The sequence below is a fragment of the Calypte anna genome, chromosome 4B (assembly GCF_003957555.1).
Source record: "Calypte anna isolate BGI_N300 chromosome 4B, bCalAnn1_v1.p, whole genome shotgun sequence".
NCBI classification, from domain to species: Eukaryota; Metazoa; Chordata; class Aves; order Apodiformes; family Trochilidae; genus Calypte; species Calypte anna.
The window spans coordinates 17,304,180-17,376,268 of NC_044249.1; the positions used below are offsets into that span (position 1 = coordinate 17,304,180).

Here is a 72,089-nt window from a genome sequence, read left to right on the forward strand (position 1 = left end):
GTGGCCTTCTAGGAAGTGGCAAAAAAAATGTTAACAGGAATATGCATTAGAGTCTTCTTTCAAATATGAAAAGTTCAAACCAATGCTCTGAAAAACATTTATGGTTATAGGTTGTAGCTTCTTGTTTTTAAATCATGCAGAGCACAGGAAGCACACTTAGAAGCTGTATTAGTTTTGAGAGCCCCTTATGAAAGAAGTAGGGTTTTTTTACATTTAAACACAAAGCAGCTTTCTACTTTTATATAATCAAGAAATGGAAAACAATTTTTATTAACATGTTTTACATTTACAATCTTTTATTAGCTAATCAACATCAACATGCAAAAATAAGCGCTAAATACAAACCTCTACAATATGGTTTTGTTTAAACTACAATGGTTTCAGGTTTTTTTTTTTGAAAAGTCATAAGGATGTGTTCTGTAGTTGTTAAAATTGAACTATTAGTCTCAGTAATGAATACTATTTAGTCCCTAGAATTATGTAATCATCCTGCAAGGCATCTTCAGAAACTTCGCCCAACACTTAAGAATACCAGCTCGTTTTCATGTGAGTACATTCTCAAAGCAAGAAATAAGGCAGTAGCACTAACGATTTCATATTGAACCCTATGCACATAACTAATAACTTTAGAAGGACTTTAACACTATGGTAGACTGGAAAAAGAACATTTAAACAAGCATTAGTTTGCCTGAAATGTTCTCGGTTCCTCTTGATACTTAGTAACCTCCTTAAAATATTTGGGTTTGGAAAAGACTTCATACTCCTTCAAACCAGTCCCTAGTTGATCCTCCAGAGAAGCCAGGCTTGTGTCAAAGACACCAGCATCTTCCCATGGAAATAAGTTACATCATTCATGTCCAGGTTTGCTTCACGAGAGGATCATGAAGAAGGCAAAGAGGAGCTTAAAGGAGAACATATTGGTATTTGATAACAAAAGGGTCTTGGACAATTGTGAAAAAGAGGGAAGAAAAATGGATTTAATTTCAAATCTGTTGTAACTTTTCCCCCAGTGCAAGTGTCCATCTTTAAAGAAAGTCATACTTTAGAAGATGAAAGTACTTTTGAGAAGAGTCCAATTTTGACCTTATGGTACAAAACCTTAACAATCAAAATTTGTTTGTTATTCAAGTACAAACTTAAGTCATAATTCCTCTTTTTTCCTTTTTTTTTTTTTCCCTTTTCCTTTTTTTTTTTTTTTTATTTTTTTTTTTAAGGGTTTTTTTTTTTGCTCATTGATCTTTGGTCGCAAGAAACAATAATGCCACCCACAGGTCTGATCCCCAAGGTGGCAGCTTTTGCTTCTTTGCCACACATTAAGGCCCCCCCTTTACAGGGTATGCCAAGATACACTGTGTCAAAATTCCAGCGGCACTTCATCCCAGGTTTTATGGACCTACATGATGTAGACTTTCTCAGCTTGTGAGAAGTTGAAGACTTCTTTGGTTCTTGGGCAAATTACTTTGTCATCTTGACGAATAGAAAGCAGAGACTGGAAAAAGAGTTAAATCAAAAAGTAAGATTCACAACAGCATCTCATAGAATCATAGAATCATAGAACTGGCTGGGTTGGAAGGGACCTCAGATCTCAAAGCATTATTTAACTGTTCAGTAAATAAACTTTATTTATTAAAAACAATGTTATAGTCTAAGGTCAAAGTACCTTTGCCCACCAAAATTATCACTCTCCAGAGGGAACATTTTCCAATGCTATTTAATTTCATGTTATAAATTCATGTATTCAGATATTGCCTTCTTTGAAGACCAATTCAATCATATACAGTCCTTTAAAAACTACCTCAAGGAGTTACTTTTCTTCCATTAATATAGAAGATATACTAGACTTCTTTGCTTTTATTTTGATAAAGGAAGTTATAACTAAGTTGTTGACTTCAACACTTACATTGTATCCATAGACGTATCCATTTGGTAACATCATAGGAGGATTATTTTCGTTCATTACATCCCCTGAAATCTTGCAGACTAGTCGGGAGTTGGCACAATGTGCCATAGGCAGAGGCTGAGCCAGCTTGTTCAGGGATTTGCTACACACAGGGCAGTCTGGGTTTTTTGAGCTCCCATCCTCTTTATAACACTGTCTGTTTAAGGGCAAGTTAAGGAACAACCACCACAGAATGTAACAACAGTTATTTAATGATCAACATTAGGAAAAAAAGATAGTAAGCTGTGCAAATATCACCTGTGTTAGAGACTGTAGAGAGCCATTTAATTCAAGTTTAACCTGTATGTATGAGAATCAAGTGCTTGTTTTGTTTCAAGGAACAAGAGTGAGCAACAAGTGTGTGAAAGCCTCTACAGCTAGCTCCTGATGTAGAACACCTCAGTAGCACCAGTCTCCCCCCAATGCACCATAAGCAGCAAACCCAACCAAGTTTCAAAAGACACAGAATATATTTGAATATTCACATAAAAACAGAGAGAGTAACTTGAAATGGAAAGATAGCCCAGGATGCAAGGACAACAGATTTCAAAGGTATCCAACAGCAAGGTTTTCCCTTTGAGCTCTCCAAAAAGCATCCATAAAACAAAAAACTCCACCCTGCTTTTTTGCACTCCAGAGTAGTATCTGCATTAAAGGATACGGTGTTTTTATAGCTGAAAGGCCTGCCTGGAGTGTTATAGTAAAAACAGAATTGTTTCCCAGCTGATGTAGTCTGTAGTTATCATATCTAAACTGTTGGATCAGCATTCTCCATCGAGCAGGGTCCAAAAGATCCTGTTAAAAACCAACACAGTTCTAAAGTCATTTTCAATCTAATTGTCCTGGGGGTCAAAAGACAGAGTGGTAAATTGTGGAAAAGTCACAATCCATCACAAAACAAAAGTTTACATGCTGATGCATTGTATGAGTGTACTTGTTTAGAAAGTACCCTTTAACACCACATTTTTATAAATACAATTTAAATTATTACTTAAATTACTTAAAATAGTTGGCATAACAATATTCAATCTCCCTCCATCATCTACCAAGTGCTCTATCCAAGGTATGCAAATCCTGGTAAGGCTGTTTTTCTTTCATTTAGTTTTCTAGAATTCTGGCCTGCTTATGAAGCAACATTATTATTGTGAAATGTTTGTTCTGTAGCCCCTGAACCATTAACATTGAAAAATCAGAAGTGTTTTTCTCAGTCAAGCTAATTCTGCTGATATACCTGTAATATACAATGTTTACTGAATTTTGTAGAAAGGTTTTCATTTGAAGAGCTGGCACAACCCCAGGTGAGAGAAAGCTAAGTTAAGCTGTGCATTTAAGGACAAAATTCTTTAATATATATTGTAATGCTGTGGGTTGTCTAAAAAAGCCAACATAACAAAATAGATAAAAGTAGGAATGTTTTTTCATGGAAGCACAAACTAAACCCACAGGTCAAGGATATACTGAATTCTAAAAGTAATGCTGTGAAAGAGTCATGTAAGAAGAAGACACTATAAAAAATACACTTATTATGTTGTATGCACAACAAAGATCTGATCCTTTCTTCTGCTAGCACCCTTCCTCCTTTGTATCCATAACCTGCATTCCAGGTGATGACACAAAAATAGTGGCTTACTAAATGTCCAGTTGGAATAACTGCAGCCAAAGCTACACAAGCTTGCTCAAAGGAAATGAAAAGGCAATAGTTTGTTTTGCCACAGCACTAAATGCCTTTCTAAAAGATAGAATAAACTGAAGAAAGTTGGATTTACTCATTACAGAAATGCTTCTTCTGGATTAAAAAAAATATATTAGAGGTATTATGAACTTTCTCACAGTTTTAAAAGTATCATAGAATCATAGAATTAGCCGGGTTGGAAGGGACCTCAGAGATCATCTAGTCCAACCCTTGACCCACCGGAGCAGTTGCTAGACCATGGCACTGAGTGCCACATCCAGTCTTTTTTTAAATGTCTCCAGGGACGGAGAATCCACCACCTCACCGGGCAGTCCATTCCATAGCCTGATCACCCGCTCCGTGAAGAAATTCTTTCTAATATCTAACCTAAACCTCCCCTGGCACAACTTAAGACAACTTAAGTAATTTTACTTAACCCATTTTAAGAAGCCATTTGTGCACAGAACTCTCAGTGAACGTTATAAACTTCAGACAGTTGTGCACTCTATGATTCTGTTTATCTCAGTAATTGAGTGAATTCAAAATGTAACTTCCATAATCTACACTATTTTAAGTCAGATTCATAAAAAAGCAGGACAGGATCTGTTCCAATTGTATGGTTATACATCAGACAGTAGCAAGTTTCCTCCTTATTCTCTTTCACTGAAGCATTCTGTCCAAACTAGCCCTTAAAACAGAACACAGGATTTTTATTTCCTACCTATTTCTTTCTAAATATTAAAACAATGATAAGTGCTGTCACATACCCAGTCTACTAACACTGATCATTTATGTTCCTAATTCATATCAAAAGTAGAATCCAGAATACCAGGATCCTTCAAGGACTCCAGGATTAGCAAAGAAATTCACATTATTTCTGTGGGTTGTGGGTTGGTTTGGGGGTTTTTTTTGGTTGTTTTGTGTATTTGTTTTGTTAAACCACTGACTTCATCATCAGTTATTTGAAAAACATGTTTGGACTGGCACTGCCACATTTGGTTTGGCATTTCACAGGATTGTCTTGCTTTGCCAGCTCAACTCTTGTCTACCTTCTGCCTCCAGTGCCAAGTTTTTTAAAAAAATTAATTAGCACATGAAAACAGAACAAATGCAAAATCTGTAGAAAAAGCAACTACCTATGAGTTTTGCTTGATTCAAATTTAAATGTAGATATTACCACTAATATCTACATTAGTGAATGACAAATAAATGAACACTTACTTTTAAGCATCAAAAATACTACTTTAAGATCATTCAAATCACCTTTCCTTTCTTCATCCCAGCCACCCCAAGAACAATCAGTTTGAGAAACAGAATTAAGAACAGTTGTTAGTGTATTAAGACCACAGACTAATAAGAAAAAAAAACCCAAACCCAAAATCTTATCTTGTTTTTCCTTTGTACTTTCCCATCTTCTGTCTCTTGCTTTATATTTGCACATCAAGCTCCCAGTCCCACAGAGCTTTAGTGCTGGGTTTGTGGTTAAGCCTGGCTCAGTGGGAATCTGTCTTACTATTAAGATAATATTAAGTAATATAAATACTACCTGGATTCATCTACAGGCAAGGTCTGTTTATTAAAATTAGGGACTACTATAAAAGTGTGTTTTAGAAAACAATATTAAAACAACATTTGATCTTCAAATTATTGTTGCTTCTACCTGGAAGAAAAAAAAAGAACTGCAGCATATTTATTATTCTGCTGTGCCACTGAATTATAAAGATAATATTACCTTATAGGGGGAGATGTGAGTGTCTGAAGGAAAGGCCAACATTCCCATCACTTGTCGAACCTCATCCAGCTGGCTGCCTTCAGCCTGACTGAAATGCTTTCTTGCATGTCTGAAATACAGAATTGATACCTTTATTTTACAGTCTTGGTTCTGAATCAAGTATCTAGAAAAGGCATTGGAGAAAAACCTCCAGATTCTGCTTTGCATACATGAAACCCCAAAGTTGATACGCTTAAAGGGCTTGAAAATCCTGCAAATGTGAATGCAAGGATGACTTTTAAGAATGAGAAATTTCACTTTGTAATTTCTTAGAAACCAGAACTTCTACTGCAGCATGAAATCTTGCCTCATCTACATCTAGAATGACAGATCCATGATTATGGCAAGAAATGTCTGGGCTTATGCAAACTTAATACATAACACCTACTCCTTTGGCAAATAGAATCATAGAATCATAGAATTAGCCGGGTTGGAAGGGACCTCAGAGATCATCTAGTCTAACCCTTGACCCACTGGAGCAGTTGCTAGACCATGGCACTGAGTGCCACATGAACACAGTCAGATGATCACCTATTCCAAACCATTAAACATCAAGAGTGTTCAAATATCCAGCTTGTTTGTCCAGACATTTGACAGAATGTTAACTTTTGAATAAATGATTTTTGATACAGACTAAAAGGCAGTATCACTTTCTGTGCAGACTATAACAAACTGCAGGGTAATGTAATAAAGAGCACTTTGTTAAGAGTAAATTTAAAAAAAAATTCAGTACAGGTCTCTGTATTTCATATACTGATTGTAAGAGATTCACACAAGGCTGAAAACTCAAATATTTGAAAGAACAGAATTACCAGAAACTTACATAATGCAAAAATATAAACTTCCATATTTTCAGAAAATTAATAACAAATATTAACAAGATTAATAATCTTATCAATAATCTTATCAATAATAAGAGAAATATCTGATTATAGGAACATTCAACTACTCAAAAACCCTTCATGAAAGCCTCCCCTGCTCACTCTTCACAAGATCTTCATCAAGTCAGGATTTAGTATGCAGGAAACCCCTCCAGCCTTTAAAGAGCACTTCTGCTAAAAGCTTCTATTTCCAGTGGTGAACAGATCTCACATAGTGGACTAAACTGGACTAAGTATGGAATCAGTGGTCTATTGAATTTCTGGCATTCCAGAAGTGTATAAAAGCCTTCCCTCTGCTGTAATTTCTCCACAGTTTTTATTAAGGGAAAGGTACCAAGTAATCTCTGAAGTACTCTGGGTGTTTGCTCTTAACTTTAAACAGATTCTTAAGTCTATTTAAAACATACAAATGACTTTTAGGAATAGACAGTACTTTCCAATTACCCATTTCATGGGTTGAATTAATAAAATAAAAGAAGTCATGTGTCATCCCCCCCAGTTTGTACTCCCCTAACTACACTCAGGTCATCAATACCATGAGAACAGTCCCTTCAGCAGTGTTTCAGAACTCCAACTTCCTCTCCCACCCAAACCAGGAAGCAATGGAAGTTATGTAGGACAGGCTGTTTCCACTCAGCTTCCTATTCTGGGTGAGGAATTCAGGAATGTAAATATTGTTCCCCAGGTGATTACTGTTATGTGAGCAGAAGAGCAAAACCCATGGCCTGAGAGAAGAGGCCAGGAAGCCTGGAATTACTGGAAGAAGCTAAAATACATGTTAGTGCAGAGCTGCAGAAGAAAGCAAGAGCTATTTAAAAGAAAGTTCAGACAAAACAAAAAATTCAGACCTACCAGTTAAACTAAATTACTCTGTGTGTGTGTGTGTGTGTGCATGATGAGGAGAAAAAATAATCTTAAAAGAACTCATTACTGTGCACTTGTGTTATACCAAAATGTTAAAAAATGTTAAAACAAAAATGGTACTTCAGTTTTGCACCAGCCTCATCAGTATCATGGCCTGCTCCCCATCAGGCTTTGGCAGTTTGCTGTTACAGACTGACAGCATTTCCACAACACAGCCTGAGCAGCAACAGGCAGACACTGACCACACTGCCTGGATGTGTCCAAGAGCATCCAGAGTTAACACTTTGCTGTGTGTCTGGATGATACAGAATCACTGCAGGTGTGCTGCTCATTCAGAGGAGAAGCTCAGCAACTCAACACTTCTGTCATTTGCAGAGCACTGCACAGGCTGGGGTGAGGTGACCATTTTGGGTTCAGCCATAAGGAAATTAGCTTTTCTGAAGTGAGTTTCTTAGCCTTCCCTCTGCTAGCTTTACCTTCTGACTGTGCCCCTTAAGAAAACAAGAATGCTTTCCCACAAAACTTGCCACGTCTGAACCTCATCCTCTGAGTGCCAACACAGAGAAATTAAAACCAAACACACAATAACCTCTAAAAGAGAGGCAAGTTCATCAGTTCCTAGCACTATGAAGTCATCTTCAGATTGGGAAGCAAGAAAACAGTATCATAAGAGTGCTCATGAAAACATGTTCTTTGCCCTCATGCCTTTAATCACCCCTTCCCTTTCCATTCAGCAATTTCCATCTCTTTGTGCAAACATTATCCTCTTGGAAGTACATCCAACCCCTACCCTCCTTGTTTTTAACACCATTAGTGCACACTAGTGGGTGTGGCTAGAGCAGACAGGTAATTTTCTTTTTTTTTTTAAATTGGGACCAGTGGACTATCACTGAAACCACTACTAATGAACTTCTTGTGACAGACCAAAGTAATAGCTGTAAAGTTGGAAAGTTTTGTTTTTCAGATCCCAGAATGATTCTGTGAACTCTGTGGGGACAAAGTCCATCATTTTTGTTTGAAACCACTGTTCCTCTAGCCCATGCAGGTACAGCAGACATTCTACTTGACAGATCTTAGAATGAAAGGATATTTATGAAGAAAAAGATTTACAGTTTATTGTCTACTATGGGTACATTAAGTTGTTAAAAAAAGCATCTAAGCAGCACACTGTGTCCACGTATATCTACATATGCCTGAATGGAAGAATAAAAATATTTATCAGAAAGTAGCAATAGGTGAACAAATATCAGCTGTTACCAAGAAAGGACTTGTTTTTTCTGTTCAGTCTTTCTGACTGATGCCTGAATGCCTTTATCTCAGAGGCAATTATGACTACTAGCAAAATTTACATTCAAAGTGTTAAAAAGTTTGTTGCATTTTTTTTTTCTTTTTATTTTACAAGCCAGTTCAACCCCACCTCCTATTCCATAATAAAAGGAACACACTATGTTTATTCACCCCTGTAGGACAAAAGTTGACTAAAATGAAAAGACTAGCTACTCTATCCTAACTCTGCACATCATTAGCTATTTTTATTTACTTCTTTAGAGCTTTATATCAAACAAGAAATGCTCAAGGCATCTTCCCAGCTTTCACCTAGGAACTCTGTATCTCTAGCATCCTGTAAGAACAAAGCAGCAGAATGCTGTTTGATTTCCCAGAATTTAATTGGTGAAAGACCCAGAAGTGTGAAGGTAGTGTCATGGGTCATTTGTTGTTACTGTAATAGGTATAAGCTAAGAAAACACCTGAAGGAATTTTGGAAATTAAAAGCTCATGATACAAGACAAAAAACCTTAAGCTTCAGAGATTTACTCCTTGTATTCAAGAAATAGCCTCTGTACCTTCTTGAAACTTGCACTTTTAAGACTATTCTGATAAGCTACCTTAGTGGAAAGTCCATTTGTACTCATATTTTCTAAAGTTACAGAAATTCAAACACTTATTTAATTAGATGTATATTTTTAAAACTCCCATGAATTTTAACCTAAAAGCAATGTCACTTCAGAGGTTCTCAGCAGGCAGTGAGCAAAGCTTTCAAACTTATTTAAACACCAGCTGCGTTTCAACAAAATGTCAGTTCTCTGAGTTCCACTCATACAGGAAACTACTTGGTAAACAGCCTCTTTCTCTGCTTTTTAATGGATGCCTGACCTATTTATTGCACTATGGACACAATACTGAAAGAATCCTGCTGCAGGCACTTAACAGAAGCAAGCTAATAAAAACACAAGTTGCAACAGTTTGCTAGAAGCAATGAGATGCATGCTACACCTTCCCAAAATATCTTCCCTTATTTATTACATATTTATTTTGAAGCAAAGTAGAATGAAGTGGTAAAAAAATAGCCTTTTAAAGCAACATCATTTAAGGAAAGCATTGAGATGCTGGAATCTGTATGTGCAAAATTAAAACTTACCCTGTTAAAAAGCAATGAAATAAGATATAAAGAATTCTGTAGCTCCTTTTCATTTTACAAGTTGTGAATTTAAAACAGCATTTTTATGACTGGCAAGTTGTAGTTGCCTGTTATAAAAGATATCTCAACCCTGAATTTCAAAAGGTATCTGGATACACATTCTTCACCCCTAAAAGCATTCAACATGGATGCTTATTTGCAATGTAGATAGGAGCTGGAAGTTTTAAACCTCAGAGGCTATGACAGAAGTTATTCCACACACACAGAGTACTGGGTCCTCTTGAGGGCTGACAACTCACACACTTGACCAGTGCTGATGTGGAAAATGGATCAGAGGGAAATAAAAACCCAGTAACAACAATAAAATACAGAATGACCTTGTCTACTCTGTCCCAGTTCTCAGCTTGTCTCCTTATTAGAGGGCACTATGCCTGCTCTCTGGTTTCCAAGCTACATAAGGAAGCTGCAGCTCAAAAGAAAATAGTTTTTAGAGCATGGAATACTACTCATTGTTAAGATGCATGACAGCAGATCTGGCAAAGAAGCAAACTTTGAAGAGAATAAAGCTAAAGGCACAATGGCACAGGATTCATTGGATATAAAGAGCACCACAGACTTCAGAAGACAGATAATGGAGCTGAGTGTCTTTCATCCTTTTCATAAGTACCTGACAGTTCCTTAGTATTTGAGAACTCTATCAAAGGGTAAATGCCCACATCTAAATGCTACCATGTAGGTTTTAGGGGTTTTAAAAATTAACACTAAAATTAGCTGGAGTTTATCAGATTGCACACTTGCATTGCCTGGGACCAACACAAGGATGACTTAGGTACAAGCAGAGCAAACCAGGAATGCTGTGTGTCACCTCAAAGCAAGAAATATATTTGAATACAATTAGAACTAACAATTTGAAGTAACCCTAAAACTTTAGGTGAGCAATTTTGGGGGTGATTTTAATATCAGAGTGGCCTCTCCACACACTGCCTTTTCCTTTATCCTTATTTTTAAACAATTAAGTCTTTCTCACTCACCCACTCCATTCTAGAAAATTTATGTGGTTTGCCCTGAAGAAGTTTCTGCATTGAAAGCTTGGGAATGCACTGGAATGCTTTCAGTCTGTGCTTATGACACTTTATGTATTTTCCATAGCTCTGTGCTCCTCTGACCAAAAAAGCAGCTTTGCCACAAATACAGGCCTGCTGCTGGTTTCAACTTCTGAAGTACCTAGTATTGTTTTTAAACAGTAGTACTACATGCAACTTCCTTAACATAAAACTTGTCACAAGTGTTAAACAGCAACAGTGTTATCACTGGAATGTATCAGCAAAGCAACAAGTTTGGCCACCATAAAAGTTGTCACCTCTCCCTTTGCATAAATATTCTTACAAAACAGAATCTGCTGATAGTTCTTCCCTCCCTTGTCCACGTTCAGCAGCTCTGCCACCTGCATCACACTTTGTGGTGCCTGCAATCAGTAATTAGCAGAATTAAAGACATTTCATAGTCTCAGTATCAAAATTCCACTCGTTCCAGCAGCACTGGTTTCCTGTGTTATCCTGGGACAACATTCAAACACCTTAGATTAGGACTGCTAGTTTAAAAGCATGCTTTTTGTGCTCTTAGTATTGCTCCAAAGACTGTCTGGTGGCTGAAATCAGACAGCACTCAGACCTGACTCCAGTTCTGTTACTGATTCTCACCACCTTGGGCAGTTACTTTACTCAAAGCAGTCCCCACTAAACTAGTTCAAAAGAGGGGAAATTGGATGTCCTGTTGGTTTCTTTATTTGGGGCCAGGGAAAGGGAGTGTGGACAGCATAACAGCTCCTTATTCTCATGTACATGAGAATACCAGAACTTAGAATTATCCACTTCTTACAGAAAGTGCATAAGCATAAAACACAACTGGTAGAACAAAAAAACATAATGGAGGAAGTAAAGGAGAAGATAACTGAGTTAAACCTGAGGCATTAAGCTTTCAATGGATGTTTCATTTAAACTTTTAGGATTTTTTGTGATTGAAACTGCAAAGAGCTCCTACAATGAGAAGCCAGTTTTACCTCGTGAAAATTAGGTAAGGGTAAGTAAGTTCATTACACTGTATGCCAGCAAAAAATACAATTGTTTAATTTTCTAAACCTTCATTTTAAAGACTAAAAAGATCCATCTGTGAAATGACAGCTTGCTGTTAAAAAAGAAAAATCAACTCCATCTTAAATCCTAAGACTTATCACAACATTAGCAAGATCCTTTCTTTTATTCTGGGCTTCTGGGTATTCCAGTAATAGTCACATATTTCTAATGAGACATAATACCACCTTGTTCAGAGAATTGTTTGGTAAACATCCTAATTTCATACCTCACAGCATCCAGTCTCTTGTTCTGTCGAATGAGTTCGATGAACTCCTGAATCCTTAGACTGAACTCCAGACAGCTCTGAGATTAAAGACAAAACAGAGTCTTAGATGGCACCAAAACTGCACTGAACAGTCTGTTAAGTACTAAGTATCCACAACAAAAAAACAGTGTTAATAACATGCAACCTTGTTTGCTTGCTTTTAGGCATTCATGCAAAACAAGATGAAATGCTTTTCATGTACAACACATCAGCACAGAATTCCCTAAAAGCAAACAAAACCCTTCTCTCCTCTTGCCTCCTTCAAAACTTCAGTACTTAGCAGGGATGATTTTCTTCCTAAGGACTGAAAGCATCATTACCAGAGATGCAAGTGAGAGTAACAGGTGGCTTCTTTGTATTTTCTTGCAATTTAAAGTAGTAAATTCAACAGGAGACTGGGGCTATGCTATAACACAGACAAGAGAGGTCAACCCAGAAGACTGCAAGGAAAAAACAAGTCTTCTAATTTTTGAAAGTCCCCAGTGGAAAAAAAAACCAAAAAACCACAGAATTTAAGTTGCTGTAGACCCCTTCTTCCCTCCCCTTTCTTCAAACCTCTGTCCCACTCTTCTTGTCAAACATCTAAAAGCCATGCTGGAAACAAGTCTCAAACAACAAAACCAAGTGGCATTTACCTGTTTTTGGAAAAAGGTAAATTTTGAAGCCTAATGAAGTTGATAGTGTCCCTTTAAATCAAATTCCATCACCAGTTCACAAAAATCTATGAAAAAACTTTGAATACGTGGAATTGAAAAGAAATTAAAAAATCTCCCACTCATAAGAGAATAAATTACTGGGCTTCTTTATAGAGACATAGTCAACTATTCTGTTATCTCAAGAAAACAACAAAAACCTGAACTCCTCTGAATCTTGAAGAGAGTTGTATTACTTGAGTTGCTCTGCTCCATTTGGCAAATGCTTTTTTTCCTTCACTCATGCTTCTAATGAATAGTTGCCTTTTGTTTATTGTCTATCAGCACAGTGATATCAAAATTCCTCAGTGACTTTGGTAGGAATTTGAGCAACAAGGAATTTGTATCAGTTAACTGCCTGAGGCAACTAATGCTCATTTTGCAACAACTGCTTATTAAGATTAGAAATGATAGCCACTTGAACATCAAAATGCTGCATTTTGTCATATGTTAAAAAATATACTTAAGGAATAGAAACATATTTAAGAAGTATATTAGAAATATATTTAAGGAATAGAAATTATTTTCCAACGATGCATTTTTCTGTTAAAATTCATGTTTAGCAGAGAATAAAAATTTCTTCCCTACTTTATTTGAAATTTTCTAATAGATCTGTTTTAAAATTTCCTGTTACTCATACATCTACACAAACCCCTCATTAAGAATCTTACTGAAGTTCACCTACTAAAAAACTGATCTTTTTAATTGTTAATGATACTAAATCCTAGGACTTAGCATTTCCTCAAAATGTTTCAACACAAAAAACCCCATATCCCATAACAATCTTCGGAATCTGTGGGGGTTTTTTTAATGAATGTTCAAGTCAGCTGCAAGCCAATGGCTGCATGGGTTCTGCAGGCAAATGTAACTGGAAGAAAAGATTCCTAGGCAATCAGATGATGCACACAGTTTGCATACCTTCAAAGAACAGCACAGCAGCTATTCACGAGAGCTTAGATAGCTCACATCTGTAAAGCCTATAGGATCATGTGCTTTCCCAGGCCAGTATACAATTCAGTTTTTAGATAAGGCTTGCATTAAGGTAGTGGCTGGGATTTTAGAATGTTAACGTTGATGAATAGCTAAGCAACCAGAAGCAAAATAAATGTTTTTTTGTGTTTCAAAAGTAAGCATAGTGATTTCTCTTCTTCCAACTCTGATCTAAGTCTTAGCTTTGCTTTTTGGTTGAATTTTTGTTTTTGTTGTTTGTTTTGATTTTTTTTTTTTTTTTTCATTTTTAAAAAATGAGTAGGGCTTGCAGAAATAGATTTTTTGCTCTTGTTGCTCTTTTCCAAAAAGAGGACTGGAGAAGATTTTTCCTTACTTATTGCTTGTTGAAAATTAGCGATGAAAACGCAGCTTGTTCAGATTTTATTTCTTGTATTACTTAACATATTAAGATTACACATGGGGGATTTATTTTTTTTTTTAGCAGTATAATTATGCAAGTGTTTACATACCAATTCTGGTTTTCCTTTAATGGTTTCCATAACAAGATCATCATTTTCTTTAGAGTAATCACTGGCCGATTTACTTTTGCGTCCCATCTTCGGTTCACTCTCATTTTGGCGCCCCTGAGTGACAGAGAACGTCACTCTTTGCTTCTCATTAAGTGCACTTAAACATTTTTTGGTTAAAGAAAGCACTTACTTTAAAAAATAAGACACAAACATCTTTGAAGGAGGTAGGGGTTTTGGTTAATATCAGTTAAAAACAGATTTCTGCAAGCCCTATGAGAGATTACAGTGTTTTGAAATGCACGATTTAAGAGACAAGGAAATACAAAGCAATTGCACAGGAAGAAGTATACAGAAAATTCAGGCTGTGGTATTCAGTGGCTAGAGAAACACTGTGTTTGACTTGATTAGACTCAGCTTTTTTTGTTTTCTAAAAACATTTCAACAGTAGTTTCTCACAGAAATTTAGTTCTTTACTCAAGTTTTCTTTTGTTATATATACTTTAAAAATACCAGGGCACAGGTTTACCAATCGATCTCGCTTTTAAGATACCTTCATGTATAAACAGAGTTGTATTTTCAGCAGGATGCCAAGAGTTCTAAACTTAAGTTCACAAGACACTACATACATCTGCATTTAGACGTCTGTAAATGACACTAAAACCAATTGGATGTTATTTTATTTGGGAATGATTTGCTGAGGTAACACCTGCATCCAGAAAACGACCCATCAGCTAGGTCTGGCATTTGCACTATCAAGTTTAGCTCTGACTACCTGTGCCTTCTTTTAAGAGTTTTGTACTTCCTGCCCTTATCTTATACAAGGCCTCAGTCAAGAGGTATAGTATAAACCAAACTGACCACATCAAATATCCAAGGAGTTTAGAAAACATTTAGAAAAAGAAATAAAACATGGACATGTTATATTTTCATACCTTCATTTTTCTGAGCCTGGATTTGTTATCATGACACCAAGCCAAGCATGTCATAGTCTCTTGTCTTTCCAATGACTCTTCCACTTCCTTTGCAGTCAGAAACATCTCAATATTTACCAAGTCCTTCAAAAACAAAAAAAGGAAAGCATGTCTTGTTAAACTGTACTGATACTTCACAGCAATCCACTCTTCAACTGGAATGCACACAGATACAAACGACTTTGTTCTCAAGACATTTGATTTTTGAGATAGAACATCACAAAGATACCACAGTGTGTTTTAAAGCATGCATTTCCATGCAGTGTGATATTCTGGTAGCCACAATATTCTTCTGAGTCTGTTTATTCAACAGAACTAGAAAAAACAAAACAGTAGAGAGTAAACCTACAAGCTTTGCACAGAAAGCAACCAGATCCCAGGATCACTTCAGTGCAGTCCACACTTACAGGAGCACTTGGTTTCCTCAAATCTTAGCCTACCACCTCATACCATGACAGTATCATAACATGTGCTAAAGTGAGCAAGAACTGCATGAAAGATAAGAATCAAAATCTACTTTATGTAGCCATCTGTAAACAGAGAGTTTTAGGCAAAGCCTTGAAATGGTCTGAGGTCTGAGCTGTTGTAAGGAAGGATGCTTACAATAGTTCTGTTTAACAACATCTGATGCTGAAGTCATAAAGCAAAGTCACTGTATTAAAAACCAGTTAAGCAACAGGGAAGCCCCTAAGATTCCTTAAGTGCTTATCACAAGCAGATGTTTTTTAAGAAAGAGCAGCAATCTATTATCAAATTTGCCCAGAGTGAACCTGTAGTAGGCCTATGCTACTTGCCTAATTACCAGCAGCTTTACACCTTCACACTAATTAAGGCAAACAGGGCTGAATAAAATTTAAGCTCTAATGGTATACCAAAAATCCACACCCCCCCTGCATATTTCCACTGAAAAAAAAAAGACTTATGTGGATGTTCCCAGACAATATGAACAGGATCTGTTCTGAACTGGCACTGCCAGAAGGTATTTCTGAGCTGCATAAATGTCATGCTGTGATAGTTCCTACTTTGCTGAAGTAAATACACTGTGGGAAACCATAATTTAACACACCAGCAGAAACCCAGTGCAAAATTATTTGTTTAAGATTCAGTCTAAATTTGTGCAAGTACATTTTTATGCAGACTTCACAGCAAAATGCTGAAAATTACACAAATGAAATGCTGAATATCACCAATATTACAGTAGTTCTAGTTAATAAACCCACTCTGAGAAATAAATGGCATTTTCAGCTGTTAATACAGCTGAATACACTTAGTCTTAGAATTTATGCCTCTTTAAGACAAAGGTAAAAAATAGAAGTATCACCAGGCATATCACATTTGCAACTTGCATTTCATTAGCTAACTTTTCCTAACAAATACAAGTCTAATTCTACTGGAAAAAAGGACCAGCTCATGCTAGGCTTGTCAGAATTGTTATTTACCAATACCAAGCCACGTGTATTTTTGAAGTGCAGCACAAGTTGCAGCTTTTACTAAACTTTTCCTCTTCTGATGAATAGGATTTTAAAAATTGCTTATTATAAATATAGTTAAAACCAAAATATTAGTTGCAACTACATTTTACAGGTTGTATGATCACAGTAACAAAACCATTAAACCATCAAAAAAATAAAGGGCCTCATACAGCTCTAGCAGTATCAAAACTAGGTGAGTCAGGCTGAGGTCAGGTATTCTGTAAAAACAAATTCTGTGAAAAAAAAAGAAAGGTAATTTTTAAAGTTTTCCTACAAGATCATGACAGTAATCTTCCTTTTTGGTAGGCTGAAGTTTTTCTGATTATATTCAAGTGGAGAGAAGAATTCCATTATTCCCCTGTGCATGATAAGGTGACCACACAAAAGCCTCTTCCCCATGTAACCCATCTGTATAAGTAATTTGACATAGAATGCAGCCATATTCATAATCTTGCTTGCATGTTTTTCCACACAGCTGCTGAATGGAAAGATGATTCAATTTGAGTTAAAAATAACATCCCCATACATCTACTTAAGCTTGCTTGAACTCTGTGTCCTCTTAATGAACAGAATTTGCTTTTACACTGAATTAAACCAAAAGCATTTTCATGTACATTAAAAAAGAGGACTGGATATGTTAGGCAGACAGCAAATCACTGGCTTAATCTTATTTATTAGCTTTTTATAGTTTAAGTTTCATTACCAAAAGAAAAAACAACATTATTTCTTAAAGAAGCATAAGGGCAGCATTTGTTTTAAGTCAATCAGCTGATGAGAGAATCCCAACTATATGCATTTATCAATCAGGTGTTGGTACAGCAACCCTCAACTATGAGCAAAAAGACCGTAGCTGCTGGTGAGATAGACAAAACTCTATAAAATGGAATTCCTACATTCCTTTTGAAAATTTAAAATTAAAAAGGCTCTATTTCATACAGAAATGCTTATTAGATTTATAGATGCCAAAGCTTGTCTGCCACCTCAATTAGACAGACAGTATGTATCCAGAAAACAGAGAACATTGTTAATTAAAAGAGCCACTTTCAGAGTTAACCATCAGATTTACATTGCACCAAGAAACAGGAATTTCTTTTCTGCTGACTAGAGAGAAAGTTGGAGTACAATATAAAAAAGCGTTAAGAAATCCACCTGTAGAGAAAGAAACACCTTTTTCATTTGATAGAGTCTTAATCATGCAGATTGATAGCAGAAAAACACTAAGATACAATTAGTAAGCCTTTACAAGACCCCCGTGTGCTCATGTCACCCAGGATTTTTTTAAATCTCTTTATGCTTTCCTTTTTTGGTGGTGCCTGTTCTTTTGCCTACTCTTAATGCTCCTCCATGGTGTATTTCAGTAGCTAGGACTAAGGAAATAGAAGAAAGGAATATCAGGGGATTATCTAGCTTTATCAGAAACACCACAGCTCTTCTACACAGACTAGTACTGGGGAACTACTGGAGAATACTCATCTTGTATGGATGGGAACCAGTTAATAGCCTTGGCAATTTCAAGTATCTCATGTTCAAGTCAGAAAAATCCCCATTAAGACCCCACTCCTGCATAGTTTTCTGAAAGTATCCTGTAATTCAGAGCTGCATCAGCTGCAAACCATACAGAAATAGTCTTCAGTTACCAAAACAGCACTCTGTTAATATGAGCCTCTCTTCTATAATTTGCTTACATATAGAGTGAAAATTTAGTTTTAGAGAATTATTGCCAGTGGATTTGCAGCTGGAGAAAAAGCTGGAGCAAGAAATCCATTGCTGCACACTCACCCTCCAACTGACACAGCATTCAGCATCATGGAAACGTTTTCAGACTTGTATAAAAATTAAAAAGCAATTATAAAAGTCTTTAATTACTGTCTTATGCAACACTGTAAAGTCTTCCCTGAATACACAACTTCAACTCAGACACTGTAAAAGTGATTTCAATACTTCAGTACTGCAGAAGCACAGAACCTTGCACTGCACACCCATTATTTCAGTATTGTTGTCAAACCATAACTCTCAGAACAGACTTTCCAGACTCCTGTGCATTGCCATGATAATTTTACCCAAATTACCTTGCCTTAACTTGCTTGCAAATGCAGGATACCTGATGGGGTAGGAAGGCTGATTAACATCAAACCTTCATCTAGTTAGGCTTCTACAACTGTTGGGAAAAATATTTTCAAATGGCTCAAGGTGAATCCCTCTGTCCATAAGTATTACAATTATCCAAGTGTTAAAGAGGGTGAACACAGCATAAACATCCTTCTTCCTTCTAGTACAAGCAAGGAAGTACCACCTAGATTTTATCATTTCTGCTTTAAAAAAAAAAAAAAAAAAGCTATGCTCCCTTCTATTGAACAGCCACTATCCAGGTGTCAAAAGGGTAACTACTGAAGTATGGGATGAACTTTATCATAAAATGACTTAATTCCACTACAACAGTTCAAACTTCAGGGAAAAAGATTCATTGTTAGCAAAAACTGCACATGTAGGCCAAAGACACTTAAGTGAAATCAGAGAGACTTATTTAAACAAAGAATACATCTATCCATCACCTGTGCTCTGCCTGATTTACATATATATAGCTTTTAAAATATCACTGCTCTTTTTTAAGCTCCAAGTGCCTCCAGGGAGGGAGGTTACCAACCCTGTGATTCTGCACAGAACTCCAATTATTAAGGTATAAAATACTATGAATAATGAGGATTCCTTTATGATAATTATTACTAAATATATACTCCTGGCTAACATAAAAGCTGTACCCCTGTAGGGCATTTCCACCTTCTGAGATGGTTTCTTAGTAAGACCATCCCAAACATGTACTTGCACATCCCCTCCTTCTAAAAGCTTTCAGATTCTGGTCAGTGTAAGGAGTTGACAGGGGCCAATTCTCAGGGGATCTTGCTCTTTGCCAGGTTTCTCTTCTTAGCAGTGTCCTGTTTCCAGAAGACTCCAGCACCTGTCCTTAGTGGAGAGAGAGGTTTCAGCAATTCCATGCTCGTTATTTAGATACCAAAGATTCATTGCTGGAAAATCTGCTGGAGGCTTTCTCCACAGAAGGGGCAATTCAGATTAAAGCTTACATCAGCTTTAAGACAAACCTGTAGCAAGCCAGGCTCCACAAGTCACAGAATAACTGCTTTCTAATGAACAATAATCACTACTTTAAATGCTACTTTCACACATCAAAACTAAGAAAAATGAAAACGGCCCCGAATTTAATGAATTCCCATGGTTGTGCTACTGAAAGGGAGAAAGTGACTCACAAAAATAAAGTGAAGGTTATTTGAAGAATAATATCCATGAAATAATAATAAGGTGCATACAAGGGTACCAGGGTAATTTGTTCTCAGGTAGTGGATATTTTAGCTTTGTATTAATCTGAAACTAAACACAATCTGTCTATTATAAAGATGTGAACCAAATGAGAATCTGGCAACTCTATATTGAGGTGGGGACTACCTTTAACTTAAGCCTAAACAAAGTTTCTAACTTTAAGGTCTTACACAGCTAAAATTTCATTACTAAACTGGAAAAAACCAGTAGTAGTTACATCTATTTACAGAAACCAAGGAAACACAAAAAAAGCAGAGTTTCTCTATGAACAACACATGTCTACCAAACTTCTTTACCTTTGTTCTTTGATAGAAGTTGTGCAACTACTGATAATGATGCTCAAGTATTTGCACAGAATTTTTATTTCAGAAGACCTCAAGCAAACTTTATTCCCTTCACTACAAGCTAACCACATCTCAGTAGTCAAAATAGTAAGATATCAAAATTCAGCAACAGAAACTCCACCAAATAGTTTTGGTTTTAGTCACATACTTGAAGTGATCTTTCCAAACATGGCAATTTAAGAGTGCCCTGGGATGCCTTTCAAAAGCTCTAACTTTCCATTTAGACATCAGCATAAATGCAGAAGCCTTCAACTGTTTTTAAGTGAAGCATCTTTACATTGTAAGTACACTGAAAGCAAATTACATTTTTTGCTTAAATTACAATAACTCATTAGTTTCACAGTTATAACTAGAGGACAGTAATATGTAGATTAGTATTAAAGTAAAAATTTGAACTTTACCATGAATTGCTTTTGAAGAGTCAGTAATTATACTGTCTCGTTACTATATGTCAATGTTTTTAGTCCATTCCCATAATATAAACACTAAACTCTTCCCTATACATTTTCAGATCTAGATGTGTAGCTCTTTACATTCACCAAAAACGATCACATTTCAGCACAACAAAACTGCAACTTTGCATTTGATCCTGTGTCAAAATGGCTGAAAAGGATAAGCACCCTCTCCCTAGTAGCAATATATCTTTTACTATATTCAATTTATATTTTCAGATTTGAAGCAGCCAGGTCAATAGTCATTCCTCTCCATTGGTCTCCACTCTGAACATGAGTTGAAGCACTTCTATTTTATGACATCTCCAGCCACAAGTCTGGAAAGCTGTCAGAAAATCCCTTAAGTCATACAAACATTTCTGTATTAAAATAAAATCCAACATATTTCACACATGAAGTGTGAATCTTTAGCAAGGCTGAAAACCAAACAGAAACAAGTATTAAAACAAGCAACACTTGATATTTTCACATCCCCCATAAGTTATCCTCAAAATAGGAGTAATCCAAAAAGAAAAGTTAGGCTTATGACAGGATTTAAGAAAAAATTAGAATTGATTCAGATGAAAAAGGTACCACTTTGTAAAGAAATACAACACTTTTAGTACTACTATCTATAGATACTACATGTATAAGAGCACTACCTTCATATTAAAAAAAGCTTTACTGATGCACTTTAGTATTCAGTAGTATGGTAAGAATTTAAACTACTGTTACATGAAATATAATAATCACTTATTTGGACCACTCTAAAAAACCATCAAGTTTAAAAAAGCTGCATTAGGTGTTTAGTGAGTACTCACACAGAGAACTACATACCCTCAATTGGCAACCCAGCCTTCAATATATTTACAACACAGCTAAAGAACTAGAACAGAAATGTTACAATGAACAGTTATGAATAAAAGGGTCAAATTAGTCTTATATTAATAGTTTGTTAAGGTTCCCTCTGTGATGCTTACACAGGAAGTCCAGGGATCATCTAGATGCTGTGATTATCATTACAGGACTTGAGAAGAAGACAGAAGAAAGGAGCTACAAGGCAGGTAACAGGACCATGAGGATGACCAAAGAGTTCAGCCTCTTTCCACAGTGAAGAAACAGTGAAAAACATCAGCTGGCAGGAGCAGCCCACAATAACACTGCTTACTTGGAAACATGCATGGAAAGAAGAAATGAGGTACAGGGGAACAGTGAGACAAGGCAATTTTGATGCCAGGAACATGGAGAAACCTTTTTTCCCCACAGTAAATTCCTTTGCCCCATAGAAGGGGAGGAGTAAAAGGCTTCTGGTTACAAGAAAGATCCTTCAGTGTGAATGCAGAGTATGTATAAACTGTATTGAGATCAATAGGAAACACACATTATTAATAAAACAATTGCATAGGTGTTGAAAATACAGCAATACAGTTACTGAAGATCAGTTAAAATGAGGCACAAACTAACATTACGAGGCCTCCTTACTCTCTGCTCATAAAATGCTGTCTGAAGTTCATTAAGCTACTATTAAGTGTTATAATGCTACACACATTAACAGAATTACAGAGAAAATAAACAGAGTAATTGACAGAATGCCCTACTCAAATGCCAGCTGCAGTGCTAGTTAGAAAAAAGCACAGACAGCCAAACCACAGATTCATCAACAGAAGAGCCAGAAAAGTTTTTTGTCTACAAAGTAAACACAGTATCCCATGGGGTAGAGTCGAGCTTTCACAGCACAGCATCTTCCATGACCTTTTAATTTTATCTGGTTATTTTAGAAAGATCCCAGTAACTTCTATCAATGATCTGTAGGAAGATTGTCTTTTAACATTAGGAGATGCTGGTAATTCTCCTGGTAGCTGGTTTCAGTGATTATGTTTAACCTTTTGTCTGATTTCAAACTTGCATTTTTCTGACTTCTGATTCCATGTACTGTTTACTCTCAAAGCATTTCTGCACTAAATTATGAAGTTCTTATTACAGGAATTTTGCTCTCATACCTAGTGAGAGCACTCATCCCCTTATATTTTCCAATCATATGCAATTTTTTAATAGCCTTTTTAAGGCATGGTCACCAAAACTATACATATTCTGGTACTGACTACTCCAGAGCCAAATGAAGAGACATTTCAGCCACCTACTTTTGCTCCTGCACATGAGCCCCTTTGGCAGAGCCTCCCAGTTGCAGCTAGCAGTTGGGCTGGTCATTAGCAAGCTGTTTTCCCAATGCATCCTCTACTCCTGGCTCAGCAATTTTTGTAGCTCAGCAAATAGCTGCACCTTATCCTGCAGTACATTACACCCTGCTCAGCAGAGTCAGAAATGATTACACTGGAGTAATGCGACAAAGCCTCCAGAGCTGAAGATGCATCATTGGGCAGAAAATTGGTCTTTGCTCTACCTTGGCAATTTTCTGTTGTAACCTCTTCTAGTAAAGGAAAAGCAACTAATCCTTTGCCAGATGAGCACAAGCCCTGCAGCTTTTGTCCAGGCAGGATTAGTCTGTATTAGCAGCTACACACATCTACACAAAGTGAACTGTCATCTGGTATAATAAGAAAAAGTGTTAAAGGTAAAGTAACATTTAGACTTCGAAGGAATGTCTGACAAGAAGAATGTACAATGAGAAAAATCTCAGAGGAATAATGTAAACCAAACTTCTTCCATATCTAGGCAATCTACAGGTGATAACACCATTCTGCCTTCAGACAAAATTTCAGTTCAAGAATCATTCTTGAATTACTAACCTTCCAGACTACTGTGTAATAAATTAGCTCTGTTATGACATGCTATAGGAAAACCATTTTGCCAAAAAGGCTTGGAAAAATAGACATTCAACATCACAGCATGTTCTTGGCTTCTGCAGTATCAAATGATTTGTAATGAGAAAGTTTGTTATTCTGCGTTGATCTTGACTATTCTACATTTGCATAATTCTAATTCCCAAAGATGCTCGAGACAAACTTCAAATGTAAGGCTGTTCAGGAATTACAGCACTTTGAAATTCAGATGACCACACCCAGACATTCATTATACCAATGTAGTTAACGTTGCCATGCTTACACTAAGAACAGCCAACACATATTTAAAGGAGTTCCAGAGTTGCTTGTCTATAGTCTAGTACTTGAAGGAAGCTCAAAACAGGCACAGGTTAACATCCTGGCACCTTTCAGTAACTTGTTCCAGTTCAGGAACTCCTTCATATGTATTTTTCTCAAACATCTCTACTGTGGGAACAGCAAGTCATAGAAGAGGGACACAATGAATAGCTGCAGACAAAAGACACCTTTTGCCATTCAGCACTCATTTACAAAGTCAGCTTCCATTTGTTCTGCATGACAGTGAAGCAAAGAACACATGCAAGCATTATGCTGTGTATTATTTGCCTATTTAAAAGTGAAGTGTTATGGATATCAACTTGTTTTGACTAATTAATTTAGCACATATTTGTGTCTGCCTACAAGCTATTCTTGGAGTATGTGTCTTAACAAGGAAGATTTCTAAAGGTACAGTGGTAGGATTGTTAAAAGAAGTATTTATTCAGCTTTTAACTTGATCATTGTATGGTTTTCTTCATTCAACCCCAAGTTTGCTAAAGACTCCTATGAATTTCTTCCTAAAACAATCACATATTACTGTCACCCACCCTGCTCAGGTACTGAAAGTTTAATGAGTCAATGCTCTGGAAATGAATCATGTAGCTGATTTGTTATGGCTATTTGAGATTTAAGTTTAGATTTATGCTTCACTCCTGGATTTTTTAAGCTTCTTAGGTTTTAAGGTTTTGCTTGAGATTTAAGTTTTCACACTTAATTCATCTAAATATGCAAGTTATATCTGAGTAGCCTTGTCAGGTCTTTAGGGAGAAGACTGGTGCAACAGAGCTGTATCAAAGCACACACATTTTTTCCATGCCTTTCAGTCTGCCACAGTGATAGTCTATTCATTCACAGAATCATAGAGTCAAAGAATCATCAAAAATCATCACCTGTTCTCACTTGTTCTCCAGACCCCTAAATCAACCTAGCTGCCCTTCTTTGCATCCTCTCCAGCACCTAGGTTTTTTTCCCTGTTAACACACAGTAAAAAATATTTCAGCAGTCTCCTACTGAGGTCACAGCTGAAGGATCCATTTCAGTGTTGAGAGAAAGAAAAGAGCCCTTAACTTTGGGGTTGAAAACAGGCACAGTGATGCAGAAGAGCATGAAGAGGAGATCAGGTACTTGGTTAAATGCAATGCAACTTGACTGGAATTCTTATTCCTAAGGACACCAAGTAAGTTTTCATGACTTCCCCTATGAAAATTAGGACTAAAGAATAAACCAAATTTGTTGCAGTTACCATCCTAAATACTCAAGCTAACCCATTCCAAATGGCTTTCACATAACCAAAATTTGAAGATGCATTTATGCAGTAATGAAAGAGGAAGAAATGGACCAAATTGGAGAGACAGAAGAATGGAAGATAATCAGCTTTGACAGTGACTACTATTTCTTTTATTTATATTAATTAAAATTTGTTTTAAAAAATATATTTACAATAACACTTTGAAAGATACTGAACTATTTTCAGAATGGCTTTGCAATTTTTGATACTCTTTTTTTAGGGAATAGCCATTTAGATACAGAAGCTGTGCTCAATAAGGACACCAGTGACAAAAACTGATGATCCAAACTGCCACATCAAGAAAACTTAAGTTTTCAGGACTGCTGTCAATCGGTTTAATACTGCTTGAAGTGAGGCAAAAAGCTCTTCCAATACAAGCTGATGTCTGCAACAGTCCTATGTCTAGACTAAATTTAAGTCAATGGAATAATCACATTTTTTTTCTCCACAACTCTCAAAAGCAATAAGCACACTGTGGTATTAATGCAAATGGCAAGTTAAGTATCTTTGAGGCATGATGCATCTACTTACTGATCTAACATTAATTTGCAAAACTTTTATTAGCATTTCATCCATGATGAAAGGTCAAGTTAACAAGTTTTAAGCAATTTTAAGGTGCTATTTCAGCTCAAGTGCTCTCTTACATCTGTAACCTTACAGTGCCCCAGCCCACCCTCTCCAGGGGTGTAGCAGTTCTTTTGTTGCACATTGCTTTATAGATTTCAATAATTTGTTCCCTGCACTAACACACAGACACTTGGTTTAAATCCAGGGTACTTCTCCAACCTTTGTACATTATGGGCATTTTTTACTAAAAGAAACTAAATAAAGGCAGAAAAAGAGAGCATATGATGAGAGAGACTGGCAGAATACTGGTTTGTTTTCAATCATACAGGCAAAACCCACATAATTAAGCAAAGAACACAGGCACTTTACATGGGTTTTAATTCCTAGCCTATTAAAAGGGCTGGAAAAGGCATGAATTTTAACTGACACCTACCTCTAAAATCAGAAAAAAAAAAATAAATCTACATATCTAGCCTAATTATAAAACTTATCTACAAACACCAACCAACTTCTTACTGGAACACCACATTTCTGAAACGAGATTTGCCTTATCAATTAATGGCATGGAAATGAGATAGCATTTAATGTAGCAGAACATGGAATATCAACATTCAGGTTAAGAGACAACCCTGCCAGCTAGCTGAATATATCACTCTGCAGATGAAAATATGCATTTTTTTATTGGTGTTGCACTCCAAGGTCATAACAGAGTCAAAATAAGATCATTACTAAATGCAACAAGCTGATACTGATGAACTTCATTTGTATGTTAACAACATACATAACTTAACATCTAGTTTATATGTTCAACCTAAACTGTTTTTCACATCATTTGGGAGCCAGAAGACATCAAGAACAGAGTCCTCAATAGAATCCTCTCCCCCTCATATTTACTTTGGCACAAACATGACATTTCTGTCCTTGACTGTCAGCTCTTGTTTTAATATTGCTCACTTTTGGTTTACTTTCCCAAGGAGCATTACTTTCATTTAAAGATATATCACACACATTACATGCTTGTAGCTTATTTCTCATATTGCCTCAGAACATATTGTTTATAGATGCTGCCCACTAGTTAGGAATAACTTGAGCTTGTTTGCAACTCTCACATTTAAGCTTCCCTATAATTTTTCACATTCAGCATTCATTTCTGCAGTTGTTTGCTTCCCAGTTTATAATCACTGCTTCTAAGCACTTCCCTTCCATGACAAAAAAAAATCAAGAATATAATTCCTATGAAGGTACCTAATTTAGCAAGCAGCCTAGAATGTCACAGTCCATCAATAACTACTAGAATGGGACAGTATGGTGCACAACCAATCTTTCAGTCCAACTGTCTGCTGGGTACAACTGGCAAATGTGAATCATTTAATGGGTTGCTTTTGGTCACTGAAACAGAATGCTTTCTAAACTATTTCCACCCATGAAGAACCTCAGCAGCATTCAGAAGCCACACAAGGAACTTCAAACAAGCAGGCTGAGACTTGCTCCCAAGACTGGTCTAACAGCTACTGAAAGATGCTTAAATGTGGATCCACAAGCAGCAACTGAAATCGAAAGAGCCAATATTCCTTCAGCCTTTTCATGCAGCAGCAGAGGATATTTTGAGCCATCTGGCATGCAATCGTTGACACAGAATCACAGAAATGTTGAGACTGGGAGCTCTGAAGTTGTGTAGTCCCCCCGCTCTATGCAGGATCACCTACAAAATGTTACTTAGGATCTTGTCCAGTTTGATCTGTGTTTGAATATCTCCAAGTACAGGGAGACTCCATACCCAATGTCTGCTGAGGAGCCCAGAACCAGATTTAGCACTCCAGATGGGTCTGGCCAGCACTGAGCAGAGGGGCTGCATCACCACCTTTTCCCTGCAGTGCAACCCCAAGTGCTGTGGAGTCATCTTTGCCACAAAAGAGCACTGCTGGATCATGCTCAACTTGTCCACCAGCCTCACATCTGAACAGGTGAACAAGTTGAACAAAGCTTCCTCCTTTTTTCAAGTTCCTGCCTATGGTACTGTGCTTAGCCAGTGGTAAAAACATTGTCTTTGTAACAATAAAACACATAATAAACATGACCAGGTTTCTCTATACAACAATGTGTATGTGCCTGCAGTGGTCAAAATATTTACCAAAATTGCAGTTGAGACTACAGCAAACAAACATTACTTTGGATGAGAGCAAAACATTGTTATATTTTGTAATCTCTAAAGAAAAGTTACATCACTGAGCATGAGAGAACTTTTCAATCCTTAAATCCTTCAGCAAGAAAGGCACACAATGAAACAGAGAAGCTGTCTTATTAAGCAAGCAAAGCCACAAATTCTGTATAATGATCAAGTCTGAGAATCTTAAGGGTTTTAAAAGCTGTTCACAATGAGTATCACCATACAGTAAGAAAGACTGAGTACAGTGTTGAGAGACACTGCTCATTTAGCAAAAATTTAAACTGTAACGTTGAGCAAACTGTGCAATTTTTGGCAAGACACTGGAACAGGATTCCCTGGGAAGAAGTGTCCAAGGCCAGGCTGGAAGGGCCTTGAGGAAACTTGTCTAGTGGGAGGTGTCCCTGCCCATTCAGGGGATTGGAACTCAATCATCTTTAAGGTCCCTTCCAGCCCCAGTCACTCCATGATTATATGAATTGTAACAACCTAGAAGAAATGTGGCCTGAGTGAACTCAACATCTGCAACTAAGTTCTGTCAAGTTACTCTGGTGCTATGCAAATAAAAATTAGGCTTGAGGGCAGAAATAAGATAAGCTTATTTAAAACTTCTGGTTTTTTTCAAACACAAAAATTCCTGTTCAGCAAACAGAATGAAAAGCTTTAAGGCTTCACAAGTGCAATGCTTTGTATCACATGGTCTTGCAGTGTATCATGACATACTTCCATGCTCACATCTAAACCAAAGCATTACTTAATCAGGCATAACAAAACTTGCTATGAAAGGGAAAATATTTCCATAGTGCTTTTTCAGCAGACCTAGTAGGTATGGAAACATGATGATTCAGCAGGAGATGAGCTCCTGCTGAAAACAAGGGGAAACATCAACAACTCTCAGCACCTTAATCTTTCTCCAATAAAGACTTGAACCAGAAGAGCTGCATACCTTCCAGAACTAGGAAAATCAGAAGAACTAAAGGTCTACTGAGGATCAAATAGCAAATGCTCCCCAAAATTAGCAAAACATTTCTCTAAATAAACAGCAAATTCTTGAAGAATCAGTTTTAACATCCTTGGGGTTGTCAAAGTACCACTGTATGGATTCATTGCTCTGCACAAATCTACATCAAGGTACACAAACTCCAAAGTATTACTAATCACACTAATAATCACACTAATAATCACACTAATAATCACACTAATAATCACACTAATAATCACACTAATAATCACACTAGTCACAGTACCATAAGCACTTCATAAATATGAGATGGAACCAAAGCCAACTAAATAACCACTGAACAGAAAAATTACAAGCATAGAAATGTAGATGCTGAAATTAGCAAAACAGCAAAAATGTTTCTACGGAGCATGCAAAATACACTGGTAAAAAACCCAAACTGTATCAATAGTTTCTAAAGTAGAAGCAAATTTCCCTCTCAACTCATTAAATATCAGGATGATACAATAAACAGTTGCTCCTGCAATCAGCATATGCTGTTCTACTCAGTCTGGGCACCTATGCATATCATCTAAGCATAGCTAGACAGATGGGAAGCTCCCCCAATTGTTTAATCAGCAGCCTAAAGGCATCTAACAAGAAATTCTGAATAACACTTGAGAATTATTCTAAGTTTCAATAGGGCAAGCCATTTATCTTAAAGCATTTAATTTGTAACAAAAAGTTATGCCTTCAATTTTGACCTAATACATTAAAGTATTATTTATATTTATATTATTTATATCAAGTAAGGAGAATAAATTCAGACCTAAAAAGATTAGCAGATAAACATGAGTAATAAAGGCACATTAATACATTAAAATAGCTGCTACAGGGCTAAAGTATCTTGTTCTTATTTGCCAACTTCCTCTTTACTACTGGTTTACTAGCTAGTGGACTTTGCTACCAACCTCAATACCACTTTGTCTTGCTAGTTTTACAGCTGTATTGTAGTAGCCACAGCGTAGGAGATGTTCCACCATCATACGATCCATACGTTTCTTCTTCCACATGTTTGCAGCAGCTGGTTGGTCACTACTGTGCTCCTTCAGATGTTCAATTCTACGTTTGCAGAGTTTTGCACTTTCATCTTCTGCCTGGATTGATTCAACTGCCTAAAAAGTAAAAAAAGAGTAAGGACTATGGACTTTCAACTTGCTTTTAAAGCAAAATACAGTAAGGACTGTTGGTGAGCATTCTTTAAATACTATACAGTTACTCCCAGAAGTGTGTATAGTGGTACAGTGCCTATAGCAGTGCCCATATAGTTCCCAGTGTGGTTTGTTCAGTTCTAAGATATTCTATTCTTGCATATAAATGATTTTTGACTTGACATTGATTATATGCACTTTCCTTCTTAATGCACAGTTAGTCTGAAAACTGCAATGTCTCGTCTACAAGCAGCAACCACTGTATGAGGCTGAAAAGTCCTTTGTGAAGATTTGCAATCATCTGGTCCAAACAGTTGAAAATAATGAAATTCCACCTCTAACCTATGCATGGCTTCTTCCTCAAGCAGCTGTCCTGCTGAATTAGTTCTAGTGGGGAGTGATGCAGAGTAAACCCACATTACTTCTAATACACTGGAGCCACTTTAATCAGTCACGCAATAGCGAAAATTATATAAACATTTGGCCTCTTGGCATCTTTAATTCCAGGATCTTAAGAGCTAGTTTAACAAAGCTTATAATTTTTGAAAAAATTGGTATTTTATTTACCTCCACTACTCAGGATCGGTGTTAAGAGCCCTAGTTAGGACAATAAATTTGTCCAAAGGAAACAAAATATCTTTTTAAAAATCAAGTATTGGCATATACAGTGCAAAACACACACCTGCCCCTATATCTTCACAACATCAGTTATACTGCAATTTTTACCAGGCAATTTTCTTACAGACATAGCATAATTTAAAGCTAGCTGACTCAGTATACAGCACATGACAACAGTGGGTCATGCCAGGCCAGAAGACAAGCAAGCTTGCAGCACTTTTATATGCTTGCTAAGGTAAAAGCAAACCAAAAAAATGGAGGCTTAGTACCTTTCCCATCTTCAATGTATCACCAATGATGCAATTTCAGGTTGGATTGCCTTACTTGTGGTGACTGTAAACTCAACTGGTCTGTATTTGAATAACTGCACAGCTATGGCAACAGGAAAGTCCATTCAGGTTTGCCAAGCATGCACAGACAAAATCACCTGGCTGGCTCTTACCAGCCCACTTTGCACTCCATGCTGGCACAGCTACCTTCCCACTACTCAAACTATTCAGGCTACTACAGAATCATCCTTGGATTCCAGCTCTGGAAGCATAGGTTGGTTCTAATTGCTTTTATTATGAATACACACTGCTGGAAAGAGCAATATTTGAAAAGCAAAATGAACTTGTGCAAGAAAAGCACACCCAGCATTTGCCCCAATTAATCCTGATTGATCTGGTCCTTCCTACCAAATTCAAGTATCTAAAACCCTAGTCACTATCCAAGATAGTCTTCTAATAAAATTCATGCAAACATCTAAAACCCAAGTGATTTTTATTACTGAAATCTGAGTTATATCTATTACTGAATTTAGCTTTGCTTTGTAACACATGGTTTGGAGAGCAGTGTTTTAAATCATGAACTGAGTCTTATCCTATTCAGCAAGCAAACACAAAAATCACTTTAACTTGTTAGATGCCTGCAGTATGATAAGGTGTGAAGACAAGCTCAATAATCACTCATTACAAACAGGAGAATTCAAGGCAGCCAGGCACAAGGGTCAATCCCCTTCTCATTCCAAAGGGCTCTCCCTGTACAGTTCTGTGTCTGGACTTACACAGCTCTTGCTGATTTTTTGGTCCTTCTAGTGCATTCAGAAAAGGCTACGAATCCTTTTCAGAACCCTCTGAAGAAAAGTCTATCTGGGCTTGCCCTGCTGGACATTAATAGAACTTGAGAACAAGCATATTAAACAGGATACAAAAGGAAAAACTCAAAAGCCTGTGTTTCCTCATGCTCATTTTCAGAACCCAAGAAACCTGCTGTGTTTAAAAGCTCTGTTTTGAGAGTGAGTAAGGTGTTAAATAAAGGAACCATCTAATTCTATTATGGCCATCTCAGCGTTTCATCAGATCCTTGTCTAAACACAGGAGGAAACAGAGATCCCACATGGGTCCAAAGGCCCTAAAGAAAACAATCCTTTTGCTCGGGGCAGAGATTACAGAGAAGATATTTGGAGTTGAAGGTTTGGAGTTGAAACAAGACCATTGTATTTCAGAAGGCTCTGCTGTCAAACAGTTGAGATTTTTTTTTTTTGGCCTTTTGTTTTTTTCTGAGCAGCTATAAGATTCCCCACAGTCTTTCAGGCAGTCAAAAACAAATGAGCAATTACACTAAAATGGAGGCTTGCACCCAAAACAGTCAAGCAATGCCTCCAGACACACCCCCACAGTCAGTAAAGATTTAAGAAGTAAATAACTCACTCCTCCACATCATTGCTACACACCTACAAGAAAAATCTAACGCCTTTCTGAAACAGCAGTAATTTCCTTAAGTAACAGAGATGTAAAGAAAACATACCCTTCAAGACCCCTTTTAAGTCTCAAACTAAAGATGAAAACAGCAATTAGATTTATGAAGCCTTTTGCAGAACAGCTTTTCAACACGTAGCTAACCTGTTCAAGCAGAAAACCCCAAATCAACATACATGACAGTGTTATTTTCATGTTACAAACCTCCAAGGTATTTTGACGCTCCACTTAATATAGTCTCAAGATTTATATCTGTTGGTTATTTCATTTAAGTTTTAATGAAATGACTCTGCTACCATTTGTTTCATCTATTTACTTTTGGAGAAGCACTGCTCTAAAGCCAGGCAACAGAGCTATTTTCATTTTTCTGCAAGATTTATTCCAAGTAAGTGTTCCGATGAGTCTCAGGATGAATAATATTCCCATCCAAAATAAGGACTGCTTATACTATGTAGTTCATGTTTTCAACTCATTCTTAAGATGTGGGAAAGGCATGAACATTTAGCTGTATTTCATACAAGTGCTCAAGCTTAACAGCTAAAAGCAAGTAACCTTGCTAAACTTTGTTTAAAATACTTTTAGTACTATTACCTAGAAACCTTCCAACCTGCAAGGTTTGTGTTTATATAAAGCATCCAAGTAACAATTTTCCTGGTTTCACTGGGACAGACTCTTAGGCCAGTCTTGAAGGACAAGCCTCCATGAGCAGCCCAAATCAGCTGGGAGCTTAAGTCCAGGCAGCTGACCCAAGCTGACTCAGGTGTATCCCACACCACTTACCTCATGCTCATTGCAAGAGGGAGGTATAAAGAGGGTGGGGAGTTCATGCTCATTATAAAGGGGGAGGGATGCTGAGAGTGGGGAGTTTTGTCTCCTGGCTCCCTTCCCTCATCACAGGCTGCTCCCTCTGCTACACCAGGGGACTAGGCTGAGTACAAGCTCATAGACTTTATGTTGGCACTTGTATTAGCTTTGTTATTTCATTAAATCTGTGTCTTCCTAAATTCCCTCTTTGGCTGGGGAGGGGGTCACTGTATGAGAGAATAAACTACTTAAATTTAGTCCCAGATTCAGGCAAAACAAAGATGCAATCCATTACAACTTGCACTTCCCTAGGCTCAGAAGCCTCAACACTGCATATAACCACATCCCATCCCCCAAAGGGTTTAAACATTTTTCAGACTCATCTACCTGTTTTTACTCCTCAAGTGATTAATCAATGCTACCACACAAGCCCTTCTATTAGACAAGCAGAAACTGATACAGACAATTTATTTTGCTATTATTTCTTTTCTGAGTAGAGAAATTCCTTTTCAGGGGTATAAAATACATACTAGTTTTGCCTCTCAATGGAGGGTTTTTTATACTTATTCTTCAGAAGCATAATAAAGCAAGACAGTAAGTTTTGGTGTTTTGCTGTGCATTCTAAGGCTTTTGTTTACAATGCCAGTAATATCTATATCTTGAAAAAAAAGGAATCCAAGCAAACAGTATTGCAGAAAAACACTCCTGTCAACTTTGTAAAGACAAAGCCACCAAAAGTGGTAGAAGACCACTCACCTTTCGTTTCAGAACACTGAGTTTTTCAACTACTCCATCCAGGAGACTAACAACTGAATCCACAGCAGGACAACTGCTCAGTGTCTTCTCCAGCTCTGCCACAACCATTGTCACGTGGCTCGTCTCTCGATCAATGTTCTTCTGGGCAGCTCGAAACCGTTTGTTCAGGGTTTCATATGGCACCTACATGAGAAGTAACAACTCATTAGACTTTTAAATCTAGGAAGTCAGGTCTTCCAGAGTTGAAAAGAAACCCCACAATGATTTCATACAATACAGAATAATACAGAGGTTCCAGGACATTACAGGTTATTAACAAAACTTGAGTTCTTGTATCAAATCCCTCCCAGCAAGGAGTTAAAACTTCAAAGATGATGGGGAAAAAAAAAGTAACAGGAAATAAAAGCTGGTAGATTCTTTTCTGGTACGAATTACACCTATCCTGCTTTGACTGTAGCAAGCCCTGATGGAAACAGTTGAGTGTGAACAGAAAGCAAAGACAAAAGTGTGTCTGAAAAAGCTACAAGCTCGCTACAGCTAAGAGACCACCCTTCCAACCATGCTTTTAAAGTTTACATTTCTTTCCTTCAGTACATAAAGAGTCGCTTTTGAGACTCTTATATAAATATATAGACATATATAAAATGTATAGTAGCTACTGAAAAAATTATTTAGTACACCAATGGTTACTCAGGCAATCCAATAAGTCCATCTACTTCTATCCATGAAGGACTACTTTTTAATATTAATTCCAACAGAACTGTAATGAATGCTAAGACAAACTCCATGTAGGTTTTCCTTTAGCAAAAAAAGCCCATACTGCATGACTAAGTTTGTTAAGTCCCTCTAAGAATTCCTATAAGGTGTAATTCCTTGACATGTTGCTTCCACTAGTGTGACAAGCATAAGAGGAAGCTCTATAACTCATTTCCTCATGGAAAGAGAACTTTTAGAACTCAGCACATTCCAATGTTATACACTTATTTCATCCATATCCAATTTCTTTCTAGTAGTTATCAGAATCTTGATTGCTTGATTAATCAAAGGTATAATTTAGCTGGCAATCAGATTACACATATTAAAGGTAAAACAGGAAATGCAAATCAGTGTTCTGTTTGGTACATATGATGTATATGTTTGATTACAAATCTTTGAAGTATACCACTTCTAATCAATTATATCAAGATTGCTTCCATTTTCTTCCTTCTAATCATTTGCAATGCAATAAAGTATCCCCAGGGTCCACTCCTATTAGGCTCTATTAGGAGAGAGGTTACTACATAATCATTGCAATTCACAATTAGAGATGCACTGAGAGACAGTTTTGGTTCAAAGTAAGGGAGATCAACCAAAGTACTTGTTTTTAAGGCTTTGTATGACCTACAATAGGTTGCTTTTATTTGTAGAAGTATAACACAAGGATACTCCTGATAAGATATGAAAGGGCCCTTCCTCTCAGGACAGAAATTATCTATTTAATCTTTTTTTGGCATCTCCAACTAAACACAAATATCAGAACAAGCCTTTGCCACAGGAAGTATCAAGCTAGCACAGTTCTTTTCCTTATACATCCTTCCCTAAAATCCCAGCAACCCTCCCAAAACTCAAACCACAAAACACATCACAATAGGCTTCAACAACTACAAAATAACCATATTTTTTTCCATATTTAGCTCTTATTTTTCCTTCTCCATTCCCATAAAAAGTATAAAAGGTTTAAATGCCACAAACAGAACTGGTGTTTTGGGGGTCATTATTTTGATATTATCTCATGCTTTTGCACAGATGTCAGCATTAAGGCAACTTCTTCCCTTTCCCCCCTGCATTTTTCTTACTATTACTTGAAAAACTTTTCCTTCAGTTACTTCAATGCAGTCTGTGCAAGCTTTCCACACCACAGTGAAAATACTACTTTCAGAAGTTACTATTTATTTGAGGTATCCATTTGACTACAAGAAGTATTTTCTGTTAAATTTTAAGCAGTCATTTTAACTGGACATACAGATCTAGTCAGTCTGAAAAAAAAATAAATAAAAAATCTAGCTTTAATCTCTCTTTCCCCTAGTTTCTTATCTGCACACAAGAGCAGTAACAGTTCCTGTTTCCCATGCTCTGTCTTTTTAGAGTGCAAAGTTCTGGCAGAGTCTGTGTTCATATGACATTTAGAACAATTGGACTTTCAATTTCAGCCAGCATCATTATATATCATTTATAATGGGTCTAGGTGCAATGAGTTCTTTTAATATTGGGGTTTTTTTCCTACCCCAAAAAAGCCATGAACATCCTGTGTGGAAAAGGCTAAGATTTGAACTGCTTTACTTTATACTCCGATATAAATACAAATAAATACATTGCTAAACATAATTTTAGTGTGCCTTAACAAGGGAAATTACTTTAAAGTTGCAGTAAGATTATTTGTACAACTGAAACTGACAGTAAATAGCTTACCAGAGTTTTTAATAATTTGCATGAGCACTTGTTAAGTTCTTACTATGGAGACAGCAGTTTTTAGAGAATGCTTGTATATCATATCCAGGTACACTTTTACACTTGCTTTACAGGACTAGATTCTACAAATGCTAAAAACTGCAACTGCTATATTCTTTACTGAGAAAGCATCTTATGTAGACTGCATCTTGATCCACTGGTTCTTCTGTTACTCAAACATCTCCTGTGCTCCAAAACAGACTATTCCCCAGCACTGGTTTGCTCTACCACAGAATTTTATAATAAGCTTACAGACAATGTACCAAGAAGTTTATTTTTTTCTCCAAGGCTGAAAGTAAATGAAAGGAGAACATAAAACAATGCTCCAGAAAATGTAACTTTAAAAATTCTTAATTATGGTTTAATTTTTAAGTACCATATATTAGTGAACTGAAGTTTTAGACCAAGAGACAGCTGCAAAATTTACATATCGTTAGCTGTGACAAGCCTATTAGACTTCCAGCTTTTACTGTCATTAACACTCTGTGACCAATGGTGGATTACAGTTATTCTTTAAGGACAAGAGTAAGCACCTTGCAGAGGTGTTAGAGGGGAAAAGCACTTGAGTCAAAAGCTAGCAATCCAATACTCATTTCCATCATGGCCAATGATGTCCATTTTAGTCAACTAGACTTCAGAACAATAAGGAACTGTAATTACAAGGGCTTTATAGGCAGATGAGCAGCATGAAGTAAAAGAAGAGCATCTACAGAATTGAGTTTGTGCCCTAGAAACAAAGACACCAGAAAATCCCAGCTCCAAATGCCTTCCTTTACTAGTAAGGTTTCCTCCTAAGCCTTCCTGCTCACACATGAACAAGTGATTAGGAAGAGAAAGGCACTGTTTGCATGGATGTCTAAAGCAAGCTGAAAAGATCCAAGTACAAGGGACCAGAAGGGAGGGAGCCCCTCATTGCCAGAGTAAAGCAATCACCTTGGAGTTGTCATGGTGAACAAGCCCTCCGTGACTGAAAAGGGCAAGTTTCTTGCCTCTTCCAAAATGAGAACCTGGAAGATCATGGAAACTACAGGGTGGTCTTCCTCACCTCATTTCTTGGAAATAAGACAAAAAAACCCCACTCAAAACAGATGGTCCATGGTTCTAAGGCAACCTGGTGGCCAATTACAAGAACTGTTTGACTCCTACGAAATGTTATCAGCCCCACCATGCATGTCATCTGCAGTTCTATACCATGGAATAGAACACACAATCAGAAAGCTCACAGGCATCAGCAAACTGGGGGAGTGGTTGATAATGCAGAGCTGTCATTCAGAAGACATGAGAAGCTGAAGAAACACATCAAGAACTTCATGAAATGAAATCAAGGAGAAACCAGAGCCCTGCACCTGGCACACACAGCACCCACCTCCCCACCCAGGCCATTAGCAAAGGCTGTGGAACAACTGGCTATGACCCATTCTGCAGAAAAAGTTGCAGAGGTTCTGATGGACACCAGGCTGGACATGAATCAGAAAAAGACTCCTGAAGTGATGAAACTTAACCACATACCAGGCTGGATTAGCAAGATTTAGGACAGAGGTCTGACAGAAGTGATTGTTCCTTATGCTCAGCACTCAGGCAGACGCATCTGGAATACTGAGTCTGGTTTTCAGGTCACTTCCTCCCCTGCCAAAGAAGAGATGTTGCCAAAATGTTGTTACCACAGTGGTTAGCTGGCTGGAGGATACAAAACCCAAAGAGAAGTTGAGAAGGGCAGACTTGCTTCCTTGGAGCAGAGAAGGCTACAGGGAGTTGGGAGTGGCACAATCTGATAGACATCTTCCAGTACCTAAAGGTGAAGGTCACTGATAAGAGTTAGCCAGAGTTTTTTCTCAGAGTTCCAGAGCTTTTGCTCTGGAAAGAAGGCAGAGCTGACAGCTGACCAAGAAAATTCCAGTTGGACATAAAGAAAAAAATATTTTAACCAGGTAAACACTGAATCAACAGCCCAGAAATGAGATGGAGTCTCCACCCTTGCCAACTTTTAGAACTAGGACCCTGAACAACTCAAACTACCTATGATGTTAGCCCAGATTCTGTCTGCAGAGGCTCTGTCCTACCTTATTTTTAATGAATTTATCTATAAAGAGACTGGATCACAGATCTCTACTGCTAATTTTGACACCAAATTCATCTCCATATTAAGATATGGGTGGCAGTATCAGATAAGTCCCTCCTCTGTCAACAATCAGAAAGCAGGTGGCACTTGAAAATAGTCAAGAACATGAAGTCACTAATGCCAAATTGTGTTTTTGGGCTTCTTGAGCCAGAAGTGGGAGTTCTACAATAGAAACACCACAGGCTGTTTCTCATGCATGAACTCTGCTGGTTGCTCTTGACCTGATATGACTTTTAGCACCACAACATCCTCTGGCAAAACATTTCCCAGCCTCACACATTGAGTGGAGAAACACTCCTTGGTTTTGACTTGTCAACTGCTATACTAATTTGAAACCCTTTTGTTCTTGTTTTGGAAGCAGAAAAGGGAACACTAAGTCTCTTATATGCCTCTCATGTCTCTTGAGATTAAAGAGGCTCTTTCTAAACCATTCTTTGAAGACAGCTATTCCATTTCTATAATAATTCTTGCCTTTCTGTAGACATTTTCCAGTTCTACTACATTCTTTTTCAGGATGAGGAAAGGGAGAAAATAAGAATAACTTGTACTGCTTGAAAAAAGAAGAAACTGTGGATTGTCATTGCTTCCTAATGAGATTCTCTCTTTCCCTTTCCCAATGGCTTTTTTCCAAAGTCTGTCAATGTTAACCTAATCATCCCCAGAAATCATTCACTGTAACCTTGAGATCCCACTGAGCATGAAAGAATTTCTGACTCTGTTACTGTATTTATAAGACTAAGATAGGTTTTCTTTCTACCATACTTAAAAACTGCATCACACTACACTTATCTATATTGAATAGCATCTACTATTCTCCTACCTAGTCAGTCTCTCATTATTGCTCTCTAACAGTTCACACTTGGGTTGCATCTTCAATACTTCCATTATCTTCATAACAACAAGTAAATTGGATCATCTCAGCTTTTACTCTCTTCTAGGCAGTTCTCCAACTGATGAATATCAGCAGTACTTGCAGGGCCACAAGCAGAACCCTAACACTAACCTTCTTCCACTACAAAACCTTGATGTTTGATTCTTAGCTTGCCCAATTACCTATCCACATAAGACCTTCTGTCTTCTTCCTTTCAAGAGTTCCTGGTAAGAGGTATCTCAAAAAACCATTCAGTAACACAAACTATCAACCACATCCACAACCACCTCTTTTAAATATAAAATCCAGTATCTTTGCATGGTGTTGTTTCCTTTCTGAGTCATATTAAATGATATAGAATCATAGAATCATAGAATTGGCTGGGTTGGAAGGGACCTCAGAGATCATCGAGTCCAACCCTTGAACCACCGTTGCGGTTGCTAGACCATGGCACTGAGTGCCACATCCAGTCTTTTTTTAAATATCTCCAGGGACGGAGAATCCACCACTTCAGTGGGCAGCCCATTCCAATGACGGATCACTCTTTCCGTAAAGAAATTCTTTCTAATATCTAACCTAAACTTCCCCTGGCACAACTTAAGTCCATGCCCTCTTGTCTTGTTGAAAGTCGTTTGGTAAAAGAGCCCAACCCCCACCTGGCTACACCCTCCTTTCAGGGAGTTGTAGAGAGCGATGAGGTCTCCCCTGAGCCGCCTCTTCTTTAGGCTGAACAACCCCAGTTCTCTCAGCCTCTCCTCGTAGGGTCTATGCTCAAAACCCTTCACCAGCCTGGTTGCCCTCCTTTGGACCTGCTCCAGGACCTCGATATCCTTCCTGAACTGGGGGGCCCAGAACTGGACACAGTACTCCAGGTGTGGCCTCACGAGGGCTGAGTACAGGGGCAGAATCACTTCCTTGGACCTGCTGGCAATGCTGTTCCGGATACAGGCCATATATGTTATTCCCCACTTGGTTAGTCAGGTCCAAAAAAATCCTCATACTACTTCAGCATTTGTCAGAGAATTCCCAGATAATTAAGGGGAGCACAAAACAAAACAGATTTTCCTCAAGCCAAATAAGCTTATTTATAAATCAAGTTTTATATCCTGCATCTCTACCCCTTTAGAGGTGTAGAATGTTAGCCAGAGTGCAATGCATACTGTGGGAAACTTCAGATACCAACCTGATGCTGCCCTCAAGTTTTTCTAACTGGTACACAGTGACACTGAAGGACTGGAGGACATATTTCTTCCATAATTAAACTTTTGTGAAAAATGTAAGCCTTTTTCCTCCCACAAGTCCTTAGCCTTACATTAGACCTTTACCACACCAGTTCTCAAACCACTCTGGTCATATCCTACAACACAGGCTATATTCCTTCTTCAATTATGCAGATTCAAGCCTAAAGAATTCCAAATAAGAATGGGGAACAAAACCCAAACAATCTCTATGAGATCACAACATTAACAAGAGTTTCTGCCCCACAGTGGCTGCATATAGGAAACAAGTTGGCAGGAAATGGAAAATAATAGTAAAACACAGTTTGTATAGATATCATTTGGTCATTGGAAGTTATACAATTAAGAGTGATACCTCAAAAAAAGTCATCACAATTGAAGGAAGAACTAATGAGAGGTGAAAGTAAGACCTCTAATCATTCCCCAGCCTCCTGTTAACAGGTATTATCAAAGGTTTATTTTCTAGAAACCAGTTTTCACAGAAAGCAGTAGAGACAGAAACAAGCATCTTTGACATAGGTTTGCAGTTCTGTAATAGCATTGAATTTCCTACTGTTTTTGGGAGAAAGAAGTTAATCAGGTCTAACCTGAGAGTAGTACCAGCTCATATGCAAGGAAGTTTTAACCACATATCCTGACTTCACTGATGTCTGTGTGAATCATCCTTCTTTAATGTTACAGGCTCACAGCTGAAAGCAGCTCCTTGCCATATAAACCACTGAATTTTTTAAATGCAAATATCTACAGTGTGTCTCTTTTCCAGTGAACTGACTCAAGGGAATTGACATATTTTTAAAAATCTTTTCAGGTACATGAAAGGCAACTAGTAGGAAGAAAAAGGTTTCAAGAAAAATAAAATAAGAGTCCTACCAGATTAGGTGGGGGGAACCATTACAGAACTATGCTCTCCTTTTAAGGTTCAGAAAAATGATGTGCTTCCTCTCCTCAATTGTGTTAGCTTATAAAACCTGAAAAGTACCAGAGATTTGTATGAATCTACAGGTTTCCAAGAGAATTCAGTTGAAGACTGGTGTATACATAAGATTTTTTCAAATGCCAGACATTATACCCTTATAAATAAAGGTAGGTAAGGAAAAGAAAGAGGAGGGCAGCAATGAAACTGTCTTTCAAGAAAAGAGAAGCAAAGACAACTTAGCTCTGCTTTAAGAAAGAGGAAAGAGGAAGTATAGCAACATGGAAGAAAAATTAAGCATCTCCTAAATTACTGTAATAAGCAAACAGTGAAAGGAGAAAACAAACCCAGTGAGAAACACCTCTGAGCATCAAGCAGCTTCCTTGAGACTAAATTAGATCATGCTCACCTTCAACAAAACAGAAGAGGACATCCATTATACATGATGCCATCTGAAAAAAGAGATAGGCTACAATATACTCTTGCTAATTTTCCCTCAAACCAAAAATAATTAAGCACTTTCATGCTGAATGACTGAAATTGTGTTTTTATACACTTCACATCTTCCTATATAACTCTTCGATTATTTCAGAACTGAGTCAGCATATTTGCCACTGAACTCATCCAAAACATGTATCACCACTTACTCACAGAATGAATTCTTCTGGTATGTAGCCCTTAACAATATCCTGAAGTAGTAATATTTTTTTCTTGTTCTAGGCAGAACCCAAAAAGGAAAAGAAAGCAAAAAGAAAAGAGAAGTAGTAAATTTCAGGAAAGAGAGGCTTAGAATAATGGCAAGATTTAGGTTTAATTTGGTACAAGCATGAAGATAATTAAGAGATATCTTTGAGAGACAGAGCAAAACAGACAAAATAATTTAATAAACCTAAATGCAGCTGCAGACCATTTGGATTTTAAAAATAGCTCTTTTTAAAACCAGTCTCAATGTTTCTGAAGTATAAAGCTTAGCAGTCCCCCTCAGTTAAAAACATTTCAGTTTTACAACTCAGTAAGCCAGTACTGCACATTCTAGGGCAGCTGTGTCTAGAAAGAAAATATCATTATAATATTCAAAGCTGCTACTTCAATACAGAAGAGAATTAGCAGCAAAAATTCCTGGACTATCCATCTGCACCACACACACTTGCTCAACAGAAGCAACTATAATCCCTCAAAATACTATCCTTTCAGTAATAACTTTTTCCTGAATACATTACAAAGTTTTGAACAAGGCTTCCAACAACAAAATTAAGTGCTTTACAAAGCCATTTAACAGTTATATAAAACTATCTTGCCTCCTTATGTAAGCAAATTGACAGCCATTTTAGAGACCTGTCTAGAGCCACACCAGGGACCAGTCATTTTCAATACACTTGTTCATAGCTGCCATCTTGGCCTCATGCCTCAAAAGAAATTTCTTTGCTTTTCTCCTTTTAGTAGAACTGAGTACTAACAAAAAGCTCAGCATTCCTCCCAGCCCAAAGAAGCAGTCGAGTTGCTAAGCTAAGGTCACAAAGCAGGTTTGTGTCCTAAGCAAGTCCCTTCATTTGTTTTGATCCTTTTTTTTTTTCCCCAAAGATTTGTTCATTTTAATCACAGTATCATCTCTTTAAATGAAAGAGGTTGTTGTCCTCCTGTGTGTTTGCACAGTCCAGACACGATCATACTGGCTGGAGCCTTTAGGCTAGAGATCCCATTTCCAATCAAATTGCTTCAAAAATAAACTACTCCAGCTGAAATTACATAATTTCTCCTAAAACAAACAACTGAAGATTATTGACTCAAGAAACCTATATAAGAATATACGAATGACCTAAGTTCTACTCAACATACTATCTGTTTCACTTTAGTTCTCCCTAGCTTAAAGATCAAGGTAATCCACAGAGCGCTCAAAAAAAAGCTGAGGTGAACCAAAAGCAAGCTGGGAAGCAGTTAATATCCTGGCTATCATAACAAGGCAGTTAATATACTGTCTATCATAATAGAGAGAACCAAACAAAAACTTACTGTATTTAAATAAGCAATAATGTATTCCAAGTAACATAGCACATGTCACATTCTGGGTTAACAAATAAGCTTACAGAAGCTGATGGATCTTGCCAGCATGCTCTTATAGCAAATATGCATCTGCCAACACTGTACTTGCCTAAATCTGGGCCCAAAAGGTGCAGTATTATGCTCGTTTTTGTAGGAACTACTGAACTGAAAGGCTGTGGGAAGAGGTTTAGAGAGATAAGAAAAACATCCAGTGAGAGCTCTACTCCTACCACACCAACCTGGGAAGCATTTTCCTATTATGGTATCTAGCTAATGTTTGAATCTCATCTTTAGTCCTCTTCCTCACCTCTAGAAACATTCACTATGCAAAGAACCAACTATTTCAAAGATATTCTTGATTTATGTCAACATTTAAAGACCCCAACATGTTAGCTACCATACATATACATGATATCTACACAAGAAAACATACACAAACCAAACACCCAAGATCACAGGGCACTGTCCTGTGACAACACTATAAATCATGTATGCTGCAACTGTGAATTGCAACATCAGATAAATATTCACTTTGAAGATACTAACAGTAGGTCTTCTGTAAAATTTGAGACTATTTCTCCTGAAGCACTTTCCTACAGGAACAATAGAGTATTGATAATCAAGCATTATCTCTAGCTCATGGCAACAGTTATTTATTGTCTTTTGCTGGGCTTTCTTCCTTCATTAGTCACTTTAAAATATGTTTTATGGGAGTAGGCGTGGGGTGGAGAAGAGACCAATTCCCCGAGGAGCCAACTCCTACTTCAGCTGCTTTCCAATGTCAAACTTCCTCTGAAGTCCCACAGTATCCAATTTTTCCTGAGACAGGGCAGCACAGAGAGCAGCAGAGTGCAGAAGAGAAGCCTCACAAAGGATGTCACACTTGTTTGCTGACCTGCACACACGATGTGTTGAAACAGGAAGCACATTATTCATCAACACATGAATGCCTGGTATGGTCATTCTGTGCACACTCAGTGACTCAGTTTGAGGACAAATTTAGCATGAGATACAAGCACTCAGACCGAGTTAGGACAGAGCTGACTGTTCATAATATCTGTTATGCTTATTGTTTCAGCTTTCCACTTGAAAAGCACTTTATAAATCAGGTAGCAATGTAGAAGTGCCTTCTTGTTGTTGTTGTTGTTGTTGTACACTGATGCCCTGCCAGCAGACATTTGGTTACTTCTGTCCTTCTCAAGCTCTGCCTCAACCACTGCAACTGAACAATTTTTGCTGCTATATGTTCAAAGTTTTGACAAAAGTGCTTTGTGGCTCATAATATCAAAGCACAAGGCTATGTTCGAAATAACAATTTACAGTAAAAAACTCACATAAAGGAAAAAAAAATAGAGTGAACAATTACACAAAAAGTTTAATCTCGCTTCTTTTCTGCTTCGGTGGGAAAAGAAGTTGACCTGAACTGTTCGACATCTTCATTCACAACCCAGGTTGGGTCAGAGTACACCTCCAAAGTTTGCAGATGATACAAAACTGGGAGGAATTGTTAATATGCCAGATGGCTGTGTTGCCATTCAGAGGGGCCTCAACAGGCTGGAGAAATGCACAAACAAGAATCTCATGAAATGCAAAGGGAAACATCAAGTCCCACGCTTGTGAAGCAACAACCACGGCCACCTGTACCTGCTGGAGACCAACAGCTCAAAAAGCAGCTTTGCAGAACAGAACCTGGGGATCCTGACAGAGAAGGCCAACACTGCATCAGGAAAACCAGTGGCAGGAGGTCAGGGAAGGCAGTCCTTCCCCTCTGCTCAGTATGAATGAGACATCTGGAGTGCTGTGTCCAGTTCTGAGCCTCCAGTCCAAGAGAAACATGGACACACTGGAATATGTAACGCAGAAGGCCACAGAGATTACTAACAGATTGGAGCATCTGAGAAATAGAGAGGTGGAGAAAGTAAAGACTGTTTCACCTTGAGATGAAAAGGTTCCACAGTAATCTTATCAATGTGCAGAAATGCCTGATGAGGAGAGTAAAGAAGATGGAGCCAGACAGATCTCAGTGGTGAGAGTGGCACAAACCAAAACACTGAAAATTTCATGCGTATAAGAAGTTGTTTTTTTTTAATTTCATAACAGCAGTCAAACACTGGAACAGCTTTGCCTAGAGGGGCTGGAGTCTCCATCTTGGAGCTAATCAAGGACAGCCTGGACATGGCCCCAAGCAACCTGCTCTCATTGACTCTTCTTTGAGGGGAGGCTATAGGAGCAGATTGTCTCCAGAGGTCCTTTCTAACCTCAGCTATTCCACAATTCTGTGGGCTGGGGACAGGAACAACATACACTTCATAGAATCCTGTTCTCCTCTCTGGTCCACTCCTTAGCTATCAGGTAAAGATGGTATTTCCACGAGAAATTAAGTATGTTATTAAATCTGCTGCCAGTATTTCCCCTGCCACAGCTGCCAATAAAAGAAGCCAAACAGCAGTTCTGAGAAGGTGCTCAAGTATTCCCTGCTTCTACAGCTCTTCTTTTGATCATCTGCTTTTTAAAACAGTTGCAGCCCCACTAATCCTCAACTGTTGCCAATAAACAGCCCAGGTAACAATATTTTCACAAGTGATCACCCCTGCTTTCAGGTCCCCCATCTTCCAGTTTCTGTGCCTATAGTTTGCTTGTTGAATTTAATGGTTCTTCACACTCCCAAAGATATGGATGAATTATCTAGCTTCCTGTCATCACTTGTTTATTAGTATTTCAGCAGAGAACTACAGTAACAATGTTTGCATTCATTCCTTTTTAAACTGCCAGCTTTCATGTTACATGCCCTCAGATGAGAATAGCATAATTCTCTATCAGTAGGCTTTTTTTTTTTCTTTAAAAAAATTCCACAGCACTTTGGAAGAATAGCTGGCAGCCTTCTTGTCCTTGAGAAGGGAGAAGGGATTGGAGTGGAGGGGGCAGAATATTCAAGTATCATTTTGTACACTTAAATATCTTCCCAAGATTCAGCTGAAGAAATCTATTTACTTCCTCTGAGCTGAACTGCTGAAGAATGGCTGAAGCATTTCTGCTCCTGCAGCAACCAGAATTCAGCTATGGAAGAAAGATTTCCCTTTGCAGTTTTAAGCATTCTTTCACAGGGAAGGCATTCTGTGGAACATACTGTAAATGTAGAACTATTACACAACTATTATCTAGTGATGTTGGCATGAGGAAGCTAGAGGGAGGAAACAGGAAGGATATAAATACAAGTCTACAATCATTTATATTTTACTTGCATCAGAGAAAATCAGCGGTGTCCAGAGCTCCAAAAGAAAAATCTGAGCTACTGTTTTGGTGGATTAAATTGAGAGAAAAAAAAAAAAATTCAGTCATTTCACACAGTGTTTGATTAAACTGGAATTAAAATTCAGAGGGCCAGTCCCACAGAAATTGTAGGCACCTGCCTTGCAATGAATAAAATAAGATTTTATACCAACCTTTGAGAGACTTTAGCCTTCGTGTTCCTTTCTCCCTGTTGCTAACAGGGAGCTAACACTAAAATGTTTTGATATATGACTCACAGTTAAGAGCACTTGGGAAGATACATTCAAAAGATCTCAGCAGACACTGTTCTGGCAGGTTTTTTAAACAATGAAAAATGCTATTGAAGATTACAGGAACAACCCAGAAATTGAATGGGTGCTGGGAAGAATCAATAAACATCACCTCTGCTAGGAAATTAAGAGTTTCAATGCAAGGGTGTTTCACTATTTTACTATTTAGCTTCCCAACTTTACAAACAACATTCCATTCTCTTATGTATATTTTTGTTAAGATTTTTCAGGGAAAAAGAATGCTTGTGGAAATAAAAGAATTAGTCCAATATATTCTCTACCTTTTAAATGGCTGGCACCTTGACAATTCATCTTAAGTTGTAAGCAGCAAAACAAGAACTCACTGATCCTCACTGCTGGTAATTTTTCAGGAATGTAAGAAGCAAAGCTGTGATAACAACTGGAATGCATCTAACAGGCAGCCTTGAAATGATCTTAACTTTATATTCCTTCATGTTGTTATGGCTGTGGAAAGTGCTAGAGTGCTATTTTAAAATTTAAAGAACAGCTTTAAAGAAGTTCACGATGACAGAAAGAAGCCTTCATATGTGAAGTGGCAATCAACACCTTCTGCTTCTCCAATGTAAGTAGAATGAAGCTAGAAGAGCAGGGGAGGACATGTACATGAAGAACAAGTCAAGAAAGCCTGAAAAACAAACACCACAAAGAGCACACAAGTACCCGGTGTGTGAAAGCACAGCATCATCTCAGTACAAGAAAGTTTACTTTGCAAAAAAATCTACAGATGAAAAAATGATGACACGACTTCATGAAAGATGCTTCAATAAGCACTTTACAGTAGAGGTTCTCCTTCTAGCTCCCTTCCAATGATTGCCATTAACCTGGTAGACCCACTGTACACACAAAACAAGACTTCAGACAAAGGTTTCCATCGATTCCTATGAGCCATCATCTTTCCAGTTCAACAGTTCTTACAGGCATGACCTTACAGCTCAGCACCGAGTCCTTCATTTGCTTTACAATACCCAGTTAAATCCAAAGAGCAGCCACAGGATCTTGGGGCACAACCATCCTTCACCTTAACAAACACCCCATGCTTTTACCAAACCATAAGTATTTCTCTTGTTTGTCCCTACAGGCCCGCTTGTCCCTTTCTACATTTTAAGCTCATCTCCATCTTTGGGGGACCAAGAAGCCAGGGAACCATATTCCCCCCCCCACCCCCACTCTCTGCCTCTTTAACACGTCTCCTAACAACGCCACGCAGATGCAGATAATCACCTGGGACGAGCAATTAAAGCTCCCTTCAGCCTCCCTGAGCCATCACCATCCACGCCTCCCTAAACCCTCTCCCCCAGCCTGACTCCATCCCAGCCCTCTCCCACCCCTCACATCACCCCTGAGACCTCAGCTTCGCCTCTCCACAATGTCCCGGCTTCTCCTTTCCCACCTCGGGCAGCTCCTCCAGCTCTCAACATCCCTTTTTTGTGTGTGTGTGTGCTTAGCCTGGCCCGGGGGCCTCCCCCTTCACCTCAGGGCAGGGAAACACCCGGGGAGAGCCGCATATTCCAGGCACGTCCCTCAGCCTCAGCGGAGGGGGATGGGAGGAGGAGAAGCCGGAGCGGCATCAGCCGAGACGTCAAGAGGAGGAAAACGGAGCCGGGGTGGGGGCAGTGTGTGTGGGGCATCCCTGCCCACCCCCACCCCGGGGACCTCCGGGGCTTCTGAGGAGAGGAGGGGGAAGGAAGGAAAGAAGGAAGGAAGGGGAGCCCGGGTTTGCTAAGCCCTCGTCTCCCCCTCCGGGCTGTTCCGGCGGGACGCCAGCGGCTTTTCCCCCCTCTCCTCCGAAGAGGGGAAGAAGGGGGAAGCTCGGCACCCACCTTGAGAGTGGGATACTCCTGCACCTTCAAAGTCATTGAGAGCTGAGCAGCTGATTCCTGCACCGCCATCTTGGATTAGGCACCAACCTCCTCCCTCCTCCTCCTCCCTCAGCCCGGACCGGAGGGAGATACCTACAGCGCGCGCGGCATGACGGGCAGGAAGCGCCTTTCCCCGCCCCATCCCTCATGGAGCCGGGACGAACCAACGCCGGCGGCTCCCGCCCCCCGAACCACCCCGACCCCCCCCCGCCGCCGCGGTGCTGGTGGTACGTTCCGCGGGACGGTGCTGGCGGAAAGGCAAAGCGCGGGGTGAGAGGCGCTGACCAATGGGAGCCGCCCTTCCGCTCGCCCGCCTTCCGCGCCGCCTTACAGGTTGAGAAGCCGCTCCTGATTGGGAAGCGGTGTGGAAAAGGGGCGTGGCAGCCCGGAGGCGCCGACCAATAGGGAGGAATGACGGCACCCGGAGAGGCGGGGTTTTTAAGGGTGATTGACATGGAGCCAGCCAGTTGCGATAGAGAGGGCTTTGCCGTAGCCCAATCAGAATCCGCGGTAGCGATCAGGAGGCGGGGCCTAAAAGTAAATTTTGATGGTGACTTGAAAAGGCCGCGTTAACACCCCCGGAGGTGTCCGGAAAGGGGAGGGGCGGGACAAGGGGCGGAGCGGGCTTTGATGGGCAGCTCCCTCATCCAATGCCTTGGCGTCTCCCTGCTGACTGACAGCAAGTTGAGCGAATGGGTGAAGAGTCTTGGCGGGGTGGGCGGGGCAGCGGCAGCCCGGCGTGTGGCCGTGTGTGTATATCGGCCGGGGAGGGGAGGGGCCGCCCCCAGTGAGTTCCGCGGGGAGGAGAGAGTGAGTGAGAGTCAGTGAGGCGGAGGCGGCGGGAAGAGGTTTAAATAGCGGAGACAGCGTGAGTCCCCTTCCCCTCACGTCCCTCTCCCCAGCCCTGGGCCGCCCTCCCGTGTTGGCCGCTGCTCACCCTCAGGCGGAGGCGCCCCGCTTGGTTTCCCCCTCTCCGCGGAGCTGTCGCTCCTCACCGCGGAGCTCGGGGGTTGTTGGGGGAGCGGCTCCAAGCCGTTTCCTCGCCGCTTCGGGGAGGCCCCCGTGGGGTCCTTGTCCCGGGCGGGCCGGCGCTAAGTTCCCCGGTGAAAGGAGGCGCGGGGCGGGCGCAGCTCCCTCAGCAGCCGGGCCGGTCTCGCCTTCCCCGTGGGGGAGGAGGATGGGGACGGGGGGGGTTTGGGTCCTGTTCGGCCGCTGAGGAGCAGTGCCCGGCCGGCCCGGATTGGGCTGTTCCCCCGCAGCCCCATCGCCCTCCTTCCCCCGGCTGGGTGGGCGCACAGCCTCGCAGCTCCCCCCGATCCTCCCGCAGCTGCGGAGCGGGTGCTGCCTCCCCCGGTCCTGCCCCGCTGCCCGAAGCACCGGCGGGACCGAGGAGTTTAGAGCAGCAGTTTTTCAGCTTTGGTTTTTTTTTTTTTTTTTTCCCTTGAGTTCTTGTCGTTTGGGTTTGCGGGCTCCCAGGTGTACGCGGAGGGAGGTGCGGATCTCTCTCTGCCCCGCGTAACTCTGTTCGGGCGCTGAGAGTGCTCCGCGGGAGCTGCTGGGACAATAAGGGGCAAAGCGGTGGTTTCAATGAGAAGAAATTCCTCTTGTACCTTGAGTATTTCCACGTTAAAAAAAAACAAAAAAACAAAAAACCCCACAAAAACCAACAAACCAACAAAAAAAACCCAAAAACCCCCCACAACCTGATCCTGCAGACTGTCTCTATTTGTGTGTCTAAGGGAATAAAAAGCACTCTTGGAGTGCCTTGCAGATGATGTGCAAGCTACTTTGTCCTCTTCTAGTACCCCACATGAAGCTTCTCCCTGGTTTGAGCACCTTAGTGAACGAGAAGGAAGGTATTTTGTCAGGCATTGAAACTGTTAGGTAGCAGTAAGAAAGTGGAAGCAGACTGCTCAGGAGCTGTTACTGCAGTGATAGTTTATAAACTGTCTTCTCTTGTTGAAGTCGGTGGCAAAAGTTCTGTTTCTCCATGCAGGTGCTCGCCATTGCCAGCAGTTGTTTTTCCAGTAGTTTGTTGTTGTGGTTTGGGACTTTAAAAAGACCCCAAAACCTGTAGCCATTAACAGTTGTGGTGGTTTGTGCTCTCTCCTAAATTTGGTGGTTGTATTATTTCTGGTCTGAAGGAGACCAGAATGAAAACTGGAAGATAAAACACATTCAGATTGCATGGCTTGAAAACCCAAGCCTGTGTTTAACAAGTGTGTTTCTTGGAATATCTGTGAGCATTATTTATCTCTAACATGCAGAGGCCCTGTTGCACTGAGAGCATCTTTTGTACACCACAAAGGGCTGGTGGTAAAGAATATGTGTAAAGTCCTGTAGCTAAGTGTTAGATTCACTTCAAACCACTTGTATTTATTCTCAGCCACCCTGGCATTCAGTCTGGTACTGACCATAGCCAGCAAATGTATGTAACCAGCCTGAATGTAGTTTGCCAAGCCCTCACCAGGTGCAAAGCCTTTGTTTAAGAAGTATTTTAGTAGAAGCATTTGTGCTAGTTACACCTGGGATTAGCATTCATGTCCAGACACGATCTTGGGGCCAGATTCTGCAAGAGGATTTGTGTAAGGAGGATTTTGACTCCATTAAGGCTCTGTGTTGGGAATGGTTCACCTGAGCTTGTCAAGTAGAGGAAGGAAAATTTAGTTCAGCTGTTGCTGTATTTACAAACATAATTATGTGGCATTGTAACTTTTCCCCCTTGTTCCTGTTTGCCTTAAAAGATTCTGTAAGCTAATATGTAAAAGGAAACTGCTGATGCTCTGTATCATTCATGTTACCCAATGGCTTGAACTCTGTATGCTTTAACTCCTTAGGCCTGTGATGCTTATAGAGACAGAAGTGTGACTTTCCATGTAATTTAGCAAGTCATATGTGTATTTGTCAAAAAAACCCTATTTGCAACATGTCTGTTTATTTGTACTCCCTTAGTGTTCCTTTCTGATAATCCAGTAGCTAATTTAGTGTAACACAGATATTTGCTGGATACTGGTTATGTGTTCAGACTACATCTGTCTTTAAACTGGAGAATTATTGGTGAAGGTTTGTTAGATGTTTAGTAGCCAAAGTTAAAGGGTTGCTTAATGGAACAGATGGCCAGGCAACCATCCTGTCAGGGAAAACAGCATGTATTCCATGTATTCTTGGTTTAACACAAGAGGGAGCATGTCTAATCTTTAACCTTTAAATATTGCAGCTTCACAGTGGAAGCTTTAAGTTATGAGTGTCAACTAATTTATGTTCCAGTCCCCATGTGCAAATACTGATACAATCTATGCATATTTCTGGCATGTTTTCAACTTTAGTTGCAGCTGCTGAATTATAGTGTAAATGTTGGCATGATAAATGTGGAGATAAGAACTAAGCTCATTATCTTTTGAACTTGTTAAAATCTGTAGTTTCCTGCTGAAATTCACAAAATATTTATGGTTGTTGTTATTCCTGGGTATGGTTATTCATATACTTTGTCCTTTAATATTAGGTTAATATATGTCTTCTGTGTAACCTACCGTACAAAGTTATAAAGCTGAAGCTTAATTCAATTAAATTTAACTTAATTACCAGTAGAAGTTGGCTTTTACAGCTCTCATAAATTCTACTGCTTTATTCTTAAATAGGAAATGGAAATCTGGATCTACTAAGAAGGTTTGTGTACCGTATTATGTTTGTTTTTCCTTGTCCCCTAGTGGTGTTAAAGGAAGAATAAAAATCAGCTTCCATTTTGTGTTTCTTTGCATTGTTCAGTTGAATCATAATCTATTAACATTTGTCCTCATTCAGTGTCTTATTAAGGTGTTTTAGCAATTAGTTACCATCAAGCAGTGTGTACACAATCCTCCAAACCTTTAGGAGAACGTTACTCACGTGATGGCACCTGAAAAGTCTTTCCTATAGTCTTCTGCTTTGGTCTGGATTAATGATTAGAGAAAAACATCTGTCCACCATTGAACATTGCCTGCAAATTATGTATCTTTCAAGAACATAAATACTCTGTGTGTTGTTCAGTGGAGCAAAGCAGAACACGCTGAAGAAAACGGCTGTGGCTTGAGATTTTACTCTTATTCTTCATTGTGGAAACTATAACCTCTGTGCTGGGGTGGCAGAAGTCAATGTGTGTCAGATCACTGTAGCAGATGGGACTGGCATCAGCCAGTGATAAACTCTTAGGGTTGATCCTGTAGGAGCCCAGGTTGTCCCTCTGCCCCTTAGCAGATGGGTGGTGACTGTACTGTCCAGTTTACAACGCAGAAGTAGAAACCTTCAGTGTATTCTTCTGGTGGATTATGTCCTGAATTAAATACTTGGGATCTTACCTTTAATCAGTGTTAATTTTTGCGTCTGTGTAATGAGAGAAATTTTGATATTTTTTAGCAACTAGGGTGCACATCAACGTACAAAATAAGGTGTTAATATCAAAGCAGTTTGTCTTGAAAATGTGCCAGGCAACTGTCTTTAAGACAAATGAGAAATGACCCGAACTAATCTCATACCTTGAGATAGATACTCAGTAAATGCTGGAACTTATGGAAGATAATGAGGATTTGGAAAATGTTAAGCTCATGGAGTGTTGTAAGACAATTCCTACTGGGGAAATTGTTGCTTTACTGAGTTACTCACAGCAGCTGAGCATTTTTAATGAACTGCTCCATCTTAATGGATGCTACTTGATTTTATATAGTATGTATGCAACAGTATTGCAGAGTCAGAAATTCCTGGAAAGCAGAGGGACACCTTTTGATGAACAAGTGTTGATATACTGAGTTTCGTAAGGATCAAATGAGCTGCCTGTTGTTTTGGGTATTCCGTATCAGTTTAAAGGGGCAAAACTTAGTTTTTCTTGCCCAGCAAATTTAGGTTGTTGTACAATTTTCCATGTAAAGCACATGTTTTTACTTTAAAAGAAAGTGTATCTGACTTAAATAAATTGGCTGGAGAAGTTGGTGGTTTTATTTCTGTACCTGAGAGGAAATTACCAGGAGTATAAAATCTCACCAAACAATTAAAAAAAAAAAAATCCCCCACCAACAGAACCCAGCGATTAGCAACCAACAGCAGGAGAGATTGCCCTGATGTGCCAGGGTTTGGAGCATTGCTAAGTAGTAATTGCAGCTCAAACTCTTTGTTTCCTTATTTTAGCCTGATTGTAAGGACACTTTTCTTATCAAGGGAAAACGTAGATGCACTCAGCAATTGAGGTTAGAAAGTTGCCATAATGGATTAGAGTTGAGACCTCAGTAGAGGCCATTGTCTGTGCTGAATCAGCTGTGTGAGCAAACCCTGTAACATCTCTGTTACTAACGTGGTACCAGGCAATGCAGCCGTGTAAAAGTTATTGTGACATTATTCCATGTTTAAGTAAACTGGCTTCCAGGTGTCTGGGTATTTATTAGTGAACTTTTATTTAAAAAAAAAAAAAAAAAAAGGGGGGGGGGGCAAAAATTCTCGGTGTGGATCAGATTCTTGTGAAATGTCTCTTAGAGAAAGAAGGGCTGTATTTTTGCATCAAGATGGCACATGGGACTTACTGATAAAGTGCACACACTCCTGTAACTTTCTGAACGGTCTAAATGGATGTTTGAAAATGCAAAGGGGAGGGAGTTTACCTATAAGCATTTTTTAGCCATGGGCATTTATTTTTTTTTCCTTTGAATTACAGCCCCCTGAAAAATGAGGGGGGGGGCATGAGGAGGGTGTTTAGGAAGAAAGTGCTGACACAGCCTTAACTAGAGAGCAGTGCCCTGCGTGCTGCTGCAATAATTGTCCAGGCAGTGTTTTCTGCTTTCCTGCCATTGTCCTTTTATATTCCTTTAATTCGTTCCATTTTTAACTTTCGGAAAGTTTGGTAGGATTTGAAGCCCAGGGCGTGTTTGCAGGAGGCAGGGGAGCCAGGCTGTCAGAGTAGCATGGACTTGTTAATCTCAGCCTGATCTTGTCAGTAACAGCAGAGCAGAGGGAGAGAGGAACTCCGGCTGGGGCAGCGCTCCAAAGGTTTGTCTGTTATTTTTATACCTAAATTACGTCTCGGAAGCAAAGTGTTGAGTACGGGGAGCCTTGTTTGCGATCCGGAGCCGCCGTGGTTGGGAATCTGTGTGGATTTAGCCGCGTTGTTTGTTTGCAAAGAGAGGAGGTTTCGGCTCTGTGTGTGCCGAGGAGAGCGAGTGTGTGTGTTACGATCGGTGAACGGCTGAAGAAGAAACCCTGTTGGTTCTCCATGCAAATGACCGCTTTGGTTGTAACAAAAGCCTTGATGTTGGGCTTGGAAAAATGATCTGACAGAGTAACAACCCCAGGCCACTTTCGCCATGTTTTTGTTTATTCATGTTTCATTCCGTTTTCCCTAGCTATCTCGCAGATGTTTCCAATTTCACTGTGGTTTTTTTTTTTGGGGTTTTTTGGTTTTTTTTTCTTTCCTTTTTTTAAATTTTTTTTTTTTTTCCATCGCAGAGCCTTTTTCGGAGTTAGCAGGGAAACGTGTGAAAGAATGTTAACAAAACAGAGAGGTGTTGCAGATGTTTATACTTGAGTTCTTGCGTCGTGCCTGAACGATCCTGGCAAAGGGCTCCGGTGCATAGGAAGGAACGTAAGCAGCATCTGTTTTAACTACCGAGCTTGTCATTTCCAAACGTGCCCATTGTAACTTGAATATTAACGTCAACAGATGAAGGGAGCACGTTCCCGGTACAATGTGGCTGGTCGAGATCTCATTTGGCTGCTACTGGTTTTGAAAAAAAAAAAAAAAAGGGAAAAAACCACCCCCCCCCCCCCCCCCAAAAAAAAAAAAAAAAGGCGAGTAAGAGAAAGGAAAGGAATATCTGTGACACAACATGTATGCTCCTAGATAAACTCCTGCCATCTCAGAGTGCCTTTTAAATATTTGAACAGCTTCAGTTAAGTCAAATAAAATGGGTTACCATGAGAAACAAAAAAAGTCTAATAGAATAGTTGAGCACACCAATGAAAATCTGAATGTAAAATTGTTTCAGAATCATTCAACGGATTGAATTAGACAGAAAATCTTTTTGATAGCAGTGATAGTAACACATGGGAACATTTTAGCTTCTGAGACCCTTGGAAACAACGCACAGAGTGCAGAAATAGCAGAGGTGGATGGTGTGTTATCTTACAGAGATTGAAATGTAATTGTCTGCTAATGTTATTAAAATCAGTCTGGTTTTAGGATTTTATGCTTGTTGAATGTGTCAAGGCATAGCTAAATAATAGCTTAAATCTTAAAGGACAACGATTGAATGACCAGAGCCAGTGGTTAAATCAGATGTGGTAACTATGGTGAGAGGTAAAGTTACTTAGCTTCTCCCAGACCGTGCATATCTGGATTTCTTTTTGTGTAATGGAGATCAAGGAGAAAAGGATTAGAAAATCTAAAGAGAAATTTTTAGCAGGAGATCTGTAGCCTGGCACTGGGAATTTACACCAAGGAGGCTTTCAGAACAGAGACAGGGTGGAGGTAAACGTTCTCTTGTAATATATATTGATGGTAATTCTAGAAAGGAGTCTTTCTGGTTGAGAATATCAACAGCAGCTCATGCATACAGGAATGAAATCAATCCTCTCCATATTAAAATAATCCTCCCACTCTAATAAAACAAAACCAGAACCCAGCATAGATTTTTACATTACCAAGTGACAGCATAAAATCAGGTTGAGTCTGATTCTCTGAATTAACTCATTTTAGGTTCTTGCCAAATTAAGTGATATTGATTTATTTGAACTGCATAGCGTTCCTATTTTAAGCATGCAAATGGTATGTATTTAAGATTTTTTTTTTTTTTTTTACTTCAAAAATGGTGGTCATATGAAGTGGAAAATAAAGTCAGGGCTCAGTGTTCTACCTGGGGGAGTTTGAACTGCAGCCAGAGAGACTTTGACCATGAGTCTGATTTTCCTTAAGTTGAGAGTGTTCCGTGTTTTCCAGAGCTTTTCAGGAAGAACTTCAGATTATGTTGAGCAGCTCGGGGGGATATGGGAAGGATTTTTATGCTTGCACATGGAAGTCTTATGTTCTGAAAGAACCACCAGACCTATTAGTTAGTGGTGAGCTCTTTGGGATACTGAGGAAGCAGAAAGGGGAGAGGTCAAGCTTCATTTCCAATATAGGGACCATTTTCCTCTCCCAGTGCATTTTCTATTACAGTGCAGAGACATCTTGGGCATGTGAGGTATGTTCAGCTTTATAGTAATAGAGTTTTGGAACATACCTGAGCAGCCTACTCAAAACTATTTAGGCAATGTATTAGAAACATATTTAATAAAATATTTTAAAGTTTTTAGTTTCCCCTCCTCCCTGCTCAGCATAGCAGTTGAAAAGCACTCGTGAGAAGTCAACAGGGAAACTTGTAGTTCAGCATGGTCTAGACACTTGGTGTTAAGACTTTTTTGTTTATGGATTTGCTTGGAAACTCTTCTAGGTTTTTTTGTGAGTCATAATCCCACACTTTCCTTTCTCAAGTGTTCTAAGAGCCTTGTTATCAGATTCCTGTTTAGAAGGCTGCATTCAGTACTGCTCTGCAGCAGTGTGGGTTAAACTTGGGAATGGAATGTACACTTTGGACTTCAGGCAAAATAATAAATGATAGACCCAACAGCAATGTAATTCACATTTGTTACAAATCGTTTTCACAATAGAAATGAACAACTTGACATGTATTGATTTTTGTACCTAAATTGCCATTTCTTGAAAAGTATTCAAAACACTAATTGTATTCTGCCCTATAGGGAGGAAGAGAAGGAAAAGCAGTTTCATTGCTGTTGTTAGTAGACAATATTTTGCTTTTTTTCCTATCATTGGAGCTGGTGTTTGAATGAAATGGTTACCTTGTTACTGCCTTTATAATGGAGTATTATTTCATTTGAAAACTTCATACAGAGATAGCTATTTTAGATTGAAGCAGAAAGCTTCCCTAAAAAAGAGTAAAATTCAGATATAGCTACTGATGCATGACAATTTCATTGTTCAATGTGTTTTGAAGCTTTTATCATCCTACTTTATTAGGATTTATTATATTTAAGAGCAATGCACCTGATTCTTCAGGTACAGGATGCTGTACAGCCTAATGGATAGGACAGATGGAGAAAACAGTGTTTCCCTTGCTTTGCTATGGGACTAGGGCAAGTCAAGCCACCTTTCTGTTTCCATTTGCCATCTATGGAAGGTATAAAGTGGTAATTCCTTTTTAAAGGACTTAAGTATCTAGTGATGAAATCTTGAGACAAGCAGTATTTTGTCTTAGAGCAGTGTACATGACCAGTGGCTGGTGGATACTCATGTAATATTTGCATCAAAAATTAAGCTTTAATAACATATTCAAAATTACTAGTGGTTTCATAACAAAGTGTTTCCAGAAAAAAAAGGTCAGGGATAGCATTGATGAAGTATTTCCAGGCAGTTGTTGCTGATTTATAATTTTTTAAGGTAGCTCAGTATCAGCTGGCTGCTGAGTACTGACAGATTTGCAATCTCTGTTTTAAAATTTTGAACAAAAAATGGGCCTTCATTGGCTTACTCGGCTGCTCTCTTGGGATTAGCCAGAAGCTAGCTCTAGCAGCATTTTAGGATGTTGAAAAACCCCAATAAACTCTCATTTTGTCCCTTGAGACTGTTTACATTTGTATCAGAGAACCTCTGACCTCCTCAATTATATTTATGGACTTCAAAGACAAGAAGTTCAAGATAGAAGATTTCAGTACAAACAGCTATATTTCTGCTTAATCTCAAACACCTGGATAGTTTCACTGAAGTGAGTAAGGGTTTTCAGGATTAAAGTTTACAGGATTTATCTTGTTCTTTCTGTGTGTGGTCATGGAAATTCTGCAGTGCAACACAAAGTCTGAAGTGATCAAAGATTTCTGAGAGATGATTTCTGCTCCATTTGCACATAATGCAAAGACATGGAAGTTGGTTTCAGGTACACTGTGGGGTGTACAGGATATCTTAATGCTGGAAAAGTGTGAAACAAAGTTTAGAAAGAATCAAAGTGGTTATTGTCAGCCTGTACAGATCATTACACTTCACAGTAAGGCTTGTCATTTGTTTCTTGCCAGATCAGCTTAATCACTTCTCAGAGAAGAGCAGTTAAATATTAAATTTGATGGTAAAATTTAAGAAATTATAGTTTGGAGTACAAATTGTCTTAAATTTCCACAGTTCCTTCCTGTGTTACTCTGCTTCAGTTATCTACTAGGAACTTCATAGATGGCAGAGTCAGTGTTTTGTTATTGAAAGTGGCCATTTGCTGTTTTCTGTCCCTGGATATGGGTGAAGCAGCCCCAAACACTTAACATTTTTAAAATTTTGTTGTTCCAAGTACAGATTTTGTTCTACAAGGTACTTTAGAATCTTGGAAGCAAACTTCTTCAGCAGTTTACTATTTCAAAAGAGTATTTTCCTCATTTGAAGAACAAGACAATATGGCTTAGTTTGTAAAATTTATTTATAGAATGGATGTATTCTGTCTGTGCAGTGCTTGGAATATATCTTAACACCAAAATAATGGGATAAATAAAAGTTTCTTAATCTATCCAGTTTATATTTCTGTGTAAGTGGGTGTAGGGAGAATGATTTTTCTGGCTTTGAGAAACTGAGCACATGCTCTATGTAGTAAATGATGTCCTTGGTTAGCTTGGTACATCTTAGGGAATCAACTATGTGACAGTTTTGTTTTAGAACAGTAATGATGAGGTGGAGTTTCTGTGGAGATCATCACAGCTGATGCTGTGTTGTTAATCTGTTTATCTTGCTTACACAACTCAGCTTGAGTTTGGTAGAGGAAAGTTAACCAGTGGAATGGTGTCAACTGGTAATACATCTGGGAACTGGAATATCTCCCCTGTGTTTTGCAAGGAAGCAATGATGATTTCAGAGATGTTGTTTGTCCTTTTTTGTAGATCTCTCCTAATTGCCCTGCTTTGTTTCCTTCTCCAGAAAAAGTTTGGCATGACATTTTCTCATTATTTCCTCTTAAACTGCCCAATGTACATTTGCTTTTTTTTTTAACTTTGTTTATGCTGCCCTGTGACAGAGAAGTAGAATTAAAATTTGATACTTAAAAATACATCTTCTCCTAAGCAGTTCTCAGCATAATATCTTTTTTGCATATCCATTCTTCTTTCTCCATTTGTACAGTGAGAGAGCGATAAGAATGTGATAATAATTCTGACTTTCCCATGCATCTGATGTGATTTTGATCTGATGCAGTTAGTATGTCCTTCCTCAGGCCCTCTGGCAGAAATAGATAAAAAAATGAAGTCCTTGATCCCTTTTAATGTGAGTTGAGAGAGGAGGTGACCAGTGCAGTTCTGACTGTGACAGAGGAGAAGGGATTTGTTAAACTTACATTGCTGTGCAGGGGTTGATGTGTTTCCCCAAATGCTGGCACAGAAATGAAAGATAAGATCCTGTTTACTTTTAGGGTCAAAGTATCTGGGAAAGATTCTCTGGAGAAAATAATTGCCATTTCCCATTCCCCTCAATAACTGTGGGACAGGAAATTGCAGGAGGTAACAATCTGCAAAATCAAAGTCAGCTTGAAGAAAGTGAAGATTGTGGCAGAGTCATTGCAACCATCAAAGTTAAGCAGCTTAAAATCCTTTTATGCCCTTCATTGTTGTACTGATGAAGATGTCAAAAACAAGGTGATATGTTAATCCCTATGGGAGAAATAAAAAATTCAGCTTTTCTGGTCCTGATGTGACTATATTAAAATAAACACAGTTGCATCCTGATTGTGTATTAAGGTTTCTGGACCTTATTCTTGACCTTATTGGTACTTACATGGAATCAGTCTTTATTAAATCTCTGTCACATTGCTTTTAACTTGAGTGTCTCTGCTGCTCTGTTAAGGGATGACTGAAGCTGTGGATGCAGTAAAACTTTGTCCAGGAAAGGTTCCCTGCTTCTGCTGCCAGGGCTGGGAGTGGGGATGGGGATGGGAAGCAGTATGAATCTATGGAGAACAAGAATTTAGCAGGAGGTGTGCACAAGTTGTAAGAATAGTTTCCAGTTTGTAATTAGCATTGAACAGCAAATTTAGTAGATCCATAGGTAAGCATGGCAGATATTTTAAGCACTCTTTAATGTAGTTCCAAGTTTTAGATGCTTGCATTTTGTTTTCAGCAATTTTGGTCTGTATTTGACCACATCTTTACCTCTTTTCCTTGTTACTTTTTTCCATTTTTATGATTGCTTCGTAGTGTTTTGCCTGGTAGTGTGCTCTAAATGTATATTTTAAATTCTGATTTAGAGCCCATTGCTGATGGCATTGCCTGCTAGTCACAAGCTTTCCAGAAATGCCATTAAGATTTTCTGTTCTTTTAGATGGATTTCTAGATGGAGAAATATCTGAGTTCTAGGTAAGGCAAGGGACAGCAGTCTGCTCTTGATGTGATTCATAAATTGTGGTTGTCCAGATCTAGACATGGACCAGTAACTTGTTCAATATCCAGTCTCAGTGCTTCAACACCTCCTTTAAGGTTTGAGTGCCTCACCTTCATAATATATTTCATAGTTTTGTGGTGTAAAAAGTGAGGAGGATTGTGTAGAGTCCTGTGGCAGTCAGACTGGGATAACTTTGTATCCTGAAAGGTGGTGTCTTAATTTTGGCATTTGGCTTTAAACTTCAATGGCTGAAGCGTGTTGCCATTTACCATCTTCGGTTCATGGGAGTCCTTTTTAGAGGTAAAAGTGTTAATCTGTAAGAGTCTGCCCTTTGCAGTTTCAGCATTGTTTCTTAAATTTTTAATTGGTATAAAATTAGTCTTGATTGTCACTAATCCCGTTTGTGTAGTTCTGGAAGAAGTTATTGTGTGTATGTGTTGAAGTCTACAAAACCAATGTATACCTGCAGTTGCCGTTAAGGTGTTTTTTGAGCTGACAGTTATTTATTATGGGTATTGAATGTCTTTTATGTTAGCAGGTTGTTATCCAATGCTAATTAAAAATGACAGCCACTATCATTGCAAATAGTAACCATTGAATATGTAATAAAAACATCCAAAGCAGACCATTAACTGCAAAGTCTCTAAAGATATGTGGTGCAAGTATCAATTTGTCCTATCATCTTGAGAACTTCAGTAAGTTCCCTATCTGGGGATGTGTTTTTCTTTTAAGTTAGTTTTCTTGCTATTAGCAGTCTTTGCATGTGCTTTAGAACCTTGAAATGAAAGGCATGTTGTAAACAATAGGTATTGTAAAGATCAGATAATTTTAATATTATTTTTAAGAGGTATTTGTGGAGTTCTGGTTTAAACTTGGTATGCTTCAATAGCAAAAATATTTAAACAGCTTGGGATTGCAGTTAAATTTTAATTTAGAAATAGTGTTATGTCCAACTACTTGTCAAACTAATCCATTTCTCTTTATACTAATAGTTACATTATTCAGTTTCACTGCCATGAAATGTTTACACAGTTTGCAGCCTGATTCAGTATTTTTTTTCCAGTTGGTGTTCACATTGGTGTCAATAAAACCAGATCTCATAAATCGAGCAGGATGAGGCACTAGAATGTGTTCCTCATCATTGTTTTTCTTTGTTGTTCACCATCTGGATACACCAGGAACCTCAGGGAGCTTCTGCTACATAAGCATCAAGGGGAATTTCTGCTGCAGTTCCTGCATGGGACAAGAACTTGTCATGCTGCAAATCACAGAACCCAGATCCAACAAGACTCTGGAATTTGTATTGAGTGGCCAAAAGCTTCCATTGTTTGAATTTTCAGAAATCATGGTACAGTCCAGAAAGGTTCTTGAGTTTTCTGGCTTCAGAGATATGTGCTAAATCCTGTGTGAGATGAATATACACAAACTGTATATTTAGCCTGGTTATGGTACCTTCTTAATCATAGAATCATAGAATTGGCTGGGTTGGAAGGGACCTCAGAGATCATGGAGTCCAACCCTTGAACCACCTTGAACCACCACTTAAACCTAGTTATAGACCAGTTTTCTGTTCTACTGGACACTATGTCAATCTGGAAACAAAAAAAGTTTCTCTCTGAAGAAATGTCAGTATGAGACAGGAAACAGAGGGCAGATTGACACTAGCAGTGGTTAAGTAACTGAGCAGTAAGTGCAAGGTCTCTGCCAGCCTGAGGTGTGGGGTAGATGAATTGCAGTGATGCTTGCTTGGAAACAGCAAACGTGCAGTGGATATGGTGAGGTGTTTGGTGGCCAAGGGCTTCTTTTTATGGGCTCTGATGGACTAAATGAGAGAGTGCAAGTCAGATGATGATAAGCTGTGTCTTAAAAATACTTGTCTTTTTGTCATGCTGCTAAGGAAAATGTTCAGCCTCATGGATATAAGTGTGCCTTCCAGAAGCTTTGTGAGAAGTGTTTCAAAGGATCTTTCTGCTCCTTCAGAGCAAAAAGTGTCCTGTAGCAAGTTGTCACCTAATCATAGAATCATAGAATTGGCTGTGTTGGAAGGGACCTCAGAGATCATCAAGTCCAACCCTTGAACCACCGTTGCGTTTGCTAGACCATGGCACTGAGTGCCACATCCAGTCTCTTTTTAAATATCCCCAGGGATGGAGAATCCACTACTTCCCTGGGCAGTCCGTTCCAATGTCTGATCACCCTCTCTGTAAAGAAATTCTTTCTAATATCCAACCTAAACCTCCCCTGGCACAACTTGAGACCGTGCCCTCTTGTCTTGTTGAAAGTCATCTGGGAAAAGAGCCCAACCCCCCCCTGGCTCCAACCTCTTTTCAGGGAGTTGTAGGGAGTGATGAGGTCTCCCCTGAGCCTCCTCTTCTCCAAACTGAACACCCCCAGCTCCCTCAGCCTCTCCTCATAGGGTCTGTGCCATCCTTCCTCTTCTCTGGATAAAGCATCTGGCATCTTTTCACCAACTGCTTTTAGTGCTAGAGCTCTGAACTTTGCAGTCTCCACCTTCTCCATTCTATGTGATGTGTGGCTGGATTGCTTGCTAAGACCTAATAATACCTGTCTAAGCAGAGCAGAAAATTCAGTCTGAGCATGGAATTAAGTATTATAATTGTGGGAGTTGGTGTAACATGTCCTCCTCAGTGAGAAGTTTTCCCTGTTCATTGTTTGCATGACTTTTCTCTAGATAGCAATGGTTCTTTGATATTTGGAAGTCCCTTCTCTGGGTAGGAAATGATTTATGAGTTAGATTCTAGATCAGGAAGAGGTGTGAAAGTGTCACCTTATTTTCTGACTGCTGTGGTCAACTTAGCTATGAATCCCTTTTACTGTTCATTTGACTGGAGGTTTACTGTTGCAAGAAGATGTGAAATAAACTGCTGATAATTTATATTTGCTTATTTTTGCTTTCTAAACACAAATTTGTAAAGAAATACTTCACGATATGGATTGTTTGGAGATGTATGTGTTACAAGATCAATAATGTAATAAAACATTTTGGACACAGTTCTGTTTAATATGAGATACTATGATATATGATAGGTGTCTCACAATTTGCTGTTAAAGAAAAAAATTCAGTGTTGAGCCAAACGTTTTTGCAAGGGAAGATTGAGCTTAGTCCACTCTGTTAACCCTCATGTAAAAGAAAATACCCAAAAAGGGATGCTATGTATTTCCAGTTTTCCATGTTTCACCAGGGGTTATTCCATAGATGTGGAATTACAAAGAATTCTATATCCTCAAGTTATTAAGCAATGTAACTTTTTGAGTGAGCCCTGAAAAAGGTGGAGGAATAAGATTTTGTTCCTTCCCCCACCTGGTTTTGGAGGATGAGATTCGTACCTGATTTTATAACATTGAAATAACCATTACATTTGCCTCTAATTCCAGATTAAATTTAGGAAGATAGTTGATTGTGGGTATGTTTCTGGGGAAAAAAAATTTTTTTTTTTTTCTTTTTTTTTTTTTTGTGAGCAATTGATGCTGGAGATCCTTAGATTCATCTTTGGTCACTGAAAAAAATCAGATGAATTTTCAGATGTTCCAAAAGTTTGTCTTAAAACAAGACTTGGATACTTCAGAAAGACCTTGGAGCTCCTGGCTAAAGTGCTTGCTCCTTTTAGAAGGTGTAGGTCTCTGAACTACAAAACAGCAATAAGAAAATGTGTGAATTAAAGGTGGCATAGAAGTATATTTTTTATATTCAATTTGTCACATGAAAGTATTGTTGCAGCTGATGAAGTCATAGGCTAACTTGGTAGTCACATTTATGTGGTGTTCCAAACTTTCTATATAGTTTTGTGTGGTTTTAATCACTTTGGCTTGTAGATCATGGACTTCAAAGATGATGTAGACCTGGAAGGTAAGGCAGTAAGTGCCACCTCTGGCTTACACCTTAGTCAGCACTACAACACAACCCAACACTGCCAAGCAGTATGAGACATTGCTGACATCTGGTTGGCATTAAAATGTCTCACAGGTACTTACTTTTAAAGCTCAACTTGGTTTCTTCCTTGGTTTTACATTGGAATCAGTAGGGGAAAATCTTGGGGATCTAGAAATGTGTTTGAAGTCACACACAGCATGGCCAGGCAGACACAAGAACAAAATTAAGATAATATCCTTAGGATTCTCTCAAGATTTTATTTCTTGTTTCACAATAGTCCATTTTTACTCTGATTTTCATTGCAAATGGCAAGACATAAAATTGTATTAAATATTATTAAATTTGAAATTTTCTTAAACTGTCATGTAGACCTAAGTCTTGTAAAACCTGACTTGCCGGGAGGAGTAGAAGGATTAATTAGAGTTTAATCTCTAATTGGTTGATGGCTACTAAGTGTAGACATAACAGCTTCCAGGTGTGCAAGAAATGTTTGTAGAGTTATTGTGGAGAGTGTAAGAAATTATGAACTTAGATCCCAGCAAGAGAGAGAGGCAGGTTGAACTTTATTAAAATCAAACCAACATTTACATTTTTTTTAAAGCATAATGATCCAGAAACTCTATCAGCTGCCTGGAAATCCTACCCAGTCTCTGTTATCTGAGACCTTAAGCTTCAGTTTAGACAACTTCTGTCAGGAATGAGAGAAGTATAGATGATCCGGGCTTGGGAAAGGAGCAGCCCAGATGACCTTTTGAGCTCTCTTCCAATTTCTTCTTCTGTGAACCTAAGAATAGAATAGGACAACCATGAAAAGTCCCAGTACCTCTCACTTCATTTTTTTAATTGTGGTTTTTAACACCAGGGATATAACTACGCCACTTTTTTCTTTGTTTGTTTGGCATATGTATTCTCTGTTAACTCAGCAATAACAAGCATGTTTAACTACTCTCCAGGATGAAGCTCTAAGTACTATATGCTATCAGTTTGCTAAGATTCAATTGTCTGCTCATTTCAAAATCCTCTTTAATACTTTGTAATGTATGCAAGGACCTTAGGATGCAGCTGTTTAGGAGCTTCACTCAATGAGTTGGTGTCATCTGTTTCATTTTTTTCCTCGCTTTTGAAAAAGCTTTCTTCAGAACATGCCAGCTTTTCCTATTCTGCAGTTTGGCTTTAAAGATATGAGACACAGGCTCTGGAGCATTTACGTCCTGTGGGTTTTTTAATGTAATGTGGCTTGCTATTTTATGAACTCCCTAAGTGCATTTGTGTAAATGCTTATTCAGCCCTCGTGAGGTTATTCATGACTATATCACTAAAGCATTTGGGAGTTCATTATGTTCATGCTTCCACATGAATGAAGTTGTTTTCTCTGAAACTGGAGTTTTTAAAGAATTTTATTCTTTATTTCTGAAGCTCTTGACCTACTGTTATGTAATTGCAATTCCTACTTATGCAGTGAAACCTCAGCATTTCCATCCCTCCTTGTTCATCCATATGCACTGATTTAGCCAGCTGAACCTCCAGGAGAGGTGAGTGGAAATTCAGGTGTGGGGAGCAGGTTCCACTCTGTGTTTGCACCCCTTCATGGTGTGCACTCCTGGAAGTGTTGTTGGTTGGTTTGGTTGTGGATTTTCTTTTTGTTTTGTTTTTTTGGGGTCTCTCCTGTCACAAAGATGAGAGATTTAATGAGAAAATTTTGGTGTCTTCCCAGCATAGTCTTAGTTACACCTAGGAAACCAAATCAGACTCAAGGAGAGTGGCTGTATTGACTGTTCTACCTGTGCCCAGAAATTTCATTATTAGATTTATCTGGTTTTCCTCTGTAAGGATAATTCTGTTTACAATTTTCAGGCTTAAAGTATTTCCATGTTATCTTGTGGTGTGTCAAGACCCAATGTTATGCTGGAGAAACAGTAAATTTTCTTCTTTATGGCACAAATTGAGTGTATGGCCAGATCTAAGCTGGATCTTGAGACACCCACCTGAAGAAACATTTAGATTAAAATAGGCAAATGATCTTTTAATTAAAGCAGGCATTCAAAAATGACTATTTTTATATTTAAGGTTTTCTCTACTGCAAATTGGTACTCAAAAGATTTTTATTTTTTTCCCAGCAGATTTGCTTCAAATGTGTCTAGATGGAAATGCATTCACTCGCTATTTAAAAAAAGACATTTTTGATGTGCAAATACTTAAATGTTGTTTAGACTGTGCAATTTCAACTGTTCATTAATCCAAAGCTATAATAAAGCTATTTCACAGACTGTTTTCAGTGGCTGATTGGCAGCAAAATTCTAAAGTTTTACCATAGGAATGAAATTGGGGTTTTTTTGTACTCTCAAACCCAGCTCTTTTTGTCTGCCTCTTTCTCAGGGTCAGATTCTTGAAAACTTCCTTTGGGATGAATTGAAGAGCTGTCTGCTTTCTGTTGCCAGAATAGCCCATGGAAACGTGGCAGCACTTCATGTGGTTCTGAAATCGAAAGCAAGACAATGTGGAATGTGCTAAGTTAGCATGGCAGGGACTGGGATTTGTTTGGGTTTTCTGAAATGAAAATTTATTTATGGCCAAAGAAGCTACTAAAGCTTCTAAAATCTCTTACTCCCCTCTTGCTTTGTAAAGCAAGCATGTTTCTGGGTACCCAAACAGGTGGAACCACTTACCCAAGAAGCTTTAAATATAAATGAGGGGAATATCTGGGATCTTCCTCTAGAATCATGTGGGTTGTCTGAGCAGTCTCTTCAAGTTGAGAAAGGGATTTGGGCTTTAATTTTGTATTCTGTTTAGGGCTACTGTGCTCTGTTGACCTTGTTCATTATAACAGACTTTCTCCTGATAGCTCAGAGTGCTGCTGTTTGAAAATTGAGTTCCTATTAAGTCCACTACAGTGTATTTTGCATTTCTTTCTGGCTTGTTCCAGACAATGGCTCTGTCTTGTGGTAGTTAATTTGTGATGCTCATTAACTAGAAAACAAAATAGATAAATAATATGCAAAGAAGTGATACACAGAAATTCTTGTGCTACTTTTGGAGACGTTTGACCTCTAACAAATGATATTAGGCTATCAGAATGATTTCTGAAAATCTATACCGTAGAAAGAATTGATATAAAAGAACTTTAACCAAAATAATGTGTTGGTGGTATTACTTTGTTGTTCACTCTTTAGTATAGTAAGAATGAACCAAGAGTGTCTATGTGTAGTAACTAAATCTTAATTTATAGTTAATATTGTTTCACTCCTGGTTTGGAGAAGCTGGAAAAGAGAATTTGCAGACTGCTTTGTAAATGTTCTTGCATGGTGTAATTTAAAATAATGAGTATCTCACTGTATTACTGAGATTACTCATAAATTTACATTGGGTTTTTTACTCACTGTGTAGATTGCTACAGGGAAATCACAGGATCAAGTGTGCTATGTCTCTCAGGAACATTTATTAAGTTTTCCATTCTGTGATTAAAACTTGTCTAATTCCCAAGTGCTTTCAGGTCAAGTTTGAACATATATTTTAAAAAAGACCTTTAAATTTTTTGAATAAATGAAGAGTACTTCAAATAGTATGCCAGAACCTTCTGTAATTTAAACATCTGGGGTATATAGTTGTTGACATTAAGAAGCCTTCCAACAGTTGTTTCTAAAGAGAAGGGGAGAGGAGGAATCTAAGGGAATGCTCTCATTTTTTTGAACTTTCACTCTGATATATTTAGAATGGTGACACTCTTGTCTGTGGATACTGTGTTTTGGGGGAATAAAGAAAATAAGCCCTAAGTATTCATAAATGTCCAGCAAGCATTGTCATGCTTTTTTTTAGTTTTCTGGGAAACAGAATTACAGGAGCTCTGAAGGAGAATTGTTCCTTCATTTGTGACTGATGAGAAGGTTGAACTCAGCACAAGCCGGAGTGAAAAGCAGAATAAACCAACTTGTGAAACTTTGTGATACTCTTGCTGCTTTCTGGAAGTACTTAAATGATATTAAAAGAGTTTGGATGTTTTAGAAAGCTGGCTAACAAGATGTGAGTTCTAATAATTACAATATTTCAATTACTATTTGATTGCTCCTTATTTTAATTCCAACAAGGGAAGTAATAATAACCTTCAAAAAAACTGTACAGACTTGAATATTGTTTATTGATTTCCAGATATCAGCATAAGAGCTGATCTGATTTACCACACCAGAGGCTGAACAAAGGGATGGAAATAGCAGACTAGAATTCTTCCCAGTATTTCACACAAACATCTTTTGTTTGTAATACGGCTCAGTCAGGGGTTTTCCTGTTAGAAAACAAGTAAATGGAAAAGCCTTAAATTGATTTAAACAGAAATTGTGCAACTTGGTTGTTGGTATCACCCATGATATTGCTGGAATAAGCAGTTTGTGACTAAGAAATCCACTGTAAACATATCAGCTAAGTGTTATTTTTATACTACTCTGTGATATACTGAAAATTATAAAAAAAAAAACCAACCTAAAAATTAAACTGCAAAATTAAAATAAAAGTGGAATTAGAAATATCTTAAGAACATTTCTGAGATTCCATGGCGAAAGTATTTCTCCAGAAGAGGCTAAGGAGAATGAAGTGTATCTGCAACTGAGGAATGATGGAAAAAGGAGGAGAGTTGTTCAGACTTTTAATGCTTGTCAGAAATTTGAGATGCTTGCTTTTGAAATTGTATCTTGTTATAAGTTTATTGGAATTTGCCCCAGGCAGACGTATTTTGATCAAAACCTGAAAAAGCACTGCATGCAAATACAAGCTCAATAATCAGTAAAAGAGCTTCCACCTTAAAACCTGTAGTCCATTAAAATGACATTGCTGTCAAAATAGAAACAAATGAGTTGAAAATAACAGTAATGTTTGGACTACTAAATATTCCAGTTACTTAACCATTCCCATTCCCACTGGCACTAATGAAACACTTCTCTGCTGCTTCATGTGTAAAAATACGATTTGCTGTTCTTTCCTTTCTTGCCCTCCTCTGAAACCTAATTCTTTTTGGCCATATAAACTTTACTAATGAAGAAAACCAAGCTTAAAACATGGGGGGGTTGCTGCTGTTACTGGTTTAAAATTTTGCTGCTGTTTTATTTCAATGAAAATAAACAAACAAATCAAAAACCAACCAAGAACCCAACCTTTCAGCCTTGTGTACCACTGGGAATTCCTGGGAACAGTTGCATCAGCATAGCTGGGAGTATTTATGGAGTGCAGCCCTAAGGCCTGGACTTGTTGCCCAGAGACAATTTATATCTGTTTGTTTTGTAGCCTCAGTTTGAAGCTGTCAGTGACATTGTGGCACAGCTACCATGGCAAACATGAAACTTCTGACCACCAGTAATATTCCATGTGTCAGAATTTTTAGTCCTTTGTTTTGAAAAAGGATGCTGAGGAGCTCAGTGAAGACATAGTACCTCTTAAAAGAAGTTAAGACTTTTCCAAAGTAAAATCCTCAGAAATAGGTAAATGTTAGAATTCAGGTTAAATAAATTGGATCTGCTGTTCACTGTGATAATGTCTTTGTTGTTTATCCAAATATTCTTTTGTCAATGAAATTTCTGCCCTTCTCTGCATGGGAGGTGCAATTTCTTGTTTGTAATTTCTGGGCAACCTGTTTGTGGAAGATCAGTAGTAAATGTTAAAATCTATTATTACCTATGAGCTCCTTTACCTTCTATTGCAAAAACTGGAATGTGTGCAGTTTTCCAAGAAGGAAGTTCCCTCATGGGTAGCTCTGTTCCTTAAGAACGCAGCAATGCTCTGGGTATTAGGATTAAAATCAGAAAATCTGTTTCCTGGGGAAACGAGATGGATTTTTCTTCCTTTTCCTGATGCAGTGCTGGAAAGGTTTTGTGACTCCTGGCTTTTTTCTGGGTAGGTGCCAGCTTTGGCAATCTGTTCTTGAGCCATTGCAGTCCAGTTTGTGAAGAAGTCAGGCTCTGAGCTGGGTGTGATGTGTGACCTGATTCAACAGCTGATTGCCTTCAAGAGGGGAAATCCTTTCCATCCTTTCCATCAGCTCATCTGCTTGCCAGCCTGCCTGACAAACTGCCTTAGCTCACTAAGCAGAAGCTAATAGTTCTTTTGTGGTTATCTCAGTCTTATTTTTGTTCTTTGGAATATATTGATTTGCTGAATAGTCAGATACCAAAGTGTACTAGGGAAGAGTGGAATCTCTTGTCTGGAAGAAGGCAGGGAAAGGAAGATGACTTTCTCCAGCAGCAGTGAGCTCTTATGGTGATTTATTATCTGACTGACCATCCCTTCAGAATGTTATGATGTACTTTAACACAAGGCTTGAATATTTTCATATATGAATTGCTGCTCAATACCATGTCCTTCAAAAACTTGAATCTAAGAATCTCATACTGGCTATTTGAAGTAGTTTAATACCTTTAATCTTAACCTACTGTACCCTAGTTTCCTTATTTTGCAGATTGGAAAATATCTCTCCTTCACTGTACACATTTTATGAAAATAAATGACTGTATGAGTATTCAGGTCTTACAGTGGAAATAGCTAAGGAAAAGCATACAAGCAGTTTATTCAGAACAGGGTTTGAATAGAGTAAAATAAACAAATTCATGCTGAATAATGCAGGAATGCTCTTGTAATGTTTCTTCACATTTAGAAAAATGCAGAGCATGTTGCTTTCTCATTTTAGTGTTTCCTCACTTTGGCATGCCTAATTTTGCTTCCTTAACCATGTTCATTTTATCTGATTTAATTGTGACAAGCAAGTTTTCTGTGTAATAAAACAGAATTGAAAAGACACACTAAGAACAAGCCTTAAAAGCAGAATTTGGGAATCGTGTATTAACCATGTTATTTGTACTAGTCAATAGG

At 38.5% G+C, this 72,089-nt stretch overlaps 1 protein-coding gene across 8 annotated transcripts; it reads right to left on the reverse strand.

The window, feature by feature from the left end:
* Nucleotides 1–236: 236 nt before the first annotated feature.
* On the reverse strand, nucleotides 237–49,061 carry MAEA (macrophage erythroblast attacher). 8 transcript variants are annotated; one of them, XM_030450565.1, is made up of 11 exons: nucleotides 48,901–49,061; nucleotides 41,417–41,514; nucleotides 33,832–34,014; nucleotides 29,675–29,878; nucleotides 15,028–15,150; nucleotides 14,096–14,209; nucleotides 11,905–11,981; nucleotides 5,344–5,452; nucleotides 2,601–2,734; nucleotides 1,901–2,096; nucleotides 237–1,489 (listed from the first exon to the last, which is right to left on the reverse strand). In XM_030450565.1, exons 3-11 carry the CDS (start codon nucleotides 33,937–33,939, stop codon nucleotides 1,394–1,396), a joined length of 1,161 nt encoding a protein of 386 aa, XP_030306425.1. In that variant the 5' UTR covers nucleotides 33,940–34,014; nucleotides 41,417–41,514; nucleotides 48,901–49,061; the 3' UTR covers nucleotides 237–1,393. The 8 variants fall into 8 exon arrangements, with proteins under 8 accessions (XP_030306425.1, XP_030306422.1, XP_030306427.1 ...); XM_030450562.1 differs by lacking the exon at nucleotides 41,417–41,514; XM_030450567.1 differs by lacking the exon at nucleotides 14,096–14,209.
* Nucleotides 49,062–72,089: the final 23,028 nt, after the last annotated feature.

Coding starts and splice junctions, on each gene's coding strand:
- MAEA (XM_030450562.1), bottom strand. CDS start 48,969: ATGGCGGTGCAGGAATCAGCTGCTCAGCTCTCAATGACTTTGAAGGTG. Junction 15,151..29,674: donor CAAGACAAAGTGGTATTGAG/GTTGGTAGCAAA, acceptor TTGTTTTTGAAG/GACTTGGTAAATATTGAGAT. Junction 1,490..1,900: donor GATACGTCTATGGATACAAT/GTAAGTGTTGAA, acceptor CTCTTTTTCCAG/TCTCTGCTTTCTATTCGTCA.